At 41.3% G+C, this 72,089-nt stretch overlaps 1 pseudogene; it reads left to right on the top strand.

Moving 5' to 3' along the window:
• The first annotated feature begins 42,829 nt into the window (after positions 1-42,829).
• LOC126177688 (5S ribosomal RNA) lies at positions 42,830-42,947 on the top strand (annotated as a pseudogene).
• Positions 42,948-72,089: the final 29,142 nt, after the last annotated feature.

Raw genomic sequence — 72,089 nt, 5'->3', positions numbered from 1 at the left:
TGTAAAATTTTTTGTGGGGAGCATGGGGGCTATGTAAGTAGGCTGTTTATGTTTTCTTATTGGCAATGTTACGTAGCGCTCTGTATGAAAATCACTGGCTGTGCTGTGTGCAGTCTGTGGCTAGTTTGCATTGTTGTCTGCCACTGTAGTGTTGGGCAGCTGGATGTTAACAGCGCATAGCGTTGCGCAGTTGGAGGTGAGCCGCCAGCAGTGGTGGATGTGGGGAGAGAGATGGCGGAGTTTTGAAATTTGTAAGACTGGATGTCATGAACTGCTATGTATATTATGATTTTTCAACACTATTAAGGTAAATACATTTTTTGTTCTCTATTAAAACCTTTCATTTGCTAACTATGCCTATCAGTAGTTAGTGCCTCCTGTAGTTTGAATCTGTTATTTAGCTGGCAGTAGTTGCGCTCGCTTTATTGCTGTAGCTTGAGTAACGAAGATTTTTGTGAGGTAAGTGATTTGTGAAAGGTACAGGTTAATGTTACTCAGGGCCATTCTTTTGTAGGGATTTTTGAAAGTCAGATTGCTTTGCGCTAAAAATATTGTGTGTCAGTTTAAGCACAGTCGTGTATTATTTTTCATCATTCATCACAGTGAAACTGCCGTTTCTTTTCTCAAAGTCTGAGCAGTAAAAGACAATGCACACGGAAGTAGTGGTTTTCCATGCAGTCTTTGAGAAGTAGTGTTGTCCTTCGAACGGAAAGACAGTGCTGACTCTTGACATGCTGACAGGTAATGGGCCACAACAGAGCAAACCCACAGCAGAGTCATTCGACGTTTTGAAGAATATTGGTAGGTAGGTCATCACAGAGCAGACCCACTGTAGTCCTGATAGAGATTACGGTATTGGTGGGCCACCAGAGGTGCAGACCCACTGTAGTCCTGGTAGAGATTGTGGTATTGGTGGGCCACCAGAGGTGCGGACCCACTGCAGTCCTTGTAGAAATAATGGTACTGGTGAGTCAGCAAAGGTGTAGACCCACTGTAGTCTTTGTAGAAATAATGGTATTGGTGGGTCATCAAAGATGCAGACCCACTGTGGTCCTTGTAGATATAACGTTATTGGTGGGCCGTCAAAGATGCAGACCCACTGTAGTCCATGTAGAGACGGCCAGCAGCCATCTGTTGCGACTGTGCAGGTGCACAATCACCATCGAAGGGTCTTGCAGAGAATATAGCAAGTCCATAAACCACCACTTGTGCACTCACAAAGTTTTTTGGAATTGTCCTTAGAACCAGCAATGCTGTTATCCAGTCCCTTGCTGAATTATTAACACACGTGCAAACACTAACAGTCCCTACTTCTCACATATTGTCCATATACTATGACCAACAGAAACGTGTGCAGTGAAATGTAACTTACAAGTTAATAATACGATGAACTGGTGTCAATTAAAATTTTATAACATAAGAACACAATTACAAAGGTACAAAATACATCATTAAAGAACATAACAATACAGATAACATTTGTAGTACAAGCTTTACAAAATAATAGAAATAAACATATACATTAGTACAGGAATTATGACATAAGTACATACATAAAGATCAGAATAACCTTCGAAACATCACCTTTACATATGAGCAACAAAACAGAATAAATAATGTTTAAACATCTTTACAAAGTAAATAACATATTATTAGAAAAATTCTACAATGTAACTCTTATTACCTAAACACATTAAGACAGGAAAAACTCAAATTCACATAGTGTAATAACACAAAAATACAGGACAGGGTTCGTTTTCAGTGTGACATTTGGTACTGCAGTCCAACCTAAAACTTAATTCCATAGGTCTTTCGTCTTATTTCAACATTTGTTTCCACCAAAAAAATCCTATCCAAGCATGCTTTCTGTATTTATATGTTCACATATTTCTTACCTCATTATTTATTTTCCATTATCTTACCTCATCATTTATTTCCAAGAAAATCCTACCTAAACCTGTTGTCCCTAAACCCTACTTTTTTGCTCATATCCTCTTTCAAAATACTGTTTTGGCCACACCATTTTCTTATAGCTTCTCAATGCATTTCTTCCAATTCATCACAACTCGTTCTCTCATATAGCCTACCCCATCTTAAGCTAACTTAAATCTACTGAGCTCAGATGCTAAAATAAGGGACGAGGCAATGCATCAGCACAAAACGATTAACACAAACAGCAACGACAAAAAAATTCAATATTTAAGTAGGCTGTTTAGATTTTCTTATTGGTAACGCCACGTAGCGCTCTGTATGAAAATCACTGGCTATGCTGTGTGCAGTCTGTGGTGTTGTTCCATTGTGTCTAACTTTTGAAGCTTTTGCTTTGTTTGTCTCTGATTTTGTTCCATTGTGTCTAACTTTTGAATCTTTTGCTGTGTTTGTCTCTGATTTTGTTCCATTGTGTCTAACTTTTGAAGCTGCTGTCCCATTTGTTGCATTAATTGTAATAACAATGCACTGGTGTCTGAAACATGTTCCTCAGTGCTTTTCGGCAGTGAATTTGCACCGGCAACATTCACATTTTGACAAGCGGAAAATGTGTCTTGACTCATTTGAGAAAACGGTGAGAACCCAAAACCTGAGTCTACAGTATTTGCAATATTGTGTTCTGTCATTCCCGATTCTTGAGGCGAGCTGTTGCCGACCGATCGATCGATAATGCTTCCCTGTTCACTACCTGTTTCACTGTCTACACCATTATTTGACGCGCGCTCCATTTCCCTATGCACAGTTATCAAATTACTACTTTGAATATTAGTTAATTCATTACATGGTGGCGCTAACACACTGCTTTCGTCTTCACTGTCATTTCTCAGTTTACTTTGGAGCCTAGTATTACGTTTTTCACACGCCATTATTGTCACAATATTTCACACGATAACACAGAAAAACACAATTTGAAGAGCAAAAATAAGAGAACACATTAACTTAGCACTGAAATTAATATCTCGTTAATTGCAAGCGCAGCTGCGAAATACTTGCTGCAAATCTACATGCATGCCACAACAACAATGAAAGGCTGCAACTACAAAGGAGATTCTCTCTACAATTACGCGCTAGCAATAAACAATGGCTTCACTAATTACACAAACTACAAGAAAAAATCAGAAGATTCCAGTGAGGTATCCTCGGCTAAGGGTCGACATATGAAACGTCCCCTTAGAAAAATTTCTGAATTACTGTGCTGATAAACCTCTTACACTATTTGCTTTCCAAACAGCTGAGCAAAACTGAACGTACTCAAACATTCAATAAAGTGACACACAATATTTTTTAGCGCAACACAATCTGACTTTCAGAAATCCCTACAAAAGAATGGCCCTGACTAACATTTACCTACGCATTTCACAAATCGCTTACCTCACAAAAATCTTGGTTACTCGAACTACTGCAATACAGCGAGCGCCACTACTGCCAGCTAAATAAAAGATTCAAACTACTGAAGGCACTAACTACTGATAGGCATAGTTAGCAAATGAAAGATTTTAATAGAGAACAAACAATGTATTTACCTTAATAATCATAATATATATAGCAGCTCATGCCATCCAGTCTTACAAATTTCAAATCTGCGCCATTTCTCTTCCCATATCCACCACTGCTGGCGGCTCACCTCCAACTGCGCAACGCTAAGCGCTGTTAACAGCCAACTGCCCAACACCACAGTAGCCAACAACAATGCAAACCAGCCACGGACTGCACACAGCACAGCCAGTGATTTTCATACACAGCGCTACGTGGCGTTACCAATAAGAAAATCTAAACAGCCTACTTACAGTTTCTCTGTTAGATAATCAGATAGCTGTGTAATTTATGTGTTAGACAAATATGGTACCGATGTGTAAAGTTGTATAAGCAAATACCATACTTGCTAGGGCTCCTTGTGCTTGCCAAACACATGGTACACAAAGTAGGCGTGTACCCCCTGAGGATTAATGTAATTATACCCTCAGGTGTTACAGATTACAGCAATTGAATGAAATGTATCACGGAAAACCGTTGTATCATTGTACTTCAATCATCTTTAAAAATAAATGTTTTAAGTACAAAGTTAATCACTCAAATACGTGTACTGTAGCGCTAAACTGTGCGTCTTGTTGTAAGATAATCTCTGTGGAAGTGTCGTAGTTATCGTCCTCCGAAAGCTAAGTTCTGCAGAAGTTAATGTACTTACCTCATGATAAACAAAAGTGAAATGCTTTGCGTATAGATATCTTAGTTATTACGCTTATTGCCGTGATGAAGAAAGTACTGTGCTGTAACGTATTGTTGTGCTGCGGAAAAGGCTGTCTCATTGTAGCTATACCACAAAGGTTACTACTAAAACATGTTTTACTTTCCAGAATAATTCAGAAAAACTGTGCAGATATAAAACAGAAACACTGCAAAAGCAACATTGTAAATTGTCACTCATTAGTAGTGTCGTGATAAAATCGTGTAGCTGCCACATAAACTAACCACTGTGTCATGTGGTATCTTACAGAAAGTACTTTAAATCCAGAATGTATTTTCAAGTAAACCAAAATGTTGCATTAAAATCTCATTAGCAGTACTGGTAAATGTTCTAAGTATGTGAGCCTTATAGTCGTTACGTAATCGTGCAACTAACAAGCAGGAATGTACAAATAACAACATTGTGTCGTCTGTTCATTATAACAATGCATTCGTAATTTCTGTTGAAATAAGTTCTCTTGGTTCTTGACTGGATATTTAACTTCAAATATTGTTGCATGTTAACAGATTCTAAGTCTGACAAAACATACTAGTAGTGTAAAGTGAAAAGTTATATGGCAAAAACAAAATTAAAAAGCAGATTATCTCTCAATAAAAGGTTTTACATGTGAAATGTGGTGCAATTCTTTACTCTTCCTAGTACGCAGAGGTTCAGCTTGAACGGAATTATCATGCGGTATACGTTGGTGAGGAATGCTAAAATTTTTCTCAAGGTTAGCGTCTATGTTATATTTCTCTGAGCTAGCCAGCGAACGCGGCTGCCTGCGGTGTGAGTCATTGTCTGTTCCTTTGTTGGTGCGCGTCGTTATTGGGATTAGGAGACCTAACTTCTACAAATTCATCTTGTCGAGAGTGCCCTGCTCTGTTTGAATCTCGCCAGTTCTGATGCAATTCAGGCCTGTCGTTACGATTATATCGACTGTCGTCATGTCGGTAGACTCCATAGTTTCTTTCTTGTCGGTCACGTGGTGCAGAATTTCTCCCTGAATCGCAACGGCGTGCTGGACCATTGCGTCTAAAGTTAATCTGTCTCCCTTGATAATAATTATTCTGGTTCCCATATTGTCTGTTTCTCTGATTGTCTCTCTGATAGTCACCACTGCGGAGAGGTTATCTTTCCCTGTAATTATTACTACTCTGCCAATGGCTGTCATATGGGTGGTGTCTGTTTCAGTCACGATTTGTGTTGTGAGAATAGCCTTGTCGTGTCCAGCTATTATTTCTTTCATCTTGGAATTGCGACGGATGTGACATGTAATTGTTGTGTTGCTGTTTTCGCGTTCCACGATTGTCAGTGTCAATTTCTAATTCTTGTAACAGTCCCTGAAATGCTTCAATGTCATCTTTGCAACGTCCTGCCAAAATAATATGTCGTAAATGTTCAGGTAGTTTGATTAAGCAAATGCAGATGAGTTCTGAGGGGCTGTATGGGTTTGACAGGTACTGATTCTTGTGCAACATGTCTTCAAAATATTTCACAAGACTGGAAAATTCTGATTGTTCGAAATGTTTCATCATTATGATGCTGTGTTTTACTCGGTCTTGTGTAGCTTGAGACCAATATGCTGAGAGGAATGCATGATAAAATTCTCCTTCACTGTGGCAATCGTGAATGACCGATCGCATTCTTACAACTGGTTCATTCTCTAAGTAGCCACACATAAATTCTAATCGGCGCTGCAATGACCAGTTCAGAGGAAAACAATGAGAGAATTGATGAAGCCATGCTTGTGGATGAATGTCGTTGCCAGAATTCTTAAATGTTTTGAAATTACTTGTAGTAATGAACAGCTTATAGTCAAAATCATTGTGTCGGCGAGTAGCATATCGGTCATTGTTACGTCGTGTCGGCGGTTCAATCTCAAAATTCGGTGCACTTTGCCAATTTCTTTCATAATTTCCGAAATGCCCTCTGTTATTATTTTGTGGCTTTTCCGTATTTCTAAATCCCTCTTCCTGTGTTGGAGTGCGAGTGTCCTCTGAAATATGTAATTTTTGTATTACTTGTGCCAACTGATCTTGTACTTCCTGGATTTCTCTTTTGTACTGTGTACTGATTTGATTTTGATATTGTTTGAATTTTCTGATTTGTTCATACTCTTCAGTGTCAGTGAAGGCTACAGGTCTTGTGTCATTCAGATCATCATCTACCTTTGTAGATAAGTTAGTGAACTGATCTGAAAGTTCGGCTACATTATCTGATAGTGAAATTATTTCCTCTGTGTGTTTTTCTGAACCAAGTTTCAGAGTGTCCATTTGTGTTGAAATCGTATCTACTGTGTCCTTTAAGTTTTCCTTAGTTTTTGCAAGTTGCGTAACCGAATCGGTAGATGCAACGAAGTCAATTTTAGCTTGCAAGGTCTCATGATTTTCATGAACAATAGTTTGCAGTTCTTTTATGGCTGCTTCGTGATTCTGTAATGCATTTTCATTCCGCGAAAAAATAGGTTGAAAATGCTCACAAATTTGTGTTTTTACGTCATTACAGACTTTTTGACATTTCGATTCAATGTTATGTAACTCAGTAGTTAAATCTTCACGTGTTTGTTCAAGCGTGGTGTCTAATTTCCGAAGATTTTGTTCCATTGTGACTAACTTTTGAAGATTTTGTTCCATTGGGTCTAACTTTTGAAGATTTTGTTCCATTGGGTCTAACTTTTGAAGCTTTTGTCCCATTTGCTGCATTAATTGTAATAACAATGCACTGATGTCTGAAACATGTTCCTCAGTGCTATTCGGCAATGCATTTGAACCGGAAATATTCGCATTTTGAAAAGCAAAAAATGTGTCTTGACTTATTTGAGAAAACGGTGAGGACGCAAAACCTGAATCTACAGTATTTTGAAGATTGTGCCCTGTCATTTCGGATTCCTGAGGCGAGCTGTTGCCGACCGATCGATCGATAATGCTTCCCTGTTCACTATTTGTTTCACTGTCTACGCCATTATTTGCAGCCCGCTCCATTTCCCTATGCACAATTACCAAATTACTACTTTGAACATTAGTTAATTCATTACTCGGCAGAGCTAACACACTCCTTTCGTCTTCACTGTCATTTCTCAGTTTACCTTGGAGCCTAGTATTACGTTTTACACACGCCATTATTGTCACAATATTTCACACGATAACACAGAAAAGCACAACTTGAAGAGCAAAAATAAGAGAACACATTAACATAGCACTGAAAATAATATCTCGTTAATTGCAAGCGCAGCTGCGAAATACTTGGTGCAAATCTACATGCATGCCACAACTGTTTTACTGTACAACAATGGAAGACTGCAACTACAAAGCAGATTATTTCTACAATTACGCGCTAGCAATAAACAAAAGCTACACTAATTACACAAACTACAAGAAAAAATCAGAAGATTCCAGTGAGGTATCCTCGGCTAAGGGTCGACATATGAAACGTGCCCTTAGAAAAATTATACATGACTGTGCTTAAACTGACACACAATATTTTTAGCGCAACGCAATCTGACTTTCAAACATCTCTACAAAAGAATGGCCCTGACTAACATTAACCTATACCTGTCACAAATCACTTACGTCACCAAAAATCTTCGTTCCTCGAACTACTGCAATACAGCGAACACAACTACTGCCAGCTAAATAAAAGATTCAAACTACTGAAGGCACTAACTACTGATAGGCATACTTAGCAAATGAAAGATTTTGATAGAGAACAAACAATGTATTTACCTTAATAGTCATAATATATATAGCAGTTCATGACATCCATTCGTACAAATGTACTGTTTCTGATGGACACACCTCCAGATTATCCATTCTCGAAAATCCGCCATCTCACTTCCCCACATCCACCACTCCTGGCGGCTCGCCTCCAACTGCGCAACGCTACGCGCTGTCAACATCCAGCTGCCCAACACTACAATGGCAGACAACAATGCAAACTAGTCACAGACTGCACACAGCACAGCTAGTGATTTTCATACAGAGCGCTACGTGGCGTTACCAATAAGAAAACCTAAACAGCCTACTTACACTTTGACATCCATGAATATTGATCATTCCTCTTGGGAAATCCTGTATATCTTGTAAAAACTCCATAGAGTGGTAAACTGTTGTGTATTTGAGTTTCTGAGACGGCAGACATGTTAAAGTCGTCAGTTTTGTATTTATTCGGTAAATTTGCGAATAAGGTAGTTGGGGCCAGTATCATTGCCCATTCGGAGAGCTTTGCCGATTTTAGTTTTGAAGAAGAATATTGATTTCGCCTCCTCTACTGTGTTGACATACGAGTCTGACGTAATACAAATGTCGAAAGGAAATTTTTGTCACAGCTCGTGCTGCTTACCTCGAACTGTTTCTCTAACCTTTATCAGTTTATTAAATTTTATTTCGTAATTTTAATTTCTTTCTTTTTTTTAAGTAGGGCTTCCAAGCGCACTCCACGGGTCGTCGCCCCCTCCAGTTCCGCCTTTAAAGGCGTAAGCTGTTACCCAATCAGGCCCTGACTTCGAAGCCGTACGAATCTTTTCTTCATCGGATACAGGGCCGGCCTTAGCCATCCAGGTGCCCCGGGCGAGTCGTCCAGTTGGCGCCCTTTATTGTATAAATAGCGAACCTGGCAGTGCTTTGCAACACGGTATTTGACTGTATTCTAGAAATCGTCTTAAGTGGTTAATGGCGTCATCTTATGATCATAACATGGTTTTTTCCATCGTAAATTTGAGTATTTTATTTTTTTAAATGGAAATGAAATCCAAATAATCTGAAAGCCCGCTAAGACGCTCCATGTGAGTCTTGTGTAGCCTGTGACGTCAGTCCAACATGCTGCTGTCGCTGCCGTAACAGTCAGTGTAGCAGTGATATATTGTTTGGGCATTCACGTTTTGGGAAATTGTCTAAAAATATTGCGTAGTACTGCACTGTACATCTACAAAAACTCCAGAAAATTGTTTTTGCGTGTTCCAAACAAAGAAAAGATGCGTAAAATGTGGTTGAAACAGGCTCGTATATCCCAAATATTTCATTTCTTTTATGAAGCACCCCTGTACTAAAGCGAACAAAACAAAACAAAAATTATTCAAATTGGTCAAGCCATTTCTTTGTTTTGGTGAGACTAACACACAACAATTGATTTTTATATATAGGAGGTAATATTTATAACGAAAAAACACTAATTTTGAATTGGGTACCATATTTTTATTGAATTTAATATAACTGTAAGCCATAAACCTATATTTTCTGTCACTCATCTGAACACAAAACATATTACGCCTAATGAAAAACAATTATAAACAACTAAAATTTTACTTTTCTCGCTTTTCTGTCGGCAAAGTCTCTGATCAGATTAGCAAACTCCAGGTTTTCTGCAACTTCATTTTCAATGGACAGTGAGGCCAAACTGGTTATTCTTGTTTGAGACATTGTAGACCGCAAGTACGTTTTTATCAACTTCAGTTTGGAAAAACTGCGTTCGCCGCTTGCGACAGTCACTGGTATTGTTAGCAAAATACGAAACGTTATCCAGATGTTGGGATTTTTTTTTTTTACATGCGTTTAGTACGTGGCGCCCCTTGGGCCCCGGCGCCCTGGGCGACCGCCCGGGTCGCCCCACCCTAAAGCCGGCGCTGATCGGATACATTGTGTTCCTCAGAAAGGTAAAACTAAGAGCTGGTTGTTGCAATGGAAATGAGAATGAGTAATCTGAAGAATTCTCAGGCTCGACTGTAGTTTTCATTGTCACTGATGATTTCTCCTAGTCTCGATGGAGAGTGCGAGGGCATATAACCTGTCGCACAATTAGCTTATAAATTCTTGAACTCTAATTAATGGCGACAATAGTATACAGAAGAATAGAAACGAAAATTGACTATGTGTTGGATAACGATCAGTCAGGCTTTAGGAAAATTAAAGTCACCAAGAAGACAGATTCGACGTTGTCCTTGGAAATGGAGTCAAGATTAAGAAAACGAAAGATACATTCGTATTCTTTATCAAACTAGAGCCGGCCGAAGTGGCCGTGCGGATTTGGGCGCTACAGTCTGGAGCCGAGCGACCGCTACTGTCGCAGGTTCGAATCCTGCCTCGGGCATGGATGTGTGTGATGTCCTTAGGTTAGTTAGGTTTCATTAGTTCTAAGTTCTAGGCGACTGATGTCCTCAGAAGTTAAGACGCATAGTGCTCAGAGCCATCATACTAGAAAAAGCATTCAGCAGTGTGAAATGGCGGAAGATGTTAGAAATTCTCAGGAAAATTGGTGTAAGCTACAGTGAAAGACGGATAATTGTTAAAGTGCGGAAGCGCTCTAACGAACGTGTCTGAGAAAGCCGCGCGCAGAATCACAGTTTGGATGGGTGTTGGTGCTCGGCACCTATTTGAGCTGGAAATATGGGGTGAAAAGCTATTTGTTTAGCCAACGGCCATTTGCATAGCCACTCACATCTGTCTTGCTGTAGCAATGTTACAGTATATTAAGCAAGGTTTGAACGAAGAAGTGGATGTGCCGCCCAGGCAAATTGTACAAATTGATCAATTCCTTTTGCGAAAGATATTAACTAGGCTGAAATGAATGATCAGCTAATGAAACATTTATATGTGTATCGTTCGGATTTTACGTGTAAATACGTACTAAAACACTTTTTTGGGAGGTTTTTGAGATGCGCCGCTCGTATATTTTAAAAACCTTTACGAATAGATCCAAGGATTCCGCTAGAGTAGACAAATGGATAAAGTAAAAACGAAAATTTTTTAGCCATGGTTTAAAGTCAACCTCAATGTAACAGCAAAAGTTCATTCTTACGAGGATTGAACTTGTGGAAATTGCTTTAAGCGACTCAAATAAATAAAAAAAAAATGCATTCTCAGGGCAAAATTGAAAACTGGCTTTCAAGAATCTAGCTACATTCGCATTTTACGTGCAGAAACCAAGTTTTTTTTTTTTTTTACGCGCAACGGTTACATGTCCCAAACTTCAGCGAATTGGCTCAAATTTTGTAAGAAGGTGGGCAAATACCTGTGATTAATGGTCGCCCTGTTGTTTTGTGAAAGCTTTATTCGCTGCTGTGGTAGAAGTAACGTGGTCCTAAAGTCAATAAAAAGCATGTATCATGTTACTTTACTTGACATGATGCATTATGTTATATGACATGGCTGCAAAAACTAACGCGAATATATCAAGTTGTTTTGATTTAAACGTCTCTGACGCTGCCAAATAAGTCGAAAAGCTTGTTCACTTCATTTACATCCGTAACTCTGCCCGGAACATATTCGCCTCTTTTGTGCTATGATAGAACATTTTACATTATGGTATACAATACGTGCAAAAGCAAGAAGGAACAATAAGAACGGAAGATCATGGACGAAGTACTCGGATTAAAAAAGGTGTAATGCAGGGATGCAGGCTTTCACTCGTACTGTTCAATCTATACGTCGCAGGAGCAATGACAGAAACAAAAATTCAAGACTGGTATTAGAATTCATGGTGGAAGAATATCAACTATAAGATTCGCTGGTGATATTGCAGTCCTTAGCGATAGCGAAAATGAATCAGGACAGGGTGCTTGGAATGAACAGTGCAACGAGCACATACTACGGATTGAGAACAAACCGGAGAAAGACGAAAGCAAGGAGTAATATCAGAAACGAGATTAGCAATAAAATTAATATCAAAATTGAGGATAAAAGAACAGACAAAGTGAGGGAATTCTGTTACCTTGGATGCAAAATAACATATGGCGTGCGAGACAAAGAGGAAATGAAAATCAGATTAGCACAGGTAAAAGCAGGGACTGTGGGAAAAACGGAAAGTGAAGGAATCAAAGTATTAGAGATATAGTGCTATAGAAGAACTTTGAAAATAGATGGACTCATAAGATAATAAATGAAAGGGTTCACTGCAGAGTCAAAGGGGAGAGGATCTGACTTGTCGCTCTAACAAGTAGGCGACTGTCAGCAATATGTCTCGTGGTCTTATCGTGGCATGTTTATCTTCTGCCGTGAGGGCAGACAATAGAAATGCCACTTGCACACTTAGAGTAGCAGATTGACGGTGACCAAAATTGACAATCGGAAGTTCCTTTGGTCTTGGTACGTTAATCTTATTCTCACATATCTCTGATACTTGACAAAGTGTCTATACATTTAACTTCATGGCTATGTACAGGAATATGGCAATCTTATTAGGCGCAGACTGAAACTTGACTATAGACTGGTACAGACATATGCAGACCAATGCAGACTAATGCAAACTGACTAATCGGAGGTCTGTACACTCATTATAATGCCTAGAGCGTTTAGGTATCACTGCGCGAGTGTGATCCGTGAGGAGAAAAGGTTCTACGTTAGCAGCTATCTCATTGGCTGCGTTACATATTAATATGTGGATCGGTGGAAGCAGAATTTGGTCTGTCTCTATGGCAGCGCCATCTCGTAGTGCGGAGATGGACGAGCGCTGCGCCTGCGCTGTTGTGCTTAGCAGAGCGCACTCTAGTGGGAAAGTTGTGTACGCGCTGACTATGTGGAACTATGTACACAACAGGAACGTACGGAAAATTTTGGGAAGAAGAAGAGACAGGAGGACAGGATATGTTTTAATACGCTAAGGGGTAACCTCCACGATAATTGAGGCATCCGTAAAGGGGAAAAACTGTAGGGCGAAGACAGTGATTGAAATTGATGCACAAATAATAGAGGACGATGGGTGCAAATGAAGTGGTTTCCGCAGCAAAAGTCGTAGGGGAACGTATCAAACCAAACAGAATCATATCCCGCTCTGAAAGAAAAGTTACTTATATTATTTGCTATCGATTTCGAAGAACCTACTGCGTCAACTACAGGCACTCTAGGACTGTGATCGGTGAAACAGCGTTGGCATGATTTATCATTAAATTACCCTAGCATCGTCTGTTGAGTTAAATGTGTTTACACATTATCTTAGAACCACAAATCTAATAAAATAGAGCTAACGAGTACGACAAGAGCATTACTCTTAGGCTACGTAACTATAGGAACGTGCTGCTAGAGGACAGTGTCTAGACGTGCATCCCAGCAGTAAAGGCATTATCATTATCTTTTCAGAATGAGATTTTCACTCTGCAGCGGAGTGTGCGCTGATATGAAACTTTGTGTAAAACTGTGTGCCGGACCGAGACTCGAACTCGGGACCCGAGTTCGAGTCTCGGTCCGGCATACAGTTTTAATCGGCCACGAAGTTTTTTCATTATCTTTTGATTCAGCGCTTTGATGGCAGTGTAATGACCAATACACTGTCCACTGTGAGCGGTTGGCTAACAGGCCACTCTTCCCGACCGGTATGCGTTACGTTCGGTGCCCGTTCAGCCGTCGCAGGGTAAGTGAGAAGACGGGCGCCGCGTTGGCGTCGCGCGTCGGGAGCGTCGCGGCGCTGGCCCACCGGTCTTTGTTGTCTGGCCGTAACGACCTCTCGTGTCGCCGGGGCCTGCAGTAATTAGGCACCCCCCCTCTCGAGGACCAGCCACCTCCATTGTTCGCGAGTGCAAAACAGACACACACACACACACACACACACACACACACGCACACGCTTACTATGTCTCCCAAGCGACACTATGCTCCACGCTACCCCGGCGCCACCGCTGTTTCCTTTGCTCGAATCATCGTACCTTGCACATCAGCAGGTGGTCGCAGCGGGCGGATATCCTGTTTCTAAGAAACAGAGAGAGACACAGCGAATGAGAGAGGTCGTGATAGAGAAAGGGGGAGGGGAGGGGAAGAGCGAGCGATGGAGGCGAGGACGAAACAGTGCGTGTGTGTGTGTGTGTGTGTGTGTGTGTGTCAGAGAGAGAGAGAGTGAGAGAAGGTTGGACCCTGGTGTACTCACAGCAATTGAGCGCCTCTCTTCTGTCTGCTGTGGCTTCTACGTCTGCAGCTACATACAGGGTGGTCCAATGATCGTGACCGGGCCAAATATCTCCCGAAATAAGCGTCAAACGAAAAAGCTACAAAGAACGAAACTTGTCTAGCTTGAAGGGGGAAACCAGATGGCGCTATGGTTGACCCGCTAGATGGCGCTGCCATAGGTCAAACAGATATCAACTGCGTTCTTTTTTTAAATAGGAACCCCCATTTTTTATTACATATTCGTGTAGTACGTAAAGAAATATGAATGTTTTAGTTGGACCACTTTTTTCGCTTTGTGATAGATGGCGCTGTAATAGTCACAAACGTATAAGTACGTGGTATCACGTAACATTCCGCCGGTGAAGACGATATTTGCTTCGTGATACGTTACCCGTGTTAAAATGGACCGTCTGTGGAGGAACGTCAGTCCATTACTCCTCAAGAGCCGAAACCTGAGAAGGTTGTTCTTCATTTATTTTATTTATTTATTCTTCCTAATTGCAACCTGTTACCCGAAGCTCAACTAGGTCATACACTTCACATTTATTTGAATGGTAATGATTAATGTATATATATCCATTATTTATCCCTGGTATTTAATTTAAAAACTGCTAATACTAAAAAAAAAAGTGGTAAGATCGTATGGGACCAAACTGCTTAGGTCATTGGTCCCTAAGCTTACAGAGTACTTAATCTAAATGAAAACTAACCTACGCTTTGAACAACACACACACCCATACCTGAAGGACGACTCGACCCTCGGACGGGCGAGAGGGGGGAGGGGGTGGGAGCCCCGCGGACCGTCACAAGAGGCCCTAGACCGCGCGGATACTCCACGCGGCTGTTAATACTACAAAAATGCTAATGCTACAACCACGTTCTACCACTACAAAACTACAATAAAACACCTCATCGCAGTGGTAGTGAAACTGATGCCCCTGGATCACGTGTGGCCAGAATGGGATATTCGTACAGCCCACGGTTCTCAAACATATTTTATAATAATATACATCTAGCAACTAACAGTCAAATACAAGAACCCCAACTAGCATTAAGAACTAATTTTCTTCTTCGGTGCATACAGAGATACTGATATAGTAATGTTTTGAGAAATACTTAATTTTGATTGAATTTGGTGAACTCGGCCATGAGCTAAGTAAAGATGACCGCGTACTAGAGGGAGGGAGGGTAAGTAGAACGACCACAGCGGCATCAGAGCTTGTGGCAGGAAGAATATTTTATTGCTTTTCTTCCGGTGCTGACGACTTATGGGCTTACGTGTTTCATACCAATCAGCTGCTACGACAGAAAATTCAAACCAAAGTAACTCGAATTCGTGAATGCGCTCTGTAGAAATGGTCAGCTTCAGTGTGCTACATGTTTCTAGGAATGTGAAACGAAATTAAGACTGTGATATGATGACTTGCTAAAAAGTAATCCCTCCGAATTTTTTATATGAAAGCTGTTAACTTTATTTAAATAAAAGAAACTCTATTAACATTATACGTCTTTGTTCTTCATGTCTATATATTTTATTCTCAACATAGTCGCCCTGGCGACCAACACATTTCTCACAATGAGGGACTAGTTTGTCGATACAGTCACTAATCAGGACGGCCGAACGAGGGATTGAACCGCCGTCCTCCCGAATGCGAGTCCAGTGTGCTAACCACTCCCAAGTTTCTCGAATGGTGTCACTATTAACGATAATTAGTAGTAGGCTGCGAATCGATCGCGTCCTTACTATATCTCATCTACTGGGGACGAAGAGACACATCCATGCGTTCTCCTACCTGTGCATGAAGTGTCTCGCTCATTTTGCCGCCATTGTAATTTGCGATCTTTTAATACCTTTTTGGTATAGCACTCGGTACCAAGTATCCTTCATCTTCAGTTTCATTGCCTTTCTTTAACCAATAAAGATAGCTACTCTTTTTGATTTCCAGATCCAATGGTCACATTTTTAGAATTACTACGAGTGCGTCATTTGATGTAGTGCAGTAGGCGCTCGTTAATCTTAGTGGCACTCTTCGTTGAACTCTTCTGGATAATGAAGCTGGCTTTGCAAGCTGCATTCTGTGAACCTAAACGCTTGCTCCGTATACAGTAAATGTATTCGCAGTTGTGAATGTGAATCACCTCAAATTGTATATTAGAATTACGACAACGAAAATTTGTGCCGGACCGGGACTTAACATTTCACGCTCGACGCGAGCGGTCGCCTTAACAAAAAAAATGGCTCAAATGGCTCTGAGCACTATGGGACTCAACTGCTGTGGTCATAAGTCCCCTAGAACTTAGAACTACTTAAACCTAACTAACCTAAGGACAGCACACAACACCCAGCCATCACGAGGCAGAGAAAATCCCTGACCCCGCCGGGAATCGAACCCGGGAACCCGGGCGTGGGAAGCGAGAACGCTACCGCACGACCACGAGATGCGGGCGGTCGCCTTAACAACTTCAGCTATACGTGCACAGCCTAAGGCGAGACCAAAACTTCCATATGTCATCATTCCTGCATCACAATCTGTACTCGTACACACATTACGTAACTCCGTACAGGGGAGGACATTTTAAACAAAGTCGCTGTACGCACGCTTGCCCGAAGGAACATTGTATTGTTCTTCTTAACAGCATAGGCTCTGTAATATCGTGTCTGTCCGGCGATACAGGACAGCGACTTTCAATCAATAGTCCTCTGAACGTTAGTTACGTGGGTCACTTCAAAAGAAATGCACATAATTTTTTTAAATCCATCTTTTATTCTACATATTTGAAAGTTTTACAGTGTGTACATACATCCTTTAGGAACAATATTTTCATTTCTCCACATAATTTCCATCCCTCTCAACTGCCTTACGCTATCTAGGAACCAGCGCCTGTATACCCGCACGGAAAAATTCTGGACCAAACTGTTGGAGCCACCGTTTGCCAGCGTGCACAAGGGAGTCGTCATCTTCAAACCTTGTTCCACGAAGAGAGTCTTTCAGTTTCCCGAAGAGATGATAGTCACATGGAGCCAGGTCAGGACTGTAGGGCAGGTGCTTCAGTGTTGTCCAGCCGAGTTTTGTGATCGCTTCCATGGTTTTTTTGACTGACATGTAGCCGTGCATTGTCGTGTAACAGCAAAACATCCTGCTTTTGCCGAGGTGGGTGAACACGACTCAGTCGATTTTGAAGTTTCTTCAGTGTCGTCACATATGCAACAGTATTTATGGTGGTTCCACTTGGCTTGATGTCCAAAAGCAAGAGTCCTTCGGAATCGAAAAACTCCGTAATCATAACTTTTCCAGCAGAAGGTGTGGTTTTGATTTTTTTTTTCCTTGGGTGAATTACCATGATGCCACTCTATTGATTGCCTCTTCGTCTCTGGTCAAAAATGATGGAGCCATGTTTCATCGCCTGTCACAATTCTTCCAAGAAATTCATATCCATCATTCTCGTACTGTTCCAAAAGTTCGCTGCATCCCGCTTTTCTTGTTTCTTTGAGAGCCACTGTCAACATCCTGGGAACCCATCTGGCACATACCTTTTTTAACGCCAAAACTTTCAGTATTCTGTAAATACTTCCTTTCCCTATCCCAACGTAGCGTGACAATTCGTTCACTGTGATGCGTCTGTCAGTAGTCACCAATTCGTTAACTCTCTGCACATTGTGTGTGCAGTACGAGGCCTACCGCTGCGAGGACAATCCTCAATATTGCCTTGGCAGCTTTCATCACGTAACCTGCTTGCCCCCGACTAACTGTAATGCGATCGGCAGCAGCATCTCCATACACCTTTTTCAACCTCTTGTGGGTGTTTCCCACTGTCTCGTTTCCACAGCACAGGAATTCTATGACAGCACGTTGCTTCTGACGAACGTCAAGTGTAGCAGCCATCTTGAAGGCACGCCGTGACGGCGTCACTCACGGGAACAGGCTGAACTAAGTTTGAAAACAAGCGGGAACGATGTATCTACACACTGTAAAACTTTCACACATGCAAAATGAAAACTGTATTTTTACCAAAATAGGGTGCATTTCTTTTGGAGTGACCCTCGTACATCACGTGTGTACGAGTACAGGTTGTGACGCAGGAACGACGACATATGGAAGTTAGCGTCTGGCCGTCAGTCGCGCGCCGATAGCCAAAGATGTTAAGGCGACTACTCGCCTTATGAGGGAAATCCGGGTTCCGACTCCCGGTCTGGCACAAATTTTAGTTGTCATTCCCTTACACAGCTAATGGTTGTTCGTATGCGCACCTGCGAATACACTTCATGCGCGGCCTACTCAGTTCAATGACGAAACTAGATAGTAATCGACAACATGCACGGCTGACTCGTACACTTCATTTTGACGTCACCTCAGAGGATACGGATCTATGAGTAACGCTACCCCAGATGGGTTGTACGACGTCTTCTTTGAACTCGCAGTCCCCATAAGCTTGGAGGCTCGATTCGCGAATCTCTGCAGCTGTCCCGTTTAACTAAAAACCTGTCACTTAAATCTGTTGCCGATTACAAGAGAGCTATAACACCATTGGTAGGAGAGCGAGTACACGAATTCGCAAGAATAATCGAGGACTCGCGCATTGCCGCTGCATATGCAACATAGGGCGTGATGATTATTATACACTGAAAAAAGTCGCAACACAAAGGAGATGTGCGACACAAACGAAAGTTGGTAGGTGTGTGTCGCGTAAGAGAGGCGCAAGTAGTGTCACTATGAGGACGCAAAGCAGGTGTGTTTTACATACACGCTGTAACGGCGGTGAGCGTTAGTTAACTTTAAGACTCGACGTGGTGTGTTGCTGTTAGTAAAGAATGCCTTGAAGGCGACAAAGCCGCGCGGGATTAGCCGAGCGGTCTAGGGCGCCACAGTCGTGGACTGTGCGGCTGGTCCCGACGGAGGTTCGCGTCCTCCCTCGGGCATGGATGTGTGTTTTTGTCCTTATGATAATTTAGGTTAAGTAATGTGTAAGCTTAGGGACTGACGAGCTTAGCAGTTAAGTCCCATAAGATTTCACAAGCTGCGACATCGCCGCGAAAAAACAGTGACCCGTGTATGTAATAAGCTTCCTTTAATTTACGTCTATGTTCACAAACTATTTGATAACAGATTACCGGTTTCGGTCTTTAATGACCATCATCAGATATGTTTCATAAAAACAAAGTCCTAGTGTGCTGCAGCCATAGTGGCATCGTCAAATGTTAAATTCGGAATCAACACCAGCATCGTCAAATACATATAGATAAAATCACATGCACAAGTCATGTTGTCAGTAGTACTACTGATGACCTCAGCAGTTAAGTCCCATAGTGCTCAGAGCCATTTGAATTTTTTTTTTTTTTTTTTTTTTTTTTTTTTTTTTTTTTTTTTTTTTTTTTTGCTGGTGCTGATTCAGCATTTAACATTTGACGATGCCACTATGGCTGCAGTACATTAGGACTTTATTTTTATGAAACAGATCGGATGATGGTCATTAAAGACCGAAACCGGTAATCTGTTATTAAATAGTTTGTGACTACAGACGTAAATTAAAGGAAACTTATCCCATAAGATTTCACACACTTTTGAACATTTTTTTGAATGCGACAAAGACGCCATTATCAACACCTCACTGAGTTTGAACGAGGTCATGTAATAGGGCTACTTGAAACTGGATGTTCCTTCTGAAATACTGGAGAATGACTTGGCGGGAATGTAGTCATTGTACATGACTGCTGGCAGCAGTGGTCTCGACAAAGTACGGTTGCAAGAAAATTTGAATGGTTCAAATGGCTCTGAATACTATAGGACGTAACATCTGAGGTCATCAGTCCCCTAGAATTTAGAACTACTTAAACCTAACTAACCTAAGGACATCACACACATCCATGCGCGAGGCAGGATTGGAACCTGCGAGTGCAGCGGTCTTGCTCTTCCTGACTGAAGCGCCTAGAACCGCTCGGTCACACCGGCCGGCGGTTGCAAGAAGACCGGGCTGCGGACGGCCACCGAGAGGGTAGATCCTCGTGTTTGGCGTATGACTAGCGCCTCGTACAGAATCTGCAACAGTAATGTGAGCATCCTTCGGGATCACAGTGTTATCAGTCGGTTAGTTCAAGAACAGCTCCGAGCCAGACGCCTTGTAGTGTATTACACTGACCCAAAACCAGCATCACTTGCGACTTCAATGGTGTCAAGCGACAGCTGCCTCCCTCGGTGCCAGTGATGGTTGTTGTTGTTGTGGTCTTCAGTCCTGAGACTGGTTTGATGCAGCTCTCCATGCTACTCTATCCTGTGCAACCTCCTTCATCTCCCAGTACCTACTGCTACCTACATCCTTCTGAATCTGATTAGTGTATTCATCTCTTGGTCTCCCTCTACGGTTTTTACCCTCTACGCTGCCCTCCAATGCTAAATTTGTGATCCCTTGATGCCTCAGAACATGTCCTACCAACCGATCCCTTCTTCTAGTCAAGTTGTGCCAAAAACTTCTCTACTCTCCAATCCTATTCAATACCTCCTCATTAGTCACGTGATCTACCCACCTAATCTTCAACACTCTTCTGTAGCACCACATTTCAAAGGCTTCTATTCTCTTCTTGTCCAAACTATTTATCGTCCATGTCTCACTTCCATACATGTCTACACTCCATACAAATACTTTCAGAAACGACTTCCTGACACTAAATCTATACTTGACGTTAACAAAACAGAAACGCTTTCCTTGTCATTGCCAGTCTACATTTTATATCCTCTCTCCTTCGTCCATCATCAGTTATTCTGCTCCCCAAATAGCAAAACTCCTTTACTACTTTAAGTGTCTCATTTCCTAATCTAATTCCCTCAGCATCACCCGACTTAATTCGACTACATTCCATTATCCTCGTTTGCTTAAATTTAAATGTATTAAATTTTAAGGAAAGTCTAAAGTACATTATGGAGCAGAAAACAGAATATATCAGATTTCAACGAATTTCACGTACAATATCCCCATAAAAACGTTAGAAAACCAGAAATGAACCAGTCGTTTAGGTGAAAGTAAGAGCCTAAGATTCAAAAAATAATTTTTTTGTAGCATGAAACTGTGATTCACATGTTACACATGTGTTATAGTGACCCAAAAACCACATTTTAAAAAATATGATAAAAGGTACAAAAGAAAATATTAAACCAGGAGTGGTCAACAAAATAAACCCTCAAGCTGTGTATGCTAGTGTAGAAGCATAGAGGAAGCTAACTCTAAAACTCAATCAACCCTTGCAGTAGCTATCACTGTATAGTGTAATATGATAATTATTGTAGTAAAAATTCTTGTCAATCGTTATAAATTGGAATAAAATAATATATGATGAAAATAGATATTTTCAGATAATGGGAACATATTCTCAACAAAGTGTCAGTATACAAATAATGAACCAGCAGAGAATAGTAATATGAGTAAGACAGGATATGAACCAATACATGTCAAATGGTAGGAAAGTTGCACAGATGTGGGAGATGAGACAAAAAAGAGCATATATAAAATGTATGCAAATAAAAACATGGACGGTATGCTAACTTAATCAGTACGTAGGCAAGACAACTCAAACTGTAGAAACCAATCAAAAGATGGGGTGCAAATAATCTCCATCAGGTGCTCAAAAACCTACCTAAATATTAATGATTAGAAATGAAATGAAATGATCGTATGGCATTGTTGGCCGGGAGGCCCCATGCGGGATATATACCGCAATGACAAAAAGAGTGAAAGCCGAAAGAGAGTATTGAAATATGAACTGAAGTAATACACTGACGGTAGGCGTGCCAAGACCGTAAAATCCACTGAGAAGCTAAACAAAATGCGAAGAACGACCTGTCAGCTATCAATTGAACTTACTGTCCTGAGACTTTAAATAAATAAATGTCAGGCATATTGCTAAACCACATCGCGGCAGTTATCACCATGACTACACTACTGTAACGCCAAAACTGTCTGTCATGGGATCAAACGGTATTACAGATGCTAAATTAATGAACTATAGTGAGCTAAAATGGAAAAACTACATCTATTATAGTAGACATTATATAGAGACTGTGTTAACTGTGAATAAGCAGGAACTTATTACACAAAAAATGCTGAAATAAAATGCCCGATACAAATCAGTAGTAATACAAAATAACCACCAGTAAAATTATGGTAGTATGAAGAAATATTGTGTGTAGACACTGTCGCGTGTCCATGAAGCGAAACGACGGGACTCAGTTTAGAAGATACGTTAAATAAAGGAGGGCTAACGAGGGAGACAGTCAAACAAGAAAACATTACAAGAAGGAATGGCGCATATAAACGCAATCGCAGAAAACATTCAATCATCAAAAGCCAAATGACAAAAGAAGTACGCAAAGGCGAGGACAGTCACCACGTACCAACAGTCATTACGTACCAACATCAGCACGCCCGTACTACAAGTGAGCAAATGCCAAAGAGTTTTACTTTGGTAACCCGAAACGCTCAGTTAAAGAAAGTAGTATATAGCGAGGGAGACAAGAGGAGAACCTCTACACTTAAAGCGCGATAGACTGTTAACGCCGCAAGTAAAAGCATACATCAGAAAGGCCCAAAAGAGAATTTTAAAAAATGAAAGCAGAGGGCTTGCTATGCGAAAAAGCGAAACGTCATGTGTTACAATAACGTAAGTGTGAATTCAAAATGGCCATGAAAACAATGATTAAATAACCTCATCTTATATCAGATGCGCAAAAAGTATCTAAAATGGAGAGATTACGTTGTAACGTACGATGTCGAAGTTACGTAAAATGTTAACATGTCAAATTGGCTGACTCATAGGACATGCAGCTACGGTAACCACTAATTTGTTACGAGAAATGTCTAGTAATCAAATACATAGGAAAACCACGAAAAGTGCACTCACCCATCCACGTTGCTATAAGTAGGTAAGTCACCTAAACGTCTGTGCTATTATAGGGACCACCACTTTCAACTGGCCTCCGTACTTTTCTAAAACTGCGACGCAAAACATAGGATTAGTAATGGACACACAACACACTGGCTCAAAAATAGGCATGTAAGAAGACGTACCTCCTCTGGAGACGTGAGCTCTCCACACTTCTACCGACGACTCTCAGCACTAGCCTCCAAAGAGTACAATCAAAGATGATCATGCAATCATCGGTCCACACTGGAAGAAGACAGTACTCGAATATAAGAAATATAAGCGTACGACGTTAAAGGAAAGGAAACTACAGTGTAGTTAACAAGCTATTACCTATCGTTACTTTGTCATATGACGAAGAAAGGGAAGCAATAAAAATCAAGGTAATGGACGTATAGAACAGTGTCAATAACAATGGTCGTAGTCCTGATGGCTGTTAGTGTAGAAAATCGACGTGAGCGGAAGGTTGATGATGAAAACGGGTTTGTGTGTGTGTGTGGGGGGGGGGGGGGGGGGGGTTGGGAAGAAGTCTGGGGTGGGGCAAATGTAGGGCGAAGGGCTATGAATATGTACCGAAAATTCGTTACAGCAAACACCTGTAATGTGATGATACCAAGAAGATAGCTGAGGGCTTATAATTTACAAAGAAGCACATGGCAGACGGTATATACACAGAGGGAAGTGACAATTTAAGTAGGCAAAAATTTAGGAAATATTTCATAGAACGGCTTTTCATCTGAACCAGTTTGCTCATTTAATAAATTCAAAGCATCCTTCTCTGCATGATGGACTTGTTAGAGGACGTTGAGATTTACATTCATTCAGAAAAGGATGCTGTGAATTTTTGACCATGTGCGAAAGAACAGCTACCACGCATTAATATAACAAATATTCACTAATAAACTAATGCCCTCTCAATTAAGGCAAAATACAAGTATAATTAGAATAAATTAAAACCCAAAATCAGGTATCAGGCTCCAAAGATACTAACTACAATATTAAAAACAAATAACATAATAAACTTACACTAGGGCAACTCACAGAATGAGAACAATTTAAAAGCACATATCGCACTCAAAAATGGATCGACTGTACACCACCCAGAACTCTAAATACAATCTGACTACAGCTGTGAGAACGTGTACATGAAATTTTGCTCTCAATAATAGTGCACAAATTCTCTGCCAATTGACATAGCGTCAAGAAATCGGATATATAACAAGGCACAAGAAATTTCGTTAAAGTTCACAGTTACAGCATGACGAGAGAACGTTTAGAAATGACTTCTTAAAACATCATAATTCCTTGTACTCAAAAGTAGCGTTATGGGCGACGGCTCTAACAAGAATATGCGAAGTTCATAACTCACACATAGCAAAAGAAACCAGGGCAGTAATTACAACAACATTGCATCGAAGGCACCAATATACGCCAAGGGTTTGCTTTACATGGATGTGCTTGCATCACCAGGCAAAGCTACAATAACACAACCTGGCTGGTCACTGAGTACTACAACACAACTTGTGTTGCTGTACAACAACACACTCATACAATGGATGCAGTCCCCAATTGTGCTTTGCAGTAAAAGGCAGAAAGAGACAAGTATAGGGCAAACAGCCGCGGGTTTACTGTATTCCCACTGTTAGGGTATATGCTACTCTTCTTATCGGCCGCCGACATACCTTTCCACGTGGCGACACCCGCTCGGTCGACTTCTCAGATCTGCCCGATGTGTCCATCTGGCGTCGCACGCCGGCTCACCCCAGCGCTAGTGTCGCAACACTCTCACTGGCAGCACCCCCGTGGATGGTCCAAGCGTTATGGAGAAGTTGTTACATACGTTATTATCTGACAACAAAAAAATGAGCATATAGGACTTTTAAATAGTTTTTTTTCATGAAACTCGAGCCAAGATAGCGAATATGGGCAAAGAAATCGGAAAAGTTGAAAGAAACATCCCTTACAATTTTTGAAATACTAAAAATTATTTACTGACGTGGTGGCACAACTCTTTGCGAAGCAAATAAGCCTAAAATTGTTACTGTAGCGCCATCCGCTGACAAGAATACCCAGTTGATGAGAGTGTCTTTCTTTCAAGAAATCGATATATCTCGAAATATCATTACCTTTGACTTTCCGAGGCTTTATTTACAATAAATAGCAAGTACCTGAACGTAAATGTTAACGAATCATAGTGAACTCAATATTTAACAAGTTTTTCGATGTACCTCATGATGTAAGAATCAATTGATACTTACAGAAAAGCAATAGATAGATCTTTTTAAGCCCTACAGCTTTCTCCCGTAACATTTTTCGATCGGAGCTATAGTTTTTGCTTGTTTAAGAATAACTTCTTTTTGTAGCTTTGTAGATTTATTTGGTAATGTTCGCCATCAGTTTAATTTCCTTTACACTCATAGTTTGCTGGTTTCAGGAAATACCTTTTGCAAATTTAACATTAAGCCGCCACAAAATGCCTGGACGAAGAGCAGCGTTGCTGCAGGCGTTACTCTATTCGCATGGCTTTTTAAACTGCTGCAGCCGAGTGACGTCTTGTGAGGACACACATACGTCACTGCGTCAGTGATGATAGTGCAGGAAAACTGGACGCAAGGATGAGAGATATTCTCTAAATATTGTTGAATTTGAAAAATAAGTTTACAGCAGTCATTGAAAAAGTTACAGAAATAAACGATAAGCTACACAACTCACTATTAGCCCATAAATGCAAGTTTTCATGACTAAAAAAAATACAAAAATAGCTCGCTTTTTGGTCACAGCGATATAACAGTGACATTTTCCATGTGCGAAGATTTATTTTGATGGAACACATATGGTTACTCGTGATGGAAGTAGAATAAACATAACAATTATTGTACAGGTTGATTCTTGCAAAAAATAAAAGAACAACCAGCCACTATTGCTAATGCTATTTATTTATTCACTTATTTAAAAAGTGAACCTGTCGGTTCGTCAACAGGTGGCTTGTTCACATTAAAATAAATTTTCCTTGCCGTTTACATAAGTTTTCGCTTCTTATTTTACCATGTGGTGAAACTTCCTTGGGATGGAGGTGCCCTACAACAGGAACAGAATGTGAGATTATAGTGAAAATGTTTTAGTTACTTGCGTCGAAAATCGTACGCCATTACATTGCAATGTTGAGTGCTTGTGTTCGTCATTAGTGAAGATACATGAAGCACTTTTTGCTCTACTATGTGTATACACACATAGTGTAAAGCACCACTCACACACGCCAAGAAGTTTGCCGCATGGAAAGATACACTCCTGGAAATTGAAATAAGAACACCGTGAATTCATTGTCCCAGGAAGAGGAAACTTTATTGACACATTCCTGGGGTCAGATACATCACATTATCACACTGACAGAACCACAGGCACATAGACACAGCCAACAGAGCATGCACAATGTCGGCACTAGTACAGTGTATATCCACCTTTCGCAGCAATGCAGGCTGCTATTCTCCCATGGAGACGATCGTAGAGATGCTGGATGTAGTCCTGTGGAACGGCTTGCCATGCCATTTCCACCTGGCGCCTCAGTTGGACCAGCGTTCGTGCTGGACGTGCAGACCGCGTGAGACGACGCTTCATCCAGTCCCAAACATGCTCAATGGGGGACAGATCCGGAGATCTTGCTGGCCAGGGTAGTTGACTTACACCTTCTAGAGCACGTTGGGTGGCACGGGATACATGCGGACGTGCATTGTCCTGTTGGAACAGCAAGTTCCCTTGCCGGTCTAGGAATGGTAGAACGATGGGTTCGATGACGGTTTGGATCTACCGTGCACTATTCAGTGTCCCCTCGACGATCACCAGTGGTATACGGCCAGTGGAGGAGATCGCTCCCCACACCATGATGCCGGGTGTTGGCCCTGTGTGCCTCGGTCGTATGCAGTCCTGATTGTGGCGCTCACCTGCACGGCGCCAAACACGCATACGACCATCATTGGCACCAAGGCAGAAGCGACTCTCATCGCTGAAGACGAGACGTCTCCATTCGTCCCTCCATTCACGCCTGTCGCGACACCACTGGAGGCGGGCTGCACGATGTTGGGGCGTGAGCGGAAGACGGCCTAACGGTGTGCGGGACCGTAGCCCAGCTTCATGGAGACGGTTGCGAATGGTCCTCGCCGATACCCCAGGAGCAACAGTGTCCCTAATTTGCTGGGAAGTGGCGGTGCGGTCCCCTACGGCACTGCGTAGGATCCTACGGTCTTGGCGTGCATCCGTGCGTCGCTGCGGTCCGGTCCCAGGTAGACGGGCACGTGCACCTTCCGCCGACCACTGGCGACAACATCGATGTACTGTGGAGACCTCACGCCCCACGTGTTGAGCAATTCGGCGGTACGTCCACCCGGCCTCCCGCATGCCCACTATACGCCCTCGCTCAAAGTCCGTCAACTGCACATACGGTTCACGTCCACACTGTCGCGGCATGCTACCAGTGTTAAAGACTGCGATGGAGCTCCGTATGCCACGGCAAACTGGCTGACACTGACGGCGGCGGTGCACAAATGCTGCGCAGCTAGCGCCATTCGACGGCAAACACCGCGGTTCCTGGTGTGTCCGCTGTGCCGTGCGTGTGATCATTGCTTGTACAGCCCTCTCGCAGTGTCCGGAGCAAGTATGGTGGGTCTGACACACCGGTGTCAATGTGTTCTTTTTTCCATTTCCAGGAGTGTATATACAAAGATGGCAATAACGAAACTACGAAAGTGCCAAAAAATTTATCTATCAGAGATATTTCGACGTGTACATTGATATAACAGTAGGTATTTACAAGCTACAAACGTTTCATTATTTACTATTTATGTTAAATTAGAACTGATTAGAATTAAGAAACAAATAAATAAACCCGTTTGTTAAAAAATGTTACTGCAGTGACATTACGTAAATAGTATGGTATACATTGGAAACAAAATAAATCGTGAGGGATAGATGTACATAAATGAATATTACCACAGTGGACATTATATTAAAATGTGATAGCTAACTGAAAATATTGTATGGTGAAGCAAGTTGTTATACCTGTATTTTAAGCACTGTTTCGTATTGGGTTAGTGTCAGCTTCTTCTTATTGTCAAAGGGAATAGCGTTTATTTTAAACTGGATAGCAGGCGAATGAAATTTTGAAGAAAGGCTTTATTGGTTAACTCCATTTGTTCATAGAGAAGATTTTGTGGTGATTTGCTTTTATGCACATATATTTCAATCACTTCAAGGAAATTCATGAAGCTACCCTTCTCAGCATGATGCAGTACCTAGAACGTCAGTGCTGTTTATTCCATGACTGTTCAGAGTTACGTGCACTGTAAATGAGGATTTCGATATATTATTTAACCGTATGGTATCTTCATGTTCTTTGACCCAAGTCTCAAAGCTTCTCCCAGTCTGTACTATACAGTGCGAAGGCAACTTTGGCAGATGAGTTTGTACTGTATATGCCTGATTTTTTGAATGGGCGTAATTATTCTTTAAGTAGTGAAACGCTATCAGCTGAAATATTTTAATGGTTGTGTTTTTAAACAGATTGCTTATTTTTTAGAAAATGTTCTCTAGCAAAGGAAGTGAATTATATTTTTAGCTGTGGTCTACCGCATATTGTGTTAACTGCAGGGTCGTCTGGTATGTAGCTTTGTTTTTGGATTTTTTGTAGTAAGTTTTCTTCATGATAGGGATGTATCCATTGTCTGAGGCTACAGTTTTAGTGGTATAGACTTCTTTTCTTCTTTAACTGGTTCAAGTGGAATTTTATGTAGGCGATTCAATATGGACCTAAAGTATGCCATTTTATGATGATTTATATGACACATCAGTAGATATTGGATTTCTGTAAATCTCAAAATGATGGCGATGGCGACTCTAAAGCTTTCAATAACATTAATGAGTTCAATGTTTATGGCGATACCTTGATAACAAAACTGGAGTGTTGTGGACATGTGCAAAAGAGGATGGGTGCTAGATTGAGGAAGTTACTAATAGAAATGAAAGGAAAGTTGCTATCTGATGGTAAATCTCTGTCTGGCCGAGGCAGATTGACAGAAACTGAAACAGGCCTTCTTCAGAGTTATTATGGACTGGCCCTCCTACAAACTGCTCCTCTGATTGATGGTGCATCAATGAGAAAAGCTGTATGAGCCACCTATTTTCATACGTTGTCCACAGATGACCACCCTGTTCACGGACTTTGCCCTAAAGGAGCAGATTCTTGGCGTGGTTACCAAAAAGCAAACGAAAGTGGTCAAATATACCATCATAAGCATTCTCTTCCTGAGCCTGTTATGAATGAAAACCAATTTTTCGAGGCCCGAGTGATTTTGCTTAGTAAATGTCTTCGTGGGGGCCCTCAGAATACAAATGAAAGTTCCAACCATTGCATATGGGAAAGATTACCCAAGAGTGGTTTTGTAGGTTAAATACATGAAAAGTTGGCGTACTACATGCAGTGATGTGTTTCAATGATTGAGTGGTAGGAAGGTTGGAAGTCCTGAGAAATTTAGGCATAAAATGTGGCTATAATACGGAAGAACAATTGCTTGCGTATGACAAACAACGGGCGCATGAAGCTGGAAGATTCGCTCTTAAAGTTAGCAAAGAAGCAAGAGGTGCTAAAAGGAATACCGAGAGGAAGCTTGAAGATGAAGAAATGCTGCAGGATGAAGACTATGCTTCACGAATGTTCTGAGGCACAGTTTAAGTTGACTCATATCTTCATTCGCAATTTCCCACAAGTTGTATTAAGCCGTGGTAAAAATTGCTGTTTCGAAGAGCGCGCCGCAGCTTACAGTGTGAAGCTTCCTTCGTTTCTGCCGGTGGCGCCGCTGTGGCAATCGCAGCTTTGGTATCTCCCTCTGGAGGGAAAGGAGAAAGGTTGCCTGTTCACGTGCATTTAAGGGACGCTGTGAGCTTGCCAGTCGGTCAGGCTGGGTCAGTCTCTCATCCCCAGCTTGCTAGTCTGTCTGTCGTCCGCATTTGTGAGGCAGTTAGTGTCTGTTTGTCGTCTGGAGTGCTAGTATGTCTTTCGTTCGGATCAACCTTTAAAGCCGGCAACATAAGTCTTTCCACTCCGCCAGTAAGAGAACTCAGCGAGTGGTCGCCCGGTTGGGGGTTAGTTCCTGCATCTGAGTCTGTGCGTTAGGCCGCCAGTCTGCTCGAGTTTGGTCAGGCAACGGTCATTGGCGGTTGGATCGATCGGTTGGTCGGTCGGTCGCACACTGAGACACAAGATGACTTGTCCGTTTTGAGCGTCGGCGCATGTGAAGTCGCCACGTGAGTCCAGTGGGCCGCGGCGTATAGCGAGGGGTAGTGGCTTCGCGGTCGACACGAGAGCAACAGGAGTCAACCCACGACATCGGTCTGGCAGGTGCGAGCTGCGACGCCGTGAGACGGGAGATCGGCGCGCCTTCCTGCGTCCGTTGAAGCGGCTGGCAGCGGACGGTTCGGGAGAACGATTTGAGGGTGCTGCGCTCGCAGTTTATTAGAAGTTAAGTGATTGGTGATATGTTGTGTGATTTACTCTTGTTAAATTCTAGTTGTTTTCTTGGTCAGTCTCTAGTCCCCAGCTTGCTCGTCTGTCTCTCGTCCACATTTGTTAGGCAGTTAGTGTCTGTCTGTCGTTCGGAGCTGCCTCTGTCATGTTTGTCGGATTTGGCTTGTTAACGAATTTATTGCTTGGAGTGTAACGGCCTAATACGTGAAATATGTTTTGATGTTGCCTATGACCTTGAGAGGCGGTTTCTGTGTACTGTAGAGCATCGTAACTACTGTTTGGCCAACCGTGTAGAATTTTATTTAAGATGGCATTTCATGGGCTTTTATTTAAATGATTATTTTAGTATATAAAGTTGCCACCCCTTCACTGTAGGACTTTTCTTGGAAGTTAAAATCAATTTGCACCTTCGGTGGCAAAGTTAATATTTTAGTTGTTGGTGTTTTGTACCATGTCCATCTCTTCTACGGGGGTGCATAGTTTGTGTTCTTGTGTAGATTGTTAAAACTTTTAGTTTAAAGTAATCTGGTGTGTTGCAGATTTGCACCAGTGTAGTCTTTCAGAGGCTGTTGTGAGCGGTCGTAACTACGGCCGTGTCAAAAGGGAGCGGCAAGGTTCTCTGCCCGAAAGCTCATTCAGTCAAATTTGTTTCTTTCTGCCTCTGAATAAATTGTAACTTGATATTTAGAGTTTGCTTTCTGATTATAATTTTAAATCGGCTTTTTTAAAAAAATACTTTTAGGCGCTATTAAAGTGAATAAAATTGCGATTTGTTAAAAGCAATTTGGTTATGATTTCACCAGTTACTACTTCCATGCTTACATAGTGTGATTAAATGTGTTCATGTTCTTGATGAATCGCTAGTAAATAAAATAAATTCTTAAGGATATTCTTTGAAAATAAATCCCGGTTCATGTATTTTTCAGATTTCAGGTACTAATATTTCGTAAAGTTTATAAAGCATTGCTCTAATTTTTTCCTGTATCTTGAAATATTCCATACTTACGTAGTAGACCTAAGCTTCATTGCAGGATCAACTAAATTATAGAAAAAATAACATTTTTATTAGGAAAAAATTATGAAATTAAAATGTAAAATGTGATATTTTATCGTTGTAATATACATAATAGGTGGAATTAAATAGGTGTAGTACCTCAGCCATCATGTCATGCATATCTGGTAAAAATTTGGTCTCCTTCAAATGTATAACATTGGATTAAATGGTATCTCAGTATGAGGAGCAGATTCTTTGCAACTTTTTATAAGAGCCCTAATCAGCTTCAAAAATATTCAGAATACTTCTAATTTGTTTAGAAAGCATGCTGCATTACCTGCTATTAACAAAAAAATTGTAAAACATATGCATTATAAACAGTACCTGAAAGTAATAGGTGTTGCTTTTTACATAATATTGCTCCGCAAAAGTACCCCGTATCCTTAAGTTGGGTTGGCGCTGGAGCTGCGGAGAAGGGTCTGATGCATCTCATTGGCAGCGGCGTAATCGTCTGTGGCAGCGCCTTCGTGCCGCGGTGGCGGCAGTAGGAAATGCGGTGGCGTAACTGGCGGCGCGCTTGTTTGAAAGTGCGGCCTACCGGATAGCGGTCGATACCGCACACATCATTATATTTTAACTTAGAATGCCGACTCCGAATATAGAAGAAAGCTGAACATGAGTTCGATAATAAGTCAGAACTGAGAAGTCACACATTAATCGTTTGCCTTGAAGTAATTGGCAAAAACACATTATTACGAAAAGTATCTACGATGTTATCGATTTACTCTTTGGCTTTATGTGCATTTGAACGATAATCTGGTCTATTACTAGCCAGATGATCGAAAAAAAATCTAAAGACTATTGCCTCATGGTTGATGTTCTGCTGTTTGAGACTAGTCACTTCGAACTGTGTTCAACTCTTTCTACCGAGCGAGATAGCGCAGTGGCTAGCACACTGGACTCGAATTCTGGAGGACGACGGTTCAATCCCGCCCGCTTCCGGCCATCCTGATTTAGGTTTTCCGTGATTTCGCTAAATCGCTCCTTGCAAATGTCGGGATGGTTCCTTTGAAAGGGCACTGCCGACTTCCTTCCCCGTCCTTCCCTAATCCGATGAGACGGATGACCTCGCTGTCTGGTCTCCTCCCTGTAATATCCACGGCAATATGTTCTAGCCACGAGATGTTAAAATGAACTAAGTGTACAAACTTCAAGCAATAGTATCCATTCTACGTATAAAAAGACTGTATGGTGTAAAAACGACGATAATTATTTCATTATTCATGTAATAATTTAATTTCTGCGTGAATTAAAACTCTTATGAGAGCACTACATTCATAGAAAACGACAATTATAGTGTTTTTGTTGTTGTCTGTGATAATTGTGGTTCAGTTGTTCTTCCTGTGCTAACCGATGAACTGTTCGGACGTGAGACGTGTGAGGTCTGTAAAGAGAAAGCCTATAATTGTATATTGTTAATTATTATTTGAAAAATAGAGTCGCTATTGTCTAGACGTGGATTTGTGTTTATTTCAATTGTAATCCAATCTAATCAAAGTTTTAAGTGTTAATTTTCTGCTCCGCAATTAGGAGCGCTAGTAACATACAGCGGAGTGTACTAGTAGCTGGTATAAAAAATATGTCGGTATTTATCATTGAAAACGATTTTAAATGCTAAAGAATAGAGATAAAAGGCTTAAGGGGAGCCGGAGGTGCCTATGCTGCCCATGTTAAAATCACTAAGTTTGAGGAACATTTATGAATAAATTACCAAATAGAAGAATTTGAAATTTTTTTACATATAGAGTGGTTTAGTATTGCAGTTATGACAGAGGGATTTTGGAGTATCTTTTCTAGTTTCCTTCCAATTATTTTTTTATTAATGACCCAAATTTTTTTACAAATAATTGATTTATAATTAAACTGAAATGAAACTACTGAACATATTTCCAAATGGGTGTGTGACAATGTAAGTTTGACCACTAGGAGTGCTGTATAAAAATTTCATCTCTCTAGCTTGAGTGGATTTTGAGAAAATGTTCCTTATATTCGAAAAATTCTAATTTACGGGAAATGGCTATCAAAGTACCTCAATACATTCCTGCACTATAGGATGGATTATCAGGGTCTTCTTCTTCATCCTCCAAAAGCTTCCTCTTCTGTCTTCTTTCCTGGCCTGTTGTTCCATCATACGTCATATGCCTTTCTCTTTTTTCTGCTCCTCTTATCCTTTCTCTGTCAATATTTCTTAGTGCTCGTACAGTGTTCACCCCAGCTGTAAATCCTAATGCCTTCAGAACTTCACTCTTCACACTTCACACTGTTCCCTTGGTTGTAGGTTGCTATTGCATCATAAATGCCAAAGTGCAGTGTTTTTATGCTTACAAACACCCTTTTAGGAATCACTTTCCAAATCAAGTTGTTTACGCTCTCATTAGGATTCTGCGTCTTTCCGTGTAGACATTTGTGCAACAATTCTGGCTGTGCTAAGTCATGAAAAATTGGTTTTATTGTTCCCTCCTGATTCTTGTACATACTGCATATTACCCGCTTTACACAAGAAGTATAATACTACCAACAACAGGCGCAACACTGAACTAATTCGAAACGGTAAACAGCAAAGAGACGATGTTCCGCGCTCTTATTCATTGTAGTATCGCAACTTGGTATTAGTGTTAATTTTCTTTTCCCTACGTTCTTCCTCTTCTTATATACACGGTTACTAAAACGTGGCATCGTAACCAGAAAAAAAGTGTACGACAATATTAAATGGAGTAAGATGTTCGAAATTCTGAGGAAAATAGGAGTAAGCTGTAAGGAAATACGGGTAATATTTGTCACAGAAAACAGTGTAGCCAACCCTTGCACACTCGCTGTATGCGTAACATAAGGCGCAGTATGCGTAACAGGCCGAGAAAATCCCAAGCAGTTCGCCAGGAAGTCACGAGACGGTGTTAGATGCATTCAGCGGCTGCCCATTTCCTCTGCAGGCGTGGGGGAAAATGGTAATAATTCCACTTCTAGGGCGAGTAGAACAATAATTCAAAGTTTACATTAAAGACGAATGTTCCAATTAATTTTCGGTAGCAAAAAAAAAATCGTAATTTTTTGGATTTGACCACCTCTGGCTCCCCTTAAAGAGTTTTATCTAAATATATTACCTTGATAACATAAATCGAGAATAACAACAGACAAATTGACTATCGTCTGTCTGCCGCCATCTTAGCAAAAATATCTCCGCGGCAGTTTTCAATTGAGAATTTTAACAAACATAAATGTTGTTAGAAATGAATGAATGGAAATGAAGGTGCGCCGTTGGTCCCGAATCTACTTTAAAAGACAGAATTCAACTTAGATTGAAGTTTTAAAAACAGTGTTCACGGCACGTTACATAGCATCAATTTCTAATCTGCTGATCTATGAAGCCTAATTATTTCTGACGATTTACATGAAATATTTTAATAGGAGACATACGTCAGTGTCGTGTGCCGCTAGCATTTTGTAACTAAATGTTTCTTTTGCTAAAGAAAAGTGCTTCCATATTAAGTAACAGTTGTGTGAAATCTGATAAATGATATGCAGTTTAGTGCCACCCACACGACTTTACAGACAACATTTCTACACAGCGTCAAGTGGAGACTTCTTTCGCAGAGAGACAAATATTAGCCGGGATAATCATTTCTGAGATCAAACTAATTGTTACGCTGTTTTATATTTTTTTGATCTACCTGAAATATCATTTATAAGTAATTGAAGTCACGAAATACTATAAACCGGTTCCGCCACGTCCCCCAAACAACCCAACTCTTATATTATGATTTACTCTTATATTGTAATTTACCGTCTCATAGATATAATTAGGAAACGAATATTGGCTGACTAGAGAATGAACTGAGGCTTAGACGACAAGATTTACACAGCTGACTCTCTCTGAGACGAACAAATAAACTTTCTTGGCTGCAAAGTATTTCGAACAACGCTCCCTGAAAACACATACATACTTCATCCTTCGAAACGAAAGGCGAACGTAATCAACTGAGGGAACGTTGAAAAAGAGAGTGATTGAGAGGGGAAGGGATAGGAGGACATGTTAGATATCATTTTATGTGACAGTTCCAATTTGCGGTGCTAATACATTACTGTTTTATAATGAGAGTTTACATATTCTTCGACAGACGCAATTTTCTGCTTTTGTTGATCTTTTATTATCATATTTAAATTGCTAGCGTCACGCTTTATGAGGCAATTTAAACTTTTACTTAAAACTTTTTTATTTTGGTAAATACGACATTAATTTTGGCTCCAGTACTGCGGCCACAAACTGAGAAGTATTTTAGTCAGTCCATCTCTCTATCTATCTCTCTCTCTGTCTCTGTCTCTGTGTGTGTGTGTGTGTGTGTGTGTGTGTGTGTGTGTGTGTGTGTGTGTGTGTGTGTGTGGGCACGCGTGCCCGCACGTCCTCATTCTAGAAATAATGTAACCGGGAAGGAGCGTTGGTTTTCAGTGCCGTTATATAACAGGTGTAACCTTTCCACGTATGTGACTGACTGATGTTGTTGTGTCTTAATTCCAAAGACTTGTTTCGTGAAGCACTGTATGCTAATCTGTCCTGTGAAAAAATTTTCATTTCTTCATAACTGCTGCAACGCACATCCATTTGAATCCGCTTACAGTGATCTTGTCTAGGTCTCCGTCTTGACGTTTTACGTCTTCTCACTCCCTTTCCCTACTCGCCAGACATACTCACACACGTCTCTTTTATGTTCCGTGATGCTTCAGAGTGCGCGCTATCAACGTATCCCATCTTGCCATCTTCAGTAGTCTTATGAAGTACCATACATTAAAATCTTCTATTCTTGTCAGTACTATTTATCATACACGGTTCACTGCTGTATGAATCTACACTCCACTCTCCCGTAGTCTTGTTCATGTACTGGCGGTGTCGATACCATAAGCAGTAAGAAAGAATTCACCATTTGGCTGTGTCAGCTACCAATGTGCATTATGGCGATTACTCAGTTATCCTCATGATTACGCAGTTTCTCGTGGAGTGTACTCAAGAAGTGTACTGCAGCGCCGAAATCGGTAGAAAATAAAACACATTTCAATACAGCTGAAGTAAATCCATAACAGTTGGCAGTCTCTTGGGCTATCTGAAGGTGGACAGTAGATCTACAGTTATATTATTTGTTAACGTATTTCTCCTTATCTAAAATGTTTTCCTTCTTATTATGTATTCTCTTTACTTCTGATATTTTCAACTACTCTTCTGCCCATCTACGTCCATACTCCGAAAGTCACCTGACGGTGTGTGGTGGAGAGTACCTTGAGTACCTCTATCGGTTCTCCCTTCTATTCCAGTCTCGTATTGTTCGTGGAAAGAAAGATTATCGGTATGCCTTTGTGTGGGCTCTAATCTCTCTGATTTTATCCTAATGGCCTCTTCGCGAGATATACGTAGGAGGGAGCAAATTAGTTAGTTAGTTACGTGTTCCATTGATCAACACCACGGAAAAACAGTTATGATGTGGAACCTGTCAAATGCACAACAAATGCGCACAGGAAACAAGTTTGTTTACGTTAAAGTGTTATACCTAAATATTTCTATTATCTAACCCATTACCTTAAATGGCACAAAGTGCATATATTATATCTCCAGATTTATTTCCTCTTATTTAAGAATTCAATCTATTGTATAGAAGGAGTTGTCAAGGAGGTACGATTTCATATTGTTTTTGAAACTGTTATGCTGTCTGACAGACATGTTTTTTCATCTCGTAATTTATCAGAAAGTTTTATAGAAGCATATTTTACCACTTTCTGTGCCAAAGATAGGTTAAGTAAAGGATAGTGTAGGTCTTTCTTTTTTATGGTATTGTAATCATGAATGTCGCTGTTGATTTTAAACTGGTCCATGTTGTTCAGAAAAAATTTCATTACTGAGTAAACGTACTGTGAATCAGTTCTAAGAATTCCTAACTTTTTAAACAGATGCCTACAAGAAGTGCGACTATGAACCCCACACATTATTCTAACTACTTTCTTTTGAGCAGTGAATACCTTTTACCTAAGTGTTGAGTTGCCCCAGAATATTATTCCGTATGACATCAGAGAGTGGAAGTATGCAAAGTATGTTAGCTTACTAATTTCTGCATCCTCAAAATTGGCAATTATTCTGATTGCAAAAGTTGCTGAACCTAGTCGCTTTAGGAGATCCAAAATATGACTTTTCCAATTAAGATTTTCATCCATATGTACACCCAAAAATTTAGTATGCTCTACCCTGGCTACCGACTTCTTTTGATGTGTTATGTTTATTGAAGGAAGTATACTTTCTGCAGCAGACAATTGGATGTACTGTGTTTTTTCAAAGTTCAGAGCAAGCCCGTTCACAGAAAACCAATTAATAACTTTTCCAAAGACCTTATTTGTATCATTTTCTATCAGACTTTCTTCTACTGGATTAATGATTATGCTTGTATCATCAGCAAACAGTGTCAGTTCAGCATCTTGTTTCACATAAGGAAGGTCATTGACATATATCAAGAACAGGAGGGGACCCATGATCGAACCTTGTGGAACAAATGGTTCAAATGGCTCTGAGCACTACGCGACTTAACTTCTGAGGTCATCAGTCGCCTAGAACTTAGAACTAATTAAACCTAACTAACCTAAGGACATCACACACATCCATTCCCGAGGCAGGATTCGAATCTGCGACCGAAGCGGTCACGCGGCTCCAGACTGAAGCGCCTAGAACCGCTCGGCCACACCGGCCGGCTTGTGGAACACGTAATGTAATTTCACCCAAGTTAGATGAAGTGGTAAACTCCTTTGAATCACTTGAAGCATATAAAGAGACTTTCTACTTCCTGTTCTGTAGATATGACTTAAACCACTCATATGCTGTTCCATTTATACCATAGAATTGTAATTTCTCGAACATAATGTAATGGTTCACGCAATCAAATGCTTTGGATAAGTCACAGAATATTCGTACTGGTGGCATTTTACTGTTTAAAGACTCTATGTGGACAGTGAAATTATATATTGCTGTCTCAGTGGAACAGCATTTCTGAAATCCGAACTGTGATTTACTAAGTGTCCCATTACTGCTGAGATGGCTAACCACTCTTGAGTACATTACTTTCTCAAAGATTTTTGAAAATGATGTAACAAGGATACTGGCCGGTAATTATTGACATCTGTGGTTTCCCCCTTTTTGTAGAGAGGCCTGACAGTGGCATATTTTAACCTGTCTGGAAAAATACCCTGAGTCAGTGATGCATTACATATGTGACTCAAAACATCAACTGTAATTGCTCCACAATGTTTTAATAACTTGTCCTCATCTACCCCAACAGAACATTTATTTTTCAAAGATTTAATAATTTTCCTTATTTCTCAACAGGTTGTTAGATGAAACTTAATTTGACTAAAATTTTTCTGAACTGCCTCTTCCATGTACTGCCTGGCTTTCTCTTTTGAACTATTCTCACCAATTTTTTCTCCTACGCTTAAGAAGTGATTGTTAAATACATTGGCTACCTGTGTACTGTTTTTGGTTAGGATGGTCTCATTCTCTTTAACAGTAATACTACCCACCCCAGTGGTTACTTTTCCTGTCTCCCTTCTAACAACATTCCATATTGATTTTATTTTATTCCTGGAGTTGTTAATTTCTTCTCCAACATACACATTTCTTGATTTCCTTACAACTTTTCTCAGTATGTTACAATAATTTTTATAGTGTAAAACTACTTCTGGATCTTTACTAGTTCTTGCTGTCTCATACAGTTTTCTTTTTCTTTCTGAAGTCGTTTTAATGCCTGTAGCAATCCAAGATTTCTTTGAAAAGTTTGTGGTGTTACATTTAGTAACTTTCTTTGCAAAACTATGTTAAAAAAGGGATATAAATATATCAAGAAATATGCTGCATTTATGATTAGCATTTGGCTCATTATTTACATCTTCCCAGTTTACATTTCCTAAACTTTCTCTGAAGTGACTTACAGATACCGGGCTGAGCACCCTCACACTTTTACTCAATGGTTTCTGAAGTGTACGCCCTGTTAGGTTTAGTAAGTGAATCAGTTGTGCATCATGGTCAGATAATCCATTTACCATATACTGCTTGACTCCTCGGTGAAGGTATGTTCTCGAAACTCCAACAAAACCCATACCTACTGAGAGTCTTCCACTGGAGTTTATCTGCCATCACTTTCGCGATTACTAAAAGATCCTGTAACGAAGCGTGCTGCTCTCCGTTGGATCTTCTCTATCTCTTCTATCAACCTTATCTGGTACGGATCCCACACCCGTGAGCAGTCAACAACACACGTCTACAGCTTTATTTCTAACATAATTACCTCAACATAATTGTACGTATTTCAAGCACATTGTATAGTCCTTTTTCACCTTTGTTGATGTTCTCCGTAGAACTACACTCCTGGAAATTTAAATAAGAACACCGTGAATTCATTGTCCCAGGAAGGGGAAACTTTATTGACACTTTCCTGGGGTCAGATACATCACATGATCACACTGACAGAACCACAGGCACATAGACACAGGCAACAGAGCATGCACAATGTCGGCACTAGTACAGTGTATATGCTCCTTTCGCAGTAATGCAGGCTGCTATTCTCCCATGGAGACGATCGTAGAGATGCTGGATGTAGTCCTGTGGAACGCCTTGCCATGCCATTTCCACCTGGCACCTCAGTTGGACCAGCGTTCGTGCTAGACGTGCAGACCGCGTGAGACGACGCTTCATCCAGTCCCAAACATGCTCAATGGGGGACAGATCCGGAGATCTTGCTGGCCAGGGTAGTTGACTTACACCTTCTAGAGCACGTTGGGTGGCATGGGATACATGCGGACGTGCATTGTCCAGTTGGAACAGCAAGTTCCCTTGCCGGTCTAGGAATGGTAGAACGATGGGTTCGATGACGGTTTGGATGTACCGTGCACTATTCAGTGTCCCCTCGACGATCACCAGTGGTGTACGGCCAGTGTAGGAGATCGCTCCCCACACCATGATGCCGGGTGTTGGCCCTGTGTGCCTCGGTCGTATGCAGTCCTGATTGTGGCGCTCACCTGCACGGCGCCAAACACGCATACGACCATCATTGGCACCCAGGCAGAAGCGACTCTCATCGCTGAAGACGACACGTCTCCATTCGTCCCTCCATTCACGCCTGTCGCGACACCACTGGAGGCGGGCTGCACGATGTTGGGGCGTGAGCGGAAGACGGCCTAACGGTGTTCGGGACCGTAGCCCAGCTTCATGGAGACGGTTGCGAATGGTCCTCGCCGATACCCCAGGAGCAACAGTGTCCCTAATTTGCTGGGAAGTGGCGGTGCGGTCCCCTACGGCACTGCGTAGGATCCTACGGTCTTGGCGTGCATCCTTGCGTCGCTGCGGTCCGGTCCCAGGTCGACGGGCACGTGCACCTTCCGCCGACCACTGGCGACAACATCGATGTACTGTGGAGACCTCACGCCCCACGTGTTGAGCAATTCGGCGGTACGTCCACCCGGCCTCCCGCATGCCCACTATACGCCCTCGCTCAAAGTCCGTCAACTGCACATACGGTTCACGTCCACGCTGTCGCGGCATGCTACCAGTGTTAAAGACTGCGATGGAGCTCCGTATGCCACGGCAAACTGGCTGACACTGACGGCGGCGGTGCACAAATGCTGCGCAGCTAGCGCCATTCGACGGCCAACACCGCGGTTCCTGGTGTGTCCGCTGAGCCGTGCGTGTGATCATTGCTTGTACAGCCCTCTCGCAGTGTCCGGAGCAAGTACGGTGGGTCTGACACACCGGTGTCAATGTGTTCTTTTTTCCATTTCCAGGAGTGTACTTATCAAGAAACTACCCATTCCGCTAAATGGATCTTCCAAGTCCTTTGCCGTCTCTAGGAGAATCCCATCATCATTAAACATTAAAATTTTTGAAACGCCTTGCCGATTAAAACTGTATGAGACTCGAACTCGGTACCTTTACCTTTTGCAGGCGTGTGTTACACCACCTGAACTAGCCAAGCACGACTCGTCCTCACAGCCTTAATCTCGACAGTATATAGTCTCCTACCTTCCAAACTTCACAGATGCTCTGCTGCGAAACTTGCGGGACGAGAAAGGAGTCCCGCACGTGCAGTCCCACACACAGTTTTTATTTGCCATGAGGTTTCATATCAGCGCATAGCCCGCTGCAGAGTGAAAATCTCATTCGGGATTAAAATTTTTATTCCTTCTTCCTGAATTTCAGTTTCATATTTAAAATTTCTCCTTAATTTAATTTATTTCTGGCTCTATGTGCAAATTGAATGACATGGGAGATGCGCTACAGCTCTGCCACTCTCCCATCTCTGCGACTGCTTCCTTTTCATGTCCTTTGACTCTTACAACTGCAGTCTGGCTTCGGAACAAGTTGTAGATAAGTTGCCGCTCCCATTATTTTACCCCTGACAACTTCAGAATTTCATAAAGTGCACTCAAGTAATCAATGACAGAAGTGATTACGGTAACAGAAAGAAGCGAAATCATATTTTGTAAATTACTTTATCTTTTCTCTACCACCTCGATGAGTGTGAAAGGTAGTTTACAGGAAATCCCAGGACAGGTCAATTAAAAATCCACAAAAAAGGTGTAATTCCTTCGTGTGTGTTGGCTGTGAGGTCCTCAGAGGATTTTCAGACATATTTTGTTCATAAATTAGTAGACTACATCTCTTTATGTTTTAGTAAGAGTCTAAAGAGTATTTCTACAGACTGTCATGAGCAGACAGTGTCTTTTCTGAGATGATACATCCAGGTTCGGTAAAAGAAAAATGCTCCAGAAAACGTTTACAGGAAGATTCGTGCAATGTTTTCTGGTGTTCGAGATCTTTTCAGAAAGTTGTTACACAGCACTTCCCGTGCCATTTGTCACTATGATTAGCATTGCAGTCTGTAAGTGAGGTTCTACCAAAAGATGCTGTCTTATACTCTCGCGCAAATAGTTTCGCGCACGTTTTCCATGAATTGTGCTTCACATGACACTCAACAATGAAATACGCAGCTTCATCGTGAACACCATTTTATGTTGCATTCAGCAGGTCACTAAACGCGTTTGCCTCTCTCTCACACTGAGTACTCGCGACAGAGCTTGCGGAAGATGTACGTGTGCAGACGTGTATGACACCAACTTGGTGCATCGAAACATTGGTTTCCAACACATTCTGTGACCGTCAGTTCTCCTGTTCATTGGCAAGGATCACTTCGCTTCCATTTTATAAGTATCTTTCGGTCCTTTTTTTATTTTGCTCCTCCTGTAGTTGTATTAAGCCGACGGCCTTGCCGCAACGGTAACACCGGTTCCCGTCAGATCACCGAAGTTCAGCGCTGTCGGGCTGGGCTAGGACTTGGATGGGTGACCATCCGGTGTGCCGAGCGCTGTTAGCACGCGGGCTGCACTCAGCCCTTGTCAGGCAAACAGGAGCTACTTGATGTAGCGGCTCCGGTCTCGGGAACTGACATACGACCGGAGTGCAGTGTGTTGACCACATGCCCCTCCATATCCGCATCCAGTGACGCCTGTGGCGTGAGCCGGCCGGAGTGGCCGAGCGGTTCTAGGCGCTACAGTCTGGAACAGCGCGACCGCTACGGTCGCAACGAATCCTGCCTCGGGCTTGGATGTGTGTGATGTTCTTAGGTTAGTTAGGTTTAAGTAGTTCTAAGTTCTAGGGGACTGATGACATCAGAAGTTAAGTCCCATAGTGCTCAGAGCCATTTGCACGATTTTTGAGCCTGTGGTGTGAGGATGACACGGCGGCCGGTCGGTGCCTTTGGAACTTCATGGCTTGTTCGGGAGGAGTTTAGTTTAGTTTTAGTTAGTAGTTGTGTTAGAGCGTTACTAATCATCGTTATTACATTACTAAGTTTCGTGAAATTCTTGTAGAACGTTGAACACTTGCACTTCGCGGACACATATGCGAGGTGAAGTTCGCCATTAGTAGACGGCCACGACTGGTAAGCTATTTACGGAGAGTGGTTCCTGCAGAACTGCTATAGAAGAAGACACAGTTAGCTTCTCCATACAAGGTGATGCCAATGCGGTATGTCGATAGTTTTTTAAGGGGGCCGAGGTTTTAAACAGTTCACAAAGAGAGCAGTGGGTCTTACTTTTTGGACCACCACGAAACAAGTCAACACCAGTTTCTGAATCAGGTACAGTCAGCTTCAGAAACAACAGTTTTTGCCTTCCTGAGCGCTGAACACTCAAAAATTTAAGGGTGGCTGCCAATTTTCAACGAACAAACCGTTTAAGCATCATCACGCTAAAGATCCCTTGCCTAAGCTCAGAGACGTCCGTACTGCTCAGCAATGATTAATAATTCTGCTCTGACCATAGCAACATATTCCAGAATTTCTCTTTCACTTTCAATTTCTGTGATAGTCAGCATTTTCAGTGTGGGATTTTTTCATCCTGATCGACCGGTAAAGGCAGACCAATCGAACAGTTTGATCATGGGAATGCAACATCTACTGCCGTATTTCACTGATGAAACGTTCTCGGCGTATCGTAAGTGTCGTGGCGTCGTGTTGTCGTAACGTTTCTATGAGTTTCCTCGTCGTCATCTTCAGACGAAGTGACGTATTTCTTGGACCATTTGCGAGGTGCATTCAAGTTCTAAGGCCTCCGATCTTTTTTCTAATTAACTACTCACCCGAAATCGATGAAACTGGCGTTACTTCTCGACGTAATCGCCCTGCAGACGTACACATTTTTCACAACGCTGACGCCATGATTCCATGGCAGCGGCGAAGGCTTCTTTAGGAGTCTGTTTTGACCACTGGAAAATCGCTAAGGCAATAGCAGCACGGCTGGTGAACGTGCGGCCACGGAGAGTGTCTTTCATTGTTGGAAAAAGCCAAAAGTCACTAGGAGCCAGGTCAGGTAAGTAGGGAGCATGAGGAATCACTTCAAAGTTGTTATCCCGAAGAAACTGTTGCGTAACGTTAGCTCGATGTGCGGGTGCGTTGTCTTGGTGAAGCAGCACACGCGCAGCCCTTCCCGGACGTTTTTGTTGCAGTGCAGGAAGGAATTTGTTCTTCAAAACATTTTCCTAGATACGCCTGTTACCGTAGTGCCCTTTGGAACGCAATGGGTAAGGATTACGCCCTCGCTGTCCCAGAACATGGACAAAATCATTTTTTTAGCACTGGCGGTTACCCGAAATTTTTTTGGTGGTGGTGAATCTGTGTGCTTCCATTGAGCTGACTGGCGCTTTGTTTCTGGATTGAAAAATGACATCCACGTCTCATCCATTGTCACAACCGACGAAAAGACAGTCCCATTCATGCTGTCGTTGTGCGTCAACATTGCTTGGCAACATGCCACACGGGCAGCCGTGTGGTCGTCCGTCAGCATTCGTGGCACCCACTTGGATGACACTTTTCGCATTTTCAGGTCGTCATGCAGGATTGTGTGCACAGAACCCACGGAAATGCCAACTCTGGAGGCGATCTGTTCAACAGTCATTCGGCGATCCCCCAAAACAATTCTCTGCACTTTCTCGATCATGTCGTCAGACCAGCTTGTGCGAGCCCGAGGTTGTTTCGGTTTGTTGTCACACAATGTTCTGCCTTCATTAAACTGTCGCACCCACAAACGCACTTTCGACACATCCATAACTTCATCACCACATGTCTCCTTCAACTGTCGATGAATTTCAATTCGTTTCACACCACACAAATTCAGAAAACGAATGATTGCACGCTGTTCAATTAAGGAAAACGTCGCCATTTTAAGTATTTAAAACAGTTCTCATTCTCGCCGCTGGCGGTAAAATTCCATCTGCTGTACGGTGCTGCCATCTCTGGGACGTATTGACAATGAACGCGGCCTCATTTTAAAACAATGCGCATGTTTCTATCTGTTTCCAGTCCGGAGAAAAAAAATCGGAGGCCTTAGAACTTGAATGCACCTCGTATTGCTAGACGCTGCAGCCTTGCGATTCCCTTACAGATTCCTTCGCAAGTTTGATTATTGTGTTTATTTTGTTTGTCATTGCACTGTGTACCAACCTGACAAGGAATAATTATCACCATCTGGTAATAACGACTTGGATTAAAACTTCCTGCTGTGATACGTCTTGCTCTTACTTTTGTTTTCTTTTAACCATCTGTCCAGTGACTTTTGCGCCACCCTGTACATATAGCCTCAGATGGCGAAGCAATTTGGTTTATTATTCGTGGCGTACATTGGTTAGCTCTATAATAAGAAAATCCGACGCCAAGAAGCGAATTTTCAGAGCACAGCAAGAGCCATTTCTGCTTCTGTCACATTTTTGAGTAGCCGCAAGAAATCACTACAGCCCCCACCTTCGTCTCAAATAATCGGTTGAGTAACCTGTAATTGCATCGACCAGTTATGTTGTTTCTCGTTTAGTAATAATTTTGTGTTCTTTAAAATTGTGTTCAGCACCTGTATTTTATGCGTAATGTTTTACCTAGACGGGGTCCTTTCCAATTGCAGCGATATTGGCGAGTACCCTATTTTATTGCAATGAGATGTGCTTACCTTCTTTCACAAAACTTAATATATTTTTTGAAGTAGTAAATTTGTTAATTATTCAGTGATGCTAAGTTTTGAACTACTCCACGAAATTTTCATAAAAGGATAATTTTAAAGCTTCACCGAAGCACAACTGCAAGAAAATTATCTAAAGTGTTTTGCTTAAACGTCACTCTTATTGAAATGCCAGCACAGCATATAAATTATTTGTTGATGGCGAACAGCAACCAGCGACAAATTGGTCCTGAATCAAAATAAGTAACGCACATTGAATATTCGTTTTGTGACCAAACGAAAGTGTTTCACAATGCAAAAGTATGTGTTTGTGAAAGTACGAATTACTTGAGAATATATTTCATTTTAAGAAAACTGCTAAAACAAATACGCCAAATGGACATGTCACGTAAGTTGCATTCTAACACAAATAAGTTGCGCAACCATTTTTGTTACGTGTTTGTAACTGAGAATTATTGTTTATCCTAGAGCAGCTCACAGGAAAACAAGGCATCATTTTCTGATGAAAGGATGATGATTTGTGAAAAAATCGAAACTGGTAACGGTACTTTTGGAATAAAGTAACCTAAAACCAATGTGTGGCTGGTTGATGTACACCATCAAGAATTTATTTCATATAACAGCCACGGTCTCCAACCATGTCTTCATTTGACAAAACTGCGTTTAAATTATTAGCATGAAACTGTAATCAGTCAAGGTAGTACTGGCTAGTAAACCTGAAGGACTAGCGTAAAGAGTAGTTACTCTTACAGGTTTGATACTAAGAGTGATTATAATTTTATGTGTGTATAGCTAAAAGTGTTTCTCATTTAGTGTATTAATTAAAATATTCAGCTTTGATCTCAGTCAGCTTATAGAATACTTCCAGGGTTTCCCTGTTAGCTGTTGAATCATTTTTGTAGTGACAGTGCTAAAGAACTGCAACTTTCCACACTTATAACTTGTGTGTAACTGGCTACCACTGCACAAACTGTAACAGATCTAGGGACCTTATGTTTCATTTGAGCTATATTGTATAGAGACGTGAGTGCTCCTTGAGGATAAAAATAGTAATCAGAACATAATTATGAAAAAACTATTTCAGCGACAGTATTTTTACAATAATGAAACTGATAAAAGAACCTCTTGTCCACGTTAGCATAGTTCCACCATTAGTAATCATTTACCTGTAAGATCATTAACTTTATGATTTAATATAATATAGTAAGTGTTACTGAGAGCCAGTTGTTGCAAAAACAGCTAATATTATTTCTGTATTGTTCATACAAAGCTACTATTACTTCGTTCCATAAAATTTCGGGCGGGCCGCAACATAAATTCGACTCCTTCATCTAACATTTTGGCTGAATACTGATGTATCAATGCGAACTGCACCGTCGTGACGTCTTTGTGAGTTTATTATAGAAACTGGCGGGTTCCATGATATCTCCAAGCTAAAGCCGCTATCTCTATTAGTTAAATTCGTCGTCAACTGAATTTCATTTGCTTCTTTCACGACTGAGTCCCAGAAGGATGACGTCGAGGCTAAAGTTTCGACGTTATCGTACACCACAGAGTTCCCAGCGTCAAAACAGTGTTCTTCCACCGCAGATTTATTAGGTAGTGACATTAAAGTTGAATAAGCATTTTAAAAATGAATTCCCTTTTCCTGCACCTCGAAATGTACTAACGAGGCATTTTTATTCACCTCCAGCAGGAATTCGTCGATCACTCTGTTTTCCCTATTTCGGATATTTTACTTTCCAGTTTCAAACTAACAGTTATGCAGAGGAATATAACGAACTGAACTAATTCGTGTATACCGGTGGTCACGAAGCTACTACGCACTGCTAAACTGACTTGCGGATATTTTCACAGTGATAGCCAATAGCTGGCAGCACTTAACGCATGATGAAAATGTTGAACATTCACAAATGTGTACCCCGGGTTACCATTAGGAAAAAGACTTTGCTGCAGTTAAGGTACAGTAAAATTTAATGTCCACAATTGTAGCCAAGTGGCTGGAAGGGTTATTAACGATTTACACTTATATCTGCGAGAGGATTTTTGTAGTTTCACTTAATGTGCTAGTAGTACTCTGCAAGATATTCACAATGACGTACTCTGCAAGATGTTCACAATGACCCCGATTCAATGTTCTACCTAAACCCGTTCCCACGCTAGACCAGTTTATACACTATGTCATCGAAAGCATCCGAACACCCCCAAAAACATACGTTTTTCATGTTAGATGTATTGTGCTACCACCTACTGCCAGGTACTCCATATCAGCGATCCCAGCAGTGAAAAGAATCTGTCATTTAACCAGTTTTAATTCTGTGTACTTCATAATAGGTTAGTACAGCTCAATAAATGATAGAGAAGTGACAGCAAATAGTTGTAGCTGTATCTTCTAGCTGGGTATAACGTAAGGAGGTAATATGGGTTCTGGGACACATGCCGTCAAAATGAACACACTACTGTATCATAAAAGCACTCAAGCGTTCCTCAGGCAAACCTTCAAGATTATTAGTTTGTGTTATATTTGCTTAGATTCTGCTTCCACAGAGCTGATGCCTACAATTTAAGTTATTTGGCCATTGAAGATGCGATTCCATTACTGCTGTTGAGTGGACAGCCCACAGAATTAATACCTTTGCAGAACTAGTGTCCGTGACGCAGGAAACCATTTTTAATTATTTTCCTGGAAATCAAGTATTCAAAAACCATTTTTGAATTGGTTAGTGCAGTTCATAGCTGAGCAACTGCTCATATTTACGACGAATTCTGTGATACATTAAATTAGAAATCTCAGCTCGCATCGTGACTCTCACGTAAACAAGTACGAATATTTGTAAATAATAGATTTCAGCTATTAGTCGTCCCTTTTTAAATTTTATTGGCAGATATAGATTTCAGCTAGAAACTAGCCATTCTCAATGCACTATCATTTTTGATCAATGCATGTAATGCCTGTTGGTTGGGCTTCATCCACAGTTCATTGAATACTACTCAGCCTGACCAACAGGCATTACATACATTGATCAAAAATGATACTGCATTGAGAATGGCTAGTTTCTAACTGAAATCTAGATCTACCAATAAAATTTAAAAAGGACGACTGATAGCTGAATACTGTTATTTAGAAGTTAATATAGCAGTTGCTGCGTGCAACAGACTTCTGAATGGAAGGTAACCTTTTGAAGTACGAATATTCTATGTCTTAGGGAAAACAAGACGTACAGGTCACCTCGGGGTATTGAAGCCTTAACGGGAACGAAGACGTCATAGCCAAAACAACTACTTCGCAACTAACAAGTACAGTCGTGATATATCTTTTGTGTGCTCAACCATTGTTTAAGTACACTACTGGCCATTAAAATTGCTACACCAAGAAGAAATTCAGATGAATAACGGGTATTCATTGGACAAATATATTATACTAGAACTGACATGTGATTACATTTTCACGCAATTTGGGTGCATAGATCCTGAGAAATCCGTACCCAGAACGACCACCTCTGACCGTAATAACGGCCTTGATACGCCTGGGCATTGAGTCGAACAGAGCTTGGATGGCGTGTACAGGTACAGCTGACCATGCAGCTTCAACACGATACCACAGTTCATCAAGAAGTAGTGACTGGCGTATTGGGACGAGCCAGTTGCTCGGCCACCATTGACCAGATGTTTCCAATTGGTGAGAGATCTGGAGAATGTGCTGGCCAGGGCGGCAGTAGAACATTTTCTGTATCCAGAAAGGCCCGTACAGGACCTTCAACAATCGGTCGTGCATTATCCTGCTGAAATGTGGGGTTTCACAGGGATCGAATGAAGGGTAGAGCCACGGGTCGTAACACATCTGAAATGTAACGTCCACTGTTCAAAGGGCCGTCAATGCGAACAAGAGGTGACCGAGACGTGTAACCAATGGCACCCCATGCCATCACGCTGGGTAATACGCCAGTATGACGATGATGAATACACGCTTCCAATGTGAGTTCACCGCGATGTCGCCAAACACGGATGGGAGCATCATGGTGTTGTAACCAGAACCTGGATTCAGCCGAAAAAATGACGTTTTGCTATTCGTGCACCCAGGTTCGTCGTTGAGTACACCATCGCAGGCGCTCCTGTCTGTGATGCAGCGCCAAGGGTAACCGCAGCCATTGTCTTCGAGCTGAGAGTCCATGCTGCTGCAAACGTCGTCGAACTGTTCGTGCAGATGGTTGTTGTCTTGCAAACGTCCCCGTCTGTTGACTCAGGGATCGAGACGTGGCTGCACGATCCGTTACAGCCATGCGGATAAGATGCCTGTCATCTTGACTGCTAGTGATACGAGGCCGTTGGAATCCAGCATGGCGTTCCGTATTACCTTCCTGAACTCACCGTTTCCATAGCCTGCTAACACACATTGGATCTCGACCAACGCGAGTTGCAATGTCGCGATACGATAAACAGCACTCGCGATAGGCTTCAATCCGACCTTTATCGAAGCCAGAAACGTGATGGTACGCATTTCTCCTCCTTACACGAGGTATCACAACAACGTTTGACCAGGCAACGCCGGTCAACTGCTGTTTGTGTATGAGAAATCGGTTGTAAACTTTCCTCATGTCAGCACGTTGTAGGTGTCGCCAACCTTGTGTGAATGCTCTGAAAAGCTAATCATTTGCATATCACAGCATCTTCTTCCTGTCGGTTAAATTTCGCGTCTGTAGCTCGTCATCTTCGTGGTGTAGCAATTTTAATGGCCAGTAGTGTATTATTAGCGTAATAGATACTAGCTATTCAAATCCGACGATATTTTGTCAGACAAGAAAGTTCGACAGACGAGCGAATAGATTTTTGACATTAAAATGACTTTTCAGCCCTGAACTCCCACTGGAAAAATTCCGGTGGAAGACCATGCATGGCGCCCTTAAGTAACTGGTAATCACAGTAGGGAGAGAGCTTATGCGGATACACAGTGGCCAATCCGGCGCCGCGGTGGCGGCGGCGGCGGTGGCGGCACAAAGACGCGACGGACGGCGCCCCGGGGGCGGCGGGGGCGGTGGGGGCGGCGGCCTGACACTGGTGACGATGACGTCAGGGCGAGGGCAGGTGGGTGCCGCAGATTGGGACGTCACGTCCGCCGCCGCGGCTCATATTTCAGACGCGGCCTGGACGGGCGGGCATTAGGCGCCACTTTGTTGTTCCAAGGCGGGAAAGCTGAAAGCTGAAAGCCCCCGCGCCAGAATGACAGTCTGCGAGCGACACCGGTTTCGTATCGTCTGCCGGCGTCCACGGAGTAATGCATACAAAATTCGTGGCTTATTTCCTCTGCAGAAAGGTCGCGCTTTGTGTGCACATTCACTCACTTTCTAGGTTAGTAAATGAACGTATTACCATACTGTCTTCACTGAAGAAGGGAAGCGTCTTCCTCGACACCAGGTCTGACTCGTAATACCCTATCACTAAACTAATCAACATCATATTCGGGTTAAACATGTTTGCCTGTTCCGAAACTAAGCAATTGAAGGCAGGCCGAACCATTGTTTTCTTGGTCTTTTTATTCTTCTACCATTGGATATGTAGTAGAGTGCTAAAACTACCGTAGGCTACCGCAGACTACGATAATTAAGTGTAGACTGCGGCTGCTCCCTAGTACCTTTAGTCAGTGAAAGTCGACCCGCGATACCTGCATGTTTGGTGTGTTGCATACCTACTGGGCGTCACCTCACAACGATCGGTTTCTTTACGTACGCATTCAGTGTCTTGCTAGCACTCCGTCTTCAGGCCACAAGTGGCTCATCTGGACCATCTTCATCTAATTTTATTATTATATCACTTTCTTTTCATTCTTAATTTATATTTTGGTTCACTCTTGAATCTTTAACTTTTCAGTCATTTCCCTTTCATATAAATGTCTAACGCTGGAATGCTGCAGAATATATTTTGAAGACTTTCTCTCCAGGGTTTAACGTCAACTCAATAATACGGCATTTTAACTTTAGACTAGCGTCCCAGCCTGGCTTCGCGCCTTAGAATTAAGTATCTACAACCAGGTGACTTGTGTGGCGTAACATATTTTCTTTGTGGGCAACTACGTGCAGTTACGAATAATTTCCACAGAACAACGTTACGTGTCCTGAACTGTGCGGCTGGTCCCGGCGGAGGTTCGAGTCCTCCCTCGGGCGTGGGTATGTGTGTTTGTTCTTAGAATAATTTAGGTTAAGTAGTGTGTAAGCTTAGGGACTGATGACCTTAGCAGTTGAGTCCCATAAGATTTCACACACATTTGAACATTTTGAATAACGTTACGTAACGGAATATCATCACTTGCATATAACTGACGCGATGTAAGTAGCACACGGCAGGAAAGTTGTCTGGAGGCATCATTTTGATGACATGACATGACATACCACTTCGTGATACTAGTAATATTTTTACACTCTAAATATTGTATGCGAGTAATGGGTGTATATGAGTGATTCAGTCTGTATCACAGCTGGCTGAGATAACACAAATAAAAAGAAAAAATAAGGAAAAAGCAACGATGATACACATGTTGGGTCGTCTTGTAAAGCTTGTGCACACTGTGATGCATTTTTAAGACTCATTGTTCCAATTCTTTGTCGTTAATTCTTTATTCCAGACTTCTTCGCCGCGGCACGCAAAGAATCGTGTCCACATTTATGTTTGACTCAAGGAAGGGAAAAATCTGAAAGCTGAGAAATCTGCTGTGCTTCTGAAAGAGCCTAACGTAGGAAAACGAAACGAAGTTGTTGAATTAGTTTTTCGGAAACCTTTGTGCTAGTAGTATAAAAAATAAAACACTACATATTTTGATCCGTATTTTTGTACGCTATGCAGTTGTTCTCAAACTGTTGCAGGAGAAACTATTGGTTAAAGTATTTGTTTTAAGTTGTAGGCCTCACATCAATACTTGATGAGGAGGTGGCTATCTTTCCGTTATTGGTCATATTTATTACGATACATCAATGTTGAGGAACTCACTGCCCTTTGTTGATGAATCTGCAGCAAATTCAGAGGGTTTACATATTTCGAAATCTGAATCTCCACATCACTAACAACGGTTAAATGTTAGATAAAAAGGCGGAATGAAGGTGGTGATCAGCCAGAATTTGATCCCACAACATTTCGGTTTCCAGTCACACGCTCCTACCGCTAGACCACCACACCAGGTGCAAATTAGAATGCTGCATACTAGATTTATTGCGCCTGTTCGCTAGACGGCAATCATCGTTTTCACAACATTAATTCATCTTAATTCGGAAAATCTGTACGAAATATTTCTACATCTACATCCACATCCATACTCCGCAAGCCACCTGACGGTGTGTGGCGGAGGGTATCTTGAGTACCTCTATCGGTTCTTCCTTCTATTCCAGTCTCGTATTGTTCGTGGAAAGAAGGATTGCCGGTATGCTTCTGTGTGGGCTCTAATCTCTCTGATTTTACCCTCATGGTCTCTTCGCGAGATATACATAGGAGGGAGCAATATACTGCTTGACTCCTCGGTGAAGGTATGTTCTCCAAACTTCAACAAAAGCTCGTACCGAGCTACTGAGAGTCACTCTTGCAGCGTCTTCCACTGGAGTTTATCTATTATCTCTGCAACGCTTTCGCGATTACTAAATGATCTTGTAACGAAGCGCCCTGCTCTCCGTTGTATCTTCTCTATCTCTTTTATCAACCCTATGTGGTACGCATCCCACACCAGTGAGCAGTATTCAAGCAGTGGGCGAACAAGTGTACTGTAACCTACTTCCTTTGTTTTCGGATTGCATTTCCTTAAAATTCTTCCAATGAATCTCAGTCTGGCATCTGATTTATCGACGATTAATTTTATATGGTCATTCCATTTTAAATCACTCATAATGCCTACTCCCAGATAATTTATGGAATTAACTGCTTCCAGTTGCTGACCTGCTAAGCTAAATGATAAAGGGTCTTTCTTTCTATTGAGATTCAATTGCCATTCCCTGCACCAAGCGTCAATTCGTTGCAGATCCTCCTGCATTTCAGTACAATTTTCAGTTGTTACAACCTCTCGATATACTACAGTATCATCCGCAAAAAGCCTCAGTGAACTTCCGATGTTATCCACAAGGTAATTAATATATATTGGGAGTGGGAACGGTCCTACGACACTCCCCAGCGGCAGACCTGAAATCACTCTTACTTCGGAACACTTCTCTCCGTTGAGAGTGACTTGCTGCGTTGTGTTATCTAGGAACTCTTCAATCCCATCACACAATTGGTCTGATAGTCCATATGCTCTTAACTTTGTTCATTAAACGACTGTGGGGAACTGTATCAAAGGCCTTGCGGAAGTCAAGAAACACGGCATCCACCTGGGAACCCGTGTCTATGGCCCTCTGAGTCTTATGGACGAATAGCGCGAGCTGGGTTTCACACGATCGTCTTTTTCGAAACCCATGCTGATTCCTAGAGAGTAGATTTCTAGTCTCCAGAAAAGTCATTATACTCGAACATAATACGTGTTCCAAAATTCTACAACAGATCGACGTTAGAGATATAGGTCTATAGCTCTGAACATCTGTTCGACGTCCCTTATTGGAAACGGGGATGACCTGTGCCCTTTTCCAATCCTTTGGAACGCTACGCTCTTCTAGAGCCCTACGGTACACCGCTGCAAGAAGGGGGGCAAATTCCTTCACGTACTCTGTGTAAAATCGAACTGGTATCCCATCAGGTCCAGCGGCCTTTCCTCTTTTGAGCGGTTTTAATTGTTTTTCTATCCCTCTGTCATCTATTTCGGTTATGTACAAAAACCTTCCTTGTCTGTCAGACAAAAGTGGTTCAGAATCACTACAGCACTGCCTGAGATCAGCCTGCATCTATCGATACAGAGGGATGCGAGGAAATGTTTGCGCATTAATGTGACTACCGCCTATGTTCGACGTCGAAGTGTAGTAACTACCGACAGGCCTAGGGTTGCAGCACTAGCAGTGGAATGTGTATGAAGCGTGTTGGTGGTACGGGGAAAATAGTCCAGTCGTTGTCGTAATGCAGAAACGGTGCGTTTTTCTGACCTCAAAATGGTATGATCATTGGCTATCAGGCCAAGGGTGGGAGTACTTCTGAAATGCCTAAATTTGTAAACTGTTCGTGTCTACCGAAGGTGCTGAAATGTTTATGCTTTTCGACTGACGGCAGTTAGTACTTCCAAGTGACTGAAGCCGGGATCGAACTTAGAAAATGGTACTCTCCAGTTTCCCTATTAATTTGTCATGTAACTCTGAAGCTACGATTGTCGCCCACAAAGTAAGTTCCATTTCTGTTTCTGTCCGCGGCAGCGCTACGATCGCTGACTCAAGGAGAATACATGTACGCCATTTTCAGATAGCTGCTGCCGACGTGTGCATTGTAGTGCTTTTGCATGATGTCAGCCGTAATTGAAAATGCCGCGCCGGCCGTTGTGGCCGATTGGTTCTAGGCGTGTCAGTCTGGAACCGCTCTGCTGCTACGGTCGCAGGTTCGAATCCTGCCTCGGGCATAGATGTGTGTGATGTCCTTAGGTTAGTTAGGTTTAAGTAGTTCTAAGTTCCAGGGGACTTATGACCTCAGAAGTTAAGACCTATAGTGCTCAGAGCCATTTGAACCATTTAAAAATGCCGCCGCGTGTGAAATCAGATCTGTGATTCGTTCTCTAAATGCAAAGAAAGTTGATTCATCGGCAAATCTGCGAGGTTTACGGACAAAATGTTATGTGTGATTCAGTGGTTAGAAGATGGGTCAGACTGTTCAATGAAGGACGTGATCAAGTGCACGATGAAGAACGAAGTGGACGCCCATCTGTGGTTACTGATGAACTGGTTCACACAATTGAAGAGAAGATTAAGCACAAATGGCTCTGAGCACTATGGGACATAACATCTGAGGTCATCAGTCCCCTGGACTTAGAACTATTTAAACCTAACTAACCTAAGGACATCACACACATCCATGCCCGAGGCAGGATTCGAACCTGCGACCGTAGCGGTCGCGCTGTTCCAGACTGAAGCGCCTAGAACCGCTCGTCCACAACGGCCGGCAGATTAAGCACAGCCGTATGTTTACACTTAGAGCCCTTGCTATGGAAGTTCTGCAAATCTCACGGTCACTAATTCGTGAAATTGTTACTGGAAAACTGAAATTTCGAAAACTTCGCTCACATTGGGTACCCAAAATTATTACTGAACAGCACAATAAACAACAGATGGGAACTGCACTTCAGTTTTTGACGCGCTACAATGAAGAAGGCGATGGTTTTCTTTCTGAGATAGACACGGGGGATTGCAACTTGGGTTATCTTACGACTCCCCTGAAACAAAACGGCGATCAGTGGAAAGGAGGCACACTTCATCCCCAACGAAGGTTAATCCTAAGCAAATCTTCACACCTCAAAATGTCATGTGCACCGTTTTTTGGGAAAGAAAAGGCATTTTGATGATTGATTTCTTACCATGAGGCCAAACAATCAATGCGCATGGTTACTGCGAGACCATTAAGAAATTGCGCCGCGGAATACAGAACAAGCACCAGCGATTACTGTCAAAAGGTGTTTTTTTTTCACGATAATGCCCGACCTCACACGGCAAGTTTGATCAAACAGCTCCTACGCGAATTTCACTGGGACGCGTTTGATCATCCTCTGTCCAGCCCGGACCTCGCTCCTAGCGACTTTCATCTCTTCTTACACTTCAACGGTGATGAGGAGCTGAAAGAATATGTTACCACATGGTTGAATTTGCAGGCAGCAACTTTCTATGAAGAAGGCATACAAAAACTTGTGCCACGCTATGACAAGTGCCTACGAAATTTCGGAAGCTATGTAGAAAAGTAGTTTAATAGTTGTAGATTTTTATACAATCAATAGTTTTTTTCTGTATCTGCAAACGTTTGTTTTATATAGCCAAACTTAACTTACTTTTTGGACATACCTCGTATATTCAGTGATACTCCAGCGGCCTTGTCGTCTCTGTTCTACGCCGAGTCGAAAAGTTAGGGCCTGTTCGTGAGGGAGGGAAGATGGGAAAGTAATGTACAATATTGTTACTATCAAAAAGTTTGATAGGTAACAGAACAAAAAAATCACAAATGTACTTACATATTTCACCTAATTTTTTACATAGACACCAACATTCTCAACACATTTCTTCCATCTTGGTACCAGTTTCAATATGCCCTGTTCATAGAAGTCCGTTTGGTTGGAATATAGCCATCCACGAACTGCTGATTTCACTTCTGCGTCTATCGCAAAGCGCTGGCCGGCAAGGAATTTTTTCACGGGACTAATCATATGAAAGTCCGACGGTACAAAGTCCGGATTGTATAGTGGATGCTGGAACACCTCCCACACAAATCTGGCGATTTTCTCACGAACAGGAGCAGCAACGTGGAGGCGAACACTGTCATGAAGAGGATTGACACTGTAAGCATTCAAGTTGTGGCGTTTGTCACGAGTGACTCGGTGGAACTCAACCAAAGTTTTAATGTTGGTTGCAGTATTCACAGTGGTCCTGTGTTCATCAATGTCCACGAGATCACTGTCTGAAGCACTTTCCTATTAGACTGAGCCACTGGACTTTTTTCGTACGGAAGAATCAGCGTATTTCCACTCCATAGAGGCATGCTAGGTTGCGGGCGTGTAGTGGTACGCTCCACGATTCGTGGCGATTTCTTTCAGAAGGTCGTGCCCTTCAGCGGCGTTAAGTGGTCCAAGCCTGTCATCATTCGCTGGCCCTTGTGGAAGACGAAGGTTCAAACCCCCATCCGGCCATCTAGATTTACGTTTTCCGTGACTGCCCTAAGTTGCTCCAGGTAAATGACGGGATGAGTCCTTTGAAAGGCCACGACCGATAGCCTTCCCCATCCTTGACATCATCCGAGCTGGTGCTCCGTCTCTAATGACCTCAATGTTGACGGGACGTTAAACCCAATCTTCCTTCCCTCTTCCTTCTTGGAAGAATGTTCACCACCCGGAGAGATTGCTACGGTCCATATAGTCGCCCCCATACGTACCTCGCATGTCCCTATGAATTTCTCTATAAATTTCGCCGCACAAATATCGAACTACACTTTGCTCCTCTTCACAAGTTGATCACAGTAATATGCGCGACATTTTTGCTTCATAGTTTAGTCTTCTCTCGCTAGACCTGCGGAAACTTCAAACTACACTGAAGAGCCAAAGAAAGTTATACACCTGCGTAATATCGTGTAGGGCCCCCGCCAGCACCCAGAAGCGTCGCAACACGACGTGGCATGGACTGGATTCATGTCTGGAGGAGTGCTGGAGAGAATTGACTCCAAGAATCCCGCAGGGCTGTCCATACATCCGTAACAGTACGAAGGAGTGGAGGTCTCTTGTGAACAGCACGTCGCAAGGCATCCCAGATATGTTCAATAACGGTCATGTCTTGGGAGTTTGGTGGCCAGCGGAAGTGTTTAAACTCAGAAGAGTATTCCTGGAACCACTCTGTAGCAATTCTGGACGTGTGCGGTGTCGCATTGTCCTGCTTGTCCGTCGGAATGCACAATGAAAATGAATGGATGAAGGTGATCAGACAGGATGCTTCCGTGCTTGTCACGTGTCAGAGTCGTATCTAGACGTATCAGGGGTCCCATATCACTCCAGCTGCACACGTACCACACCATTACAGAGCCTCCACAAGCTTGAACATCCACCTGCTAACATGCAAGGTCTACGGATTCATGAGGTTGTCTGCACACCCGTACACGTCCATCTGCTCGATACAATTTGAATCGACTCGGGACCAGGCTACATGTTTCCAGTCATCAACAGTCCAATATCGGTGTTGACGGTCTACACGAATGGTCCTTCGCGTCAGAAGTCCATATCGATGATGTTTCTTTCAATGGTTCGCACGCTGACTTTGCGAAAGGATTGCACTTCTGTCACGTTGAACGATTCTCTTCAGTCGTTGTTGGTCCCGTTCTAGCAGGATCTTTTTCCGGCTGCAGCCATGTCAGGGATTTGAGGTTTTACCGGATTCCTGATATTCACGGTACACTCGTAAAATAGTCCTACGGGAAAAACCCTATTTCATCGCTGTCTCGGAGACGCTGTGTCCCATCGATCGTGCGCCGACTTTAACACCAAGTTCAAACTCACTTAAATCTTGATAATCTGCCATCGTAGCAGCAGTAACCGACCTAAAATTGCGCCAGACACTTGTTGTCTTATATAGGCGTTGCTGACTGCAGCGACGTATTCTACCTGTTTAAAAATCCCTGTATATATATGGATGCGCCTGCCTATAACAGATTTTTGGCTGTGCAATGTATATCGTTGTGATATTTCAACATTCTAGTTGCCATACCAGGGGAGAAAAAGAAATTATTATGCATCACTTTCCGATCCTCCCTCATTTAATACGTTGTTTTCAAGAGACGGTTCTCTAACTGCTCAAAATAATTTATGGATAGTTTTCTCCCTTCTCTGTTCCATTCGCTAATATTGCATGGGAAGAACATCCGTCGACAAATTTCCGTATGAGCTCTGACTACCCTAATTTTTTCTCTACATTGGAGGTATGAATTCAGAAAGGCCTTCAGTCACAACTTTTCGTCTTTTATTAAGTACACGATGCATTTCGGACCCTGCTGGTCCTTCATCAGGTGTAATTTGTCTTAATACATGCTTTATTTCTTCTCTTGAAGGAGCTGAAATGCATATTCCTGTCACGCAAAGGTTTATTATTAGGCTATGAAGTCAAACGCGGAAAATTTGTGCGAAATAGTGGAAAAGAAGAATAGTGTAAACTTACCATATAATTAAAAAAAAGCGTCTTTAACGTTTTAGCACCAGCAAACATTCTTTTCTCCGTCGTTTTCGTACATGTACACTTCATTCAAGAAGCATATTTGCCCACACATGTTTTTAAACACTTCGCAGATGTTTTTTTACGTGGTGTTGTCAAAGATGAATTTATTCGTAGTGCTAAGGATATAACTATTAAACAACAGACATATGCAGGAAATAACTTTAGAATAGGTCTTTAAAATTACTGAAATAACTATGGCTTGCGAAATCTGTTTGCTCAGTTAACATAGATTCTGGTTGTTTGATTTTGTGGAGGTATATGTCTGGTTGTTCTAACCGGTTTAGGGTCTTACCATTAGCTTCATTATGCAGTACTACCAAATTGTTTTCTAGATTGTTTATGACCTGTTTCGTTTCCAACATACGTTGTGCAACGACTGATTATTCGAAGTGTTTGATCTGAAAGCATTTACGTGTTCTTGAAAACGGGTTTTGAAGTTTCTACTTGTTTTTCCTACATAGTAGGCAGGACAACTGGGGCGTGATACTTTGTACACTCCGCTATTGTTGTATGTTTGCGTTTTTTATTTTATGTTATGCAGGAGTAAATTACCTAACTTAATATTAGTTGAGAATGCAACTGTTACATTTGTTTTTCTGACAAGGTTAGCGATGTTTTGTGATATGTGGCCCAGGTATGGGGTACTGGCGAATATTTTTTCTACTTTCACAGGGTGGCCATTCGTTGTCTTATTTTTGAGTATCTGTCTGTTTCAATTGCCAATTGTTTTGGTTGTGTATCCGTTCCTTATGGCAATGCTCTTTATTGTATCTATCTCACTCTTGCCGGCCGGGGTGGCCGAGCGGTTCTAGTCGCTACAGTTTGGAACCGCTCGACTGCTACGGTCGCAGGTTCGAATCCTGCCTCGGGCATGGATGTGTGTGATGTCCTTAGGTTAGTTAGATTTAAGTAGTTCTAAGTTCTAGGGGACTGATGACCTCCGAAGTTAAGTCCCATAGTGCTCAGAGCCAATTTGCTCCGCGCTTGCCCCACTCTCGCGATACACCAAGGAATCTGCAGACACTACACGTCCAGGCAGCGATTCCAGTTTACAGCATATAGATACGAATGTATCAGCGATGTTAGTGTCAACACTGGGGAAAATTCTGTATAACAGTGTATGCTTCATCCTTTCCAAGAAGTCTCGTTCAACGCTTTTTCAACGTTTAATTGATTACCGGACATAGGTTGGAATTAATGAAAGTGCATACGCTTCTCCATTGATTGCTATACCGCTGAGGTTAATCGTATGTGATGATCATGTATTGTAAGACAAAAAAAATGAGAAATGAAAACGACGCACTACGAAGGGATTATCCGAATGGCACGGCGGTGGGTAGATGTAATGCACATGTACAGACAAAAAAATTATTACAATTTCAGAAAAATTGAGTGGTTTATTCAAGAGAAAGAGCTCCACAAAATGAGCGAGTGAGTAAAGCGTTGGTCCACCTCTGGTCCTCATGCAAGCAATTATTCTGCTTTGGCACTGATCGGCAGGGTTTTTTGATTGACCTCGTGTGGGATATAGTGCCAAATTATGTCCAACTGGCACGTTAGACCGTGAAAATCCCGAGCTAACTGGAGGACCTTGTCCATGATGCTCCAAACTTTGTCAGTTAGAAACAGATCCAGAGACCCTGTTAGGTTTTGGCAAGCACGAAGACAACCAGTAGGAACTTTTGGGTTGTGCGGGCAGACATTATCTTACTGAAACATAAGTCCAGGATGGCTTGCCACGAAGGGCAACAAAACGGGGCATAGAATACCGTCGACGTACCGTTGTGTTGTAATGTTGCAACCAAAGTGGTCCTGGTTTGAAGAGGAAAGGCACCTCAGACTGTAACGTCGCGAGTCAATACGCAATAGCATTTCATTGCAGTAAGCTTCTTTGCAGTACGGCTCGTAGCCTTGGAGCAGTTGGCGGTGACAGAAACACCCGCTTGCATCTTAGCGTGACTCAGTGCCACCTGTCGCTAGCCTAGCCGTGGGAAGCAGTATCTGTGTCAATTCGAGCGACAGAATATTCAAGCCCCAAAGAATCTAAATAAATTATATTAAATATTATTCAATTTAGCTAAAAGTCAATATACTGCCCTTTGTTATTAAAAAAAAGATTGTGTAAAAATCTCAGCTTTCTAGCTGGCATACTTTCAGAGTTAGAGAAAATTACCTAAAACGCCCCAAATCGACAAAGATTAAAGTCGGTTAGGATTCATAACAGTTTGTCTTTTAGTATCATTTGGAATCATCACTGAAGTTCACAAAATGTTAGATAAATTTGTTTGAATTTTCATAATTAAAAAACGTTACTGTTTTTCATTTTCGTAATATAAAATTCAGAAAAGATCAGTATTTATTTAATGTATTGTTGTGTGAGTAAATGAGAATGAGTGAGAGTGTGAATGTGGGACATACGAAAAACTTCAATATTATCTCATGTTAAGCAGTACGTAACTAGGTGATGAGAAAGTGTTAAGCAAGCAAGTTGCAATGAAAAATGTAATTTCCCCACTATGCTGATGACGTATGTCCAAGGGCACTTGCTTTTATAAGAAAACAGCTAGAATAGCTCTTTTGCAGAGTAATACTTTTCTAATGTTATTACAAGATTAGTTTTCTTTTCGTTTGGTTTTGTTACACATTTTGTTAATATTTGCATGAAAAGTGACGTAAACGCATCTGTAAATGTTGACTGGCGTAAGACAGCTTGAAAACGACCTCGAAGAATTGTTTTGATTAGCTGGTTATTTTGAACAAGCAATTAGAGTTAAGCATTTTCCGCACATTGTAAGTAGTTATAGGCTCTGGAAGGTAGGCAGGGAAGGAGTTGCTAGTCAGCTACCAGACATGCAGGTCATGTCGAACGCTTCCGTCTTTATTATGTGTAAAATGAAAAAATAATTCGCTTCTTGCATCCAGATTTTTTGGCCGTAATAGCAGTTCCATTTAGGGACAGTTTTGTGAACTTTGGAAGTTTTTGGATTGTTTTGTTGAAAGAGAACCGCGTGTGAACTTTCGGCCTTAGTAAAAATTCCGCGTGGCATGTTTCATATTCATCTATGGAATAGCTGGCGAGCAGTTTCTTTATTAGAAATCCACTGAAAAGGACCGAAAGTGAAACTCATATATTGTAGCAGAGTAATGACTGTAAATCGCGTAATAATTCGGGTCGGACTTAAGTACATCTCTGGCTGCCTTGCATATGTACTGAGTTGTATGAACTGTGAGCTGAATGCAGTGATACTATTCGTTAATTAAATACGGGCTGATGGCAAGTGTTCAATTGTGAACCTTCAGATATAAAAGAATTCGTAGCAGAATTTTGCTATTTTTATAAAGAGATGAAGCAATCGCCCTCCACCCATAACTTGTTATATTACGGGATAGTATGCTACCAGAGTTTACGCGGACAAAAGTATTGATGGTGTTTTCCTTCAATGCTGCTTTTAACATCGTCTGGACAGTATTTACGTATGCAGAGAATCGGGCTGTTGATCAGACGCCGTACTGAGTTAGGTGGAACTTTTGTAGTGCACAGTACGACGAGAGACACTGAACAAACATTCACTCCGCTTTTCTACCTGCCACGCCACAAGACCATCATTCCCGGTTGCTGGGCGACAGTTGGCTTGGTATCCCACTGCTGTCTGGAGTCGTGTGAAGTTAGCACCCCTTTTTCGAGAAATATACATTTTTTTCACAGTTCTTGTTAGATGTGCCATAGTTCTAGAGTTCTTTGCACAAAATTTCAATAGTTCTGCAAAATGTAACGAAGAAAACAACAATACTCGAAAAAATTTTCGTATCGAAAACATTCTCTGACAATTTCCGCAAAATGTAAATAAGTACAAGAGTTCTGAGCACAGCTCTGAACAGAGCTCCAAGAGTTCTTTCGAAAATCCAAGTAACATTTTTTTGTGCAGCTGATAGTTTACGAGATAATTGCAATTTAAGGAGAAAATCTTTTCATTTACTGTGAAGTTGGCACCCTTTTTTTCAGAAATGTATATTATTTTCAGAGTTCTTGATAGATATGCCATAGTTCTAGAGTTCTTTGTACAAAATTTGAATAGTTCTGCAGAATTTAGCGAGGAAAACAACAATACTCGAAAAAATTTTCGTATCGAAAACATTCTTTGGCAATTTTCGCAAATTGTAAATAAGTACAACAGTTCTGAGCACAGTTCTGAACAGAACTCCAAGAGTTCTATCGAAAACCCAAATAACATTTTTTTGTGCAGCTAATAGCTTACGAGATAATTGCAATTTAAGGAGAAAATCTATTCACTTACTGTGAAGTTGGCACCCTTTTTTTCAGAAATGTATACTTTCTTCAGAGTTCTTGATAGATATGCCATAGTTGTAGAGTTCTTTGTACAAAATTTCAATAGTTCTGCAGAATTTGGCGAGGAAAACAATATTCGAAAAAAATTTCGTATCGAAAATATTCTTCGTCAATTTTCGCAAGTTGTAAATAAGTACAAGAGTTCTGAGCACAGTTCTGAACAGAACTCCAAGAGTTCTATCGAAAACCCAAGTAACATTTTTTTGTGCAGCTAATAGCTTACGAGATAATTGCAATTTAAGGAGAAAATCTATTCACTTACTGTGAAGTTGGCACCCTTTTTTTCAGAAATGTATACTTTCTTCAGAGTTCTTGATAGATATGCCATAGTTCTAGAGTTCTTTGTACAAAATTTCAATAGTTCTGCAGAATTTTATGAAGAAAACAACAATACTCGAAAGAATTTTCGTATCGAAACATTTTTTGTCAATTTTCGCAAAAATTAAACCTGTACAACAGTTCTGAGGACAGTTCTGGATGAAGAGTTCTATCGAAAATCTTAGTAGAATTTTTTTGTGCAGGTAATAGTTTAAGAGGTAATTGCAACTTAATTAAGAACCCCATAAGAGCTCCTACTGTGAAGCTGGCACCCTTTTTTTCAGAAATATGTATTTTTTTCAGAGTTCTTGATAGATAAGTCATAGTTCTAGAGTTCTCTGTACAAAATTTCAATAGTTCTGCAGAATTTAGCGAAGAAAACCACATTGTATAACATATCTGATTCAGGAAGCCTTTCCTTCTGATACAATTCTTACTGTTGCCACAATAAATCACTTGTGCATACATTCCAACTGTACTGATCATTACAAAAATATAACCATTGACCAGCGGCGCACATTTCTTGCAGCGATGTACAAAGCATTCAGCTGATCCGCTGTGAAAATACCACACTTAACGCTATTGTAAAATTTACGGTGGATGGCTTCCGTTTATCTACAATGTCAGCATCTATCGAATTATATTCATACAAACGTGATGCCTGGATCACTCACTTCCCCTTTTTAGGTACGGAGGAAACTAGAGTTCAGTCTTGTGGAAGCCAAAAAAGGAAATGTGGGCAGCCCTTCTTTTACTGATAGCAAACTCTGGAGAAATCTCCAAGCTTGTTTTTCTTCATCATGCCAACAAAAGAAAAATTCTCCCTTCATAGCTCTATTATCATTCCAGTACTAGTAAACCAGTTGTCCGCTTTCACATTTCGACCTGACTGATATATAGGTTTACGCAGTCACAGAACAACATCAAAATGTTTATTGCTCAGTTGGTAAATCCTTGTGGTTGCAACACAGAGTATATTTCCAAATTGTACAGGTAAAATACTTAAGAATCCACACTTAAGAATCCATACTCGTTTGTTTTGATTGATACATATTGGCGAAAACTGTACCTTCCACAGAATCCTTCCAGCTTCTTGTCTACTGTAACATTTTCTCCGAGGGTGTAAGATTTGTGGTAGTTGCGTACAAACACAGTAAATATTTCCCGAATAGCTGTTAGCTTGTCTAATTGTCTCTTTTCATCACAAATAGCGCGACTGTAAAACCTATGGCTCTCCAGAATAAATTTGAAACGTTTTATGTTCATTTGCGAGGTAAAATTTTTCAGTGCCATCACCATCAGTTCCACATAGATCTTCCAGGCTTTATCTGTTACTTTTGTTAAGAACAATTAAAAACAAGAGACTGATGAAGGCTTTCAATTCAATATCACCTATTGATTTTACCCCTCTCTCATGCTGAAATGAGGCTTTGATGCTCTGAAAATTCTGATTGGAATATAAAACTACAATAGACAAATATCGTTATCAATGAGGTAGTTACAGCATCACAAAGGCTGTTTTGGCTTCACCTATTGGTACAGGTAAATTTCGAATAATATTATGCTCTTCGAACAATATGCTTTGGGTTTCTTCAACATTATCTAGTACTTCCCACTTAAAATAATAAAATTCCTAAAACATAACGCAACCAGGCACAGTGTATTAATCTGATATTTGACGTTCAGACAGCGGACACTGACGGTTAAACAGTTCAAACAGAATTTAAGTGCAGTTTACATTCTGGATTAGCTTTGTACAACTTACTATGTTGATAAACAAATAAATTAATCGCTGAAATGAAATACGAAAGGGCACAGTGGATAAAAACGAGCAATCGGCTCATATCTCATCAAGAGAGCATTAGTGTCGATACTGAATCATACAAGAATGAAAGGTATACCGAGAAAGGAAGCTATAACGAGAAGGCGCCAGTGCTGCCAATTGTTGACAAGTAATTGCTCGTTTTTATCCACTGCGCCCTTTCGTATTTCACAACACACAACAATGAAAAGCATACGGAGAAGGGAATCTGTTAACCAAGCAGCGCCAATACTGCAAATTGTTGAAAAGTAATTTACAGAAAATTTCGACACGTGTCAATCTGAACAGCTGCGCCCGATGGAAGGATAATGAAAACTATGATACGTCCCTGAGACCTCTCAAGACCAAAAAATAATAAACAAAGCACAGCAACAATGCAAAAGTCGTGGCACTACATCTGGAAACAATGAACACGTGAACTGCGTCTTTTAAACAATCGGCAAATGACGTCAGTGTAGTAGTTACAATAGAGGTAGCATCAAAGCTTCTCACGGTAGCATCAAGGCTAATGACAACAGCTGCACTTTTTGGGTGGCGCGCGCCGCGTCGTGTGAAGCCGCCCGCCAGCGCTGCATTTCGCTCCTTGATCTGCCCCTAATGACTAAACGTAACAATACTGCTCACTCTCATGGAATAATCGTTATGCTCGTTCAGTCAGAGCTCTTGTGCAGTCGTTGCCCGTTGTGCAGTCGGTGCTGTTGTGTAAGTGATATTTATGAACCAGAACACCCATAAAAATGTACAATCTACCAGAATTGAAACGTCTTCTCAGCATGGAGGAATTTAAAGTAATCGATGATAGAGGCATTCAATTCACTCCGTCTCATCCGGTCTTCCAAAAACTGTCCGATGCCATGGCCGACATCGGCTCGAAAATGTCTTCAAAACATATTTACACAACAATTAAAGAAGATCGTCACGATCTGCTTGCTTTTGTTAGAAACACTTTCAGGCTGGAATGTTTCGTTGAAGAAAAAGACGACGACAGCAAAGATGAGTCGTGGAATGATTTTGGTTCTTCGTGCAACAAGGACATGACAAAGCAATTCGACTTACTACTGTCAGCAGAAAAATGGTCTACCATAAAACCAACAAAGAGGAAACTTGGAAAGCCTTCAAGACTGGAAATAGGGAAATGGACCGATTTGATGGCTCATAAAATTTATGAACATCACAAAATTCCATGTGCCTTTTCTTTCAAATACGCGAAAGTATGTGAAAGTTCAAGTTCAAAGTATTTCTTGAAGATCAAAGGAAGATGCCCAGAATGCGGAGCCACTTTCGAAGGGATTGCTCTGAAGAAGCCAAAAAAGGACAACGATATTATTATAAACTGCAGACTTTCAAACTTTTCAGACGATAGTATTCACCTTAAAAGAAGACAACTTCGTGGCACGAGAAGACAACAGGTAGCTGCTAAATTGGTTGATAGCAGGATGCCTGCAGCTCTTTGGCGAAATTATGAAGCGAAAAATATGTCTTTTGGAGACATGATTCCTCCAAACTTACCAAATGCTGATGTCTTGAGAAAGGCTAAAGAAGAGGAAAGGGACAAACGTTTTGGTATAACAACCAGTAAGCCTGTTGAAAACCTGCAAATTGCAAAACATACTACCCATCAGGACGAAATTCACGCAATCGGATTGGACCCATTCTTCTGTATATATTGGCTGAAAGATCAAAGTCAGTTGCACAAATATTGTCATCAAATCAATAGCAGTGTATACGATTCAGTAGATGCTACAGGTGGCGTTGCATTTCGAGTTATTTCACGATTTGGGGATCTGTCAAACAGGGCTGACTGTGTGGAAATTAAATCAAAGTACATATACCTGTATCAGTACATGTGCATCCGCGAAGTAAACGTCACTAGTAAAGATCCAAATATCGTCAATCGATCATCAATCAGTTGCCCAACTTATCAGATGATATCCTCTAGGCATGACGCATCATTCTTGTCATTTTTCTTTATGGAAATCGTCAGATCTGGAGCTCCCAGACCAAACTGATTTTGGTAAGGCTTTGTTGGTTGCCATTTCTAGAGCAATAGCCAATTGCTCGGACTTAACAGATTATTTGAATAGGTGTTATAGTCATATTGTTTTGCATGAAAGAGTAATTCTACCCTCGTGTTGTTTGAGAATAGATTTAAACCATTTTATGGTCATGATTTCGAGGTGGAAATGCTTCTCGAGAGTTAAATCACAAGTCAAACAACTTTATCTTCGAGTTTTGGCCCATATTTACATGATGACAGATTTTCGTGACATTGAAAGTGCTTTGCGCTCACTTTTGGTTGTTGCGTTAAGTGAACATCTTGGTATTGATGAGTGCGGTCAAGAATATGCATCAATGGAACATCAGCGCCACCTTGATAACATTATCAGAGGTGGTCCACGTCATTCATATATTGACGAAAATAAAGATGATGACAAGAAAACTGATGATGTTGAAGACAATGATGACTGTCTTTTGGAATCAGTTTTGAACTCTAAGGAATCTACTGCAAACGCATGGGTTGATAGGGCAAAACGTATCTACAATGAAGCTGAAGTCATCGCGAATCAGACTAAGGATGACAATCTATTTGATGTGAATCCGTACAACATTCCTAATGCTGCAGAGATGCTGAAAGAGTTGATGTACTATATACCACTGTGGACAGCTATGATGTATCCTTCTTTCCATATTCCTTTATCTATTCGTTCGTCAGCAGCGACTGAAGGACAATTTTCAAAATTAAAGACAATGGGCTTTGACAAGCTGCCTTTACGAGTAGACAAATTCATTTTTCAACATTTGAATTGGCTGCGTGAGGAAACAAAACTGTTAGCGCCACTTATGATGGAAAAACAAGATTCAAAGCAAGCTGTGAAGCACAAACCAACTGAAGCATCGTTGCCTTACCATGAAGAAGAAAACTGGAGAGGAAAAAATAAGAACCTGAAGATAACAAACCCCAAAAGCAATCATATTCTTGATAATTCTGAGAGCACACTGAACAATACCTTAAGAAGTGAGACCCAACTCGATGATGCCAATAAGACAGAGTTAAACAAAATTTTTAATAGTTTTGAACACAGATTTTCTCCTACTTCGAGCGCACTTGTTATGAATGCGGAGAACAACTGTCTCTCAATCAATAGTGAGAGTGTGTGTTTTCAGCGCTCTTCAGATAATAATTTACTGCCGAATTTGGACTCTAAAGAGATATGTCATTCCACAAAAGACTATCGAGAATCATGCTTCACCAGGGATGTCAATGAAATTTCATCCTGTGGTTCGAAAACGGAAGAAAATCGCGAGACCTGTAACAATAAAATGGAGGGGAGTGCAATGCTGAAAAAGCTTCAAAACGAAATCATTGTCACATCGAGCATGCAAACTAAGAGCAAGAAAAAGTACTTAGATGATTGCCCAAACTGGAATTCGACTAAGAAATTCATAGACATTAATTTGCCACTTTTCCCAAATGGGTCCTCAAGCAAATTCAAATCTGCTACCTACAACTTGAAGGGAACGTGCGGTTTCGATTCTTTGATAACCTTATTCATGCAAGCAATATCACTCAGTGATGATTTCAAAAGTACCATTCAAATGGTGAGCCATCCATTTTTGGATCTGGCTTTGGATGTGTTGGACAAAAAAATTATAAACTCCCAGCATTTTAAGGAGAGATTTGATATTTTATATGTGATACCGTTCCTAAAAAAAGGAGTAATCTCTCGAAAAATATTGTCTCTGAATGCAGAGTCGAATGTTGGGGAATTATACGAGACAATATTAAAAGATAACCCGATTTGCAACAAAAAGATATCGTGTGTGACGTGCCTAAATTCACGCTATGTGAAACTACATTATATTTCCGTTGATACGTATGTGCTTTTCAGACTTGGTTATAATTTCATGCAAGAGGCTGTAGATGCAACAAACGGAGGTCTAAAGACTATTATAAAATGCAAGAAATGTAAAGGAGAAGCAGTCGAAGAAAAGAAATTCGGATGCTACTTGATGATGGATACTAGTATAACAACTTGTCCACTAACTGAAGATCAGTTTCCACCGAACCAAAGGAAGAAATGTGTGTTGCAAACGATCACGAAAGAAATCGTAGTCGACAATCAAGAGTACACTCTCGTTGGTGCCATTTATTATAATAGCTCCATCAAACACTACTCGGCATATGTCTTCGATGGAACCTACTGGAAGCAGTACGATGACCTGTATAAAGAAGTACAGAGAGTTTCAAAAGAAACGATAATTTCTCCACACCTTTTCATGTATGTCAAGACAGGAAAATTTTCAAATGGCAGCTACAAGACCGACGAGACGAAACAAGTAGTTCCTACATAGGAACTTTGTTTTATAAGGTAAGCAATTGCTAAAAGTTGATATTTAAATATTACAAATACAGCTCTTATGTTAGTTCTTCGTATCTTTGTTTCTGGAACCAGAGCCATCCTGTTTTAGTTACTAGAATAAGAGCATTTTATGCCCTAAATGTCACTTATATATTTTTTGTACTTATTTTTCATAGTTGTTTCACACCTCATAAATTCTATGCTTATTTATTACTAAATTCCCTACATATGTATTTCTTTCTGGGTTTTAGTGTATCCTGAAGAAGAGCTGTTAAGGGGACCTGTATATCACGGCCTGTAGTTTTTCCTGGTACTTTGAAATTTCATAATGCAAGACTGTCAATAGATTCAGGAATGAAACTTTAATAAAAGGATTGGTATATTGTGAGCTCTAGGTGAAATACATTGTAAATCTGTGGAATACATTGTGGAGTGAATATTGATGTTTTTCTTACCTACAGAATTACACGTAATTGTCATTTTAGGTTCAATGTACTTTCACGCTATTCCAAATAAAAGATAAAAAACAAATTTTATTCTTTGAATTATTACCTTGTTGAAACAGCAAACCAGTAATATTTTTCAGTTTCATGTTTTGATTATTTTAAAAACAATGTATTTTAAGAGAAAAATTTTTCTCCTAATAATTTAAGAACATAATATGACATACTGCAGCTTAAAATATTTAATCCATTCTTGAATAATGTGGTTCAGTGTGTAGGCAAGCACTATATTATTATTCATCCATAGCTTTGTTTATGTAGCTTTAATAGTGGATGAGATACCGGTAACAGTATCTCTGTATGCAAACACGTTGATTGCAGAAAATTGAAACTAAAGATTTGTATGTCATTTTCTTCTCAATGACGTCATTGCAAACCATTCCTGCTCCATAATCTTGTTGATACCTTTCATGTCCTTTTCATTTTCTTTAGTTTTGCTTCTTTTCTTTGTTATTCTGGCCTCCTTTTTCATGCTTTTAGCAGCTTTTTCAGTTTACGTAACATGTTGCCTGTCCGCCCATACCAGCACAATTTTCGTGTTGTTCCTAGTTTTGATGCCTGTTCTGCTCATTGTTTTTAATCTTTACTCCATCAGGCTGGCCGGAGTGGCCGAGCGGCTCTAGGCGCTACAGTCTGGAACCGCGCGACCGCTCCGGTCGCAGGTTCGATTCCTGCCTCGGGCATGGATGAGTGTGATGTCCTTAGATTAGTTAGGTTTAAGTAGTTCTAAGTTATAGTGGACTGATGACCTCAGAAGTTAAGTGCCATAGTGCTCAGAGCCATTTGAACCATTTTTACTCCACCATTAAAACGTATTGCAACTGT

This window comes from Schistocerca cancellata, chromosome 3, assembly GCF_023864275.1.
Source record: "Schistocerca cancellata isolate TAMUIC-IGC-003103 chromosome 3, iqSchCanc2.1, whole genome shotgun sequence".
In the NCBI taxonomy this organism is placed as follows: domain Eukaryota; kingdom Metazoa; phylum Arthropoda; class Insecta; order Orthoptera; family Acrididae; genus Schistocerca; species Schistocerca cancellata.
Note: the sequence above shows the minus strand (reverse complement) of the source record. Positions and strands in the feature narration are given on the sequence as shown.